Source organism: Nicotiana tabacum, chromosome 4 (genome assembly GCF_000715075.1).
Source record: "Nicotiana tabacum cultivar K326 chromosome 4, ASM71507v2, whole genome shotgun sequence".
Classification (NCBI taxonomy): Eukaryota; Viridiplantae; Streptophyta; class Magnoliopsida; order Solanales; family Solanaceae; genus Nicotiana; species Nicotiana tabacum.
In genome coordinates this window covers 9,081,471-9,153,559 of record NC_134083.1, presented here as the reverse complement: position 1 = coordinate 9,153,559, position 72,089 = coordinate 9,081,471, and the positions used below count along the sequence as shown (strand labels likewise).

Genomic DNA, 72,089 nt, shown 5'->3' with positions numbered 1-72,089 from the left:
TAAAAATCATATATTTATATTCCTAAGGTTATGGGTAACGACTTTCTTTGAAAATTTCCGGAATATGAGCATGTGGCCGGGGGGTGAATTTTAGGAATCTTGCAATTTAGGGTGGGTAATCACTTAAATGGTGGAATTATGAACTTCTGAGAATAGATTGATCAGTTTATGTCATGTTTGACTAGCTTCGAGTCATTTGGCGTCAAATTTGAAGGTTTGAGCGCGTTCTTGAATTGGGAAGTAGGCTTTGAGGCGAGGTAAGTCTCCTTTCTAACCTTGTAAGAGGGAATTAACCCCATAGGTGAATTAAATAAATGTTTGTACCTAATTGTGGGGGATACGTACGTACGAGGTGACGAGAGCCCGTACGTAGCTAATATTATGCTATTGTCTGGGTAGTTTAGGACCCGTATCATGCTATACTTGGAATGTTTGTGCCCTTACTTGCTAATATAATCACTCAGTCATGATAGAAATTGATAAAAGAATTGTATAAGATTAAATTCACTTACTTGAAGGTTTGTATGAGATACTTGACTGTAAATGGGAAACTTGTGTTTTCTTGAAAATAATTATTATTTGTGGATCGGGCCAAGCGCCTCGGTAGTAAATAGATGCATCTATGGTTCGCGTCGTTCGACCCTCCGGCAGTGCACAATTTAATATTATGTTGGATCGGGCCGTACGACCTCGGCATAATTGCGCATGTTAATTATTTGGAATTCTCCGTGATTTATACTGCTTAAATACATTGAAATGTAAGTGGTTAAATGATATGACCGAAATTGAAATTTTAAATTTATGAAAGAAGTACTTATCTCTTCCCTTTATTGAACTGTCAGAATTATTCATGATATCTATACTTAGCATAACACTTTAATTACATTATTATTGACCCTAGTAAGTGTCAAGTCGACCCCTCGTCACTACTTCTTGGAGGTTAGGTGGGATACTTACTGGGTACATATTGTTTATGTACTCATACTACACTTCTGTACTTAATTGTACAGGGTCTGAGGCTGGTGCATCTAGTTACTCGCCCGGCGCGCATACCTGATCTTGGACCGAGACTTCACGGTGAGCTTCCCCTTCTGAGCCGTTCAGCAGCATGCTGGAGTTTCTCTTTTTTTTATCTATCTATTCTGTTTCAGACAGTAGGATATTCATCTTTTGTATATTCTACTAGTTGCCCACATACTTGTGACACCAGATCTTGGCACGTATTAGTAGACTTTGATTTTTGGGTTGTAATTCAATAGTTATAACTGCTTTTAGATGTTCCGTTAGTTTGCCTTAAAAATCCTTTATTTATTATCAAATGCTTTAAATGTAAGTAAAGCTAAATGTTGGAATTGCTTAATAAACAAAAATGGGAAATCACTAAGTTGTTCACTGTTGGCTTGTCCAGCAACGGTGTTGGACGCCATCACAGTCTGACATGGAGTTGGGTCGTGACATGATTGATTGGTTGTATTTGTGTTCCTTATTCGTTAGAGCAATATTTATGGTGTTCTTGTTGCCTTGTTGTTTATATCATTTATTTATTCTTGTCGCCATCATTGCCATTTGTTTCTATTATTATTATTATATACTGCTACATTGCACAGGTTAATTGATTAGTGAGTATCTTGACTGTACCTCGTCACTACTCTACCGAAGTTAGTCTTGATACTTACTGAGTACCGATTGTGGTGTACTCATACTACACTTCTGCATATTTTTGTGCAGAGCCAGGTATTGGAGATATCGGACTCGGGCAGAGTTAGAGTGTGATCGCAAGGATTAAAGGTAGAGTTGCTTGTCATCGCAGTCTCTTGGAGTCTTTCCATTTTATCGTACTGTCAATTATTATTCGAACAATATTGTATATTCGATTTTCTTGAGATCATTTCATGTATTCAGTTAGAGTTCGTGACTCAGTATTACCAGTCTCGGGAGGTTGTATTATTATTTCCGCTGTTGGTTTCGATTATCTATTTGTTTAAAAAAAATGGCTTGAATTGTTATTATGATCGGCTTACTTAGTCATAGAGACTAAGTGCCATCACGACGCTTGTAGTGGGATTTTGGGTCGTGATAGATGGTCTCCTCCATTTATGTAATTTAGCTCAAATTCATTTGTGTAATTTTGATCTTTGTGTAATTTGAAAATAGTATAAATATAAAATGTAGTTCGGGATAACTTTACATTACATGAATATTTTAAATTTTTTCTTCAAAAATATAAATGGATGCTAAGAGGGTTGGCTTTCAATTTGTATGCATGTAAAATTCAAATAATTTTATTATACTAAAGCAATGTTATTAATTTGATTTTTTAAGTACTTAAGTTTAATTGGATGCAAATCCAATTAATAAATGTACATTCAAACAGATTCCACAAAATAAGCTCCTTTCTTTTTATGGTCCAAAGTTCCCATTTCGAAATTTCATTGATTAGATTTAGATTATCAATTCAAAATCTTAATATAGATTCCCATTAAATTTTTTCCATTTTTTTATCCTAAAAATGCCATGTAGCCTTTTCTCAATATGCCACTTGGTTTAACCACATGCTTCACTACCCTCCTTTTAATATAAAATATAATACTAGTATTAGAACCTGCGCGATGCGTGGATAATTTTAAGAAATATTAATCTTATAAATTTATAAAGCATATTATTTTAATAAATTTTAGTTTTTATTTTATCTTTTAATACAATGTCTAGAAATATAAAAAATATAAATAAAATTAAAGGATACACATCCTACTGCCATCAAATAAATGATTGTTCCTTATTTCTTTTTAATTAAATTAGCATGTACTTCTGTCACGACTCAATTTCACCTATAGGTCGTGATGGCGCCCAACACTACAGTTAGGCAAGCCAACTTAATAAATTAAGCATATATTGACAAACTTTAAAACCAAAAAAATAATAAAATACCAAATTCTACTAATGTGTGTGCCAAGACCTGGTGTCACAAGTGTATGAGCATCTAGTAGATTATACAAAATCTCAAATACTGTCTGAAATAAAAATAGACAGAATGAAAAATACAAAGAGAGACACTAGTAGCTGCAGAACGACTCAGAAAGGCAGCTCACCACTATGCCCCTGGATAACGTGGGTGTAAGACGATAGGTCCCCCACTAGTACTTGCCTCAGGTCCTGCACAAAAAGTGCAGCAAGTGTAGTATGAGTACGTAAACAACGTGTACCCAGTAAGTATCAAGCCTAATCTCGAAGTGGTAGAGACGAGATGGCCGACTTTGACACTCACTATGGGTCAATAATAATAACTGAAATACAACTAGAATATCTAAATCAGCATGATTCACAAAATTTACAATAATTTATTTAACCAGCAGAAATAATCATATTCCTTCAAATGCAATAATTCTCAATATATTAATTAAATTTCTTAAATTCAAATAATTTTTAATTTATCAATTAATCTCATTTAGAGGAATAACAATTAATTTCTTAACAAGCAGAAATAATAATTTATTAAATTTCAAGGATTCTCCAATTTATCAATTAGTTTCGCAAGCTTGAAATAACTATTAAAGTGTCGTGTAATTATTATTATTAAGCACGATTTCTGCCAAGGACGTACGGCCCGATCCAGAGTGTCGTGTATACTGCCGAGGGTTGCGGCGCGATCCATAGATGCATCTATCCTGCCGAGGCATTTGGCCCGCTCCACAAGAAAGGGGGACATTTTCTTATGTACCTCCGGAAGGAGAGTATATTTATTATAAGATAAATTCGGAAGGAAGAACAAATTTTTTTTAATAATTAATTAATTTAAATAGAAAATCAAGCATATGAGATTTTCATCCTTTAATATCTTTATCTGACAATTCACAATATATTCATATATATCAATTAATATTAATTAAACAAAGAATACAATGTACACATGTAATTCATGCTTTGAGTCCTAAACTACCCAGACTTTAGCATTAATAGTAGCTACGCACGGACTCTCGTCACCTCGTGCGTACGTATCCCCCGCAATTAGCAATAATTATTCAATTTAATCCCTATGGGGTAATTTTCCCCTCACAAGATTAGACAAGAGACTTACCTCGTTTCAAAGTCCACTTTCCGATTACCACGTCGCGTTGAATTCTTGATTCGACGCCGAAAGATCCGAAACTATCCAAATATTATACACAATAATTAATACATGCTAAATGATTCGAAATTTATCTATTAAATAAATTACCTTATCCAAAATGGTAAAATTCCTAAAATTTACCCCGGGCCCACGTGCTCGGATTCTGGATATTTTCGGATGAAAACGTTACCCATAATCTCAAGAACTTAAATATATAATTTCTACTAAATTCCATACTTATTTTCTTGGTTAAAATCTCACTTTTATAAAAATCTAGGTTTTTCATCTAAATCTTTGATTTCTAAGATTTACTAGTTATAATCCACCTATAATCTATGTATTTAACTCAAGAGGTGTGGAATTAACTTACCTTTCAATTGTTAGTTGAAACCCCCTTCTCAAAAGCTCTGAAATCGCCCGGAAATGGAGGAAAAATGGGCTCAAAATATCTGAGCCCCGACTTTTAATCATTCTGCCCAAAAGTGATTTTCGCACATACGGATGAGGTACCGCACATGCGGCTTTTGCACTTGTGAAAATTCCTCGCAGGTGCGCATTTCCCTCTTTTCCTGGTTCCGCACCTACAAAAGAAGTGCTCGCTTTTGTGCAAGCACAGGTGCACCCATTCCTTCACACATTCGCATTCCTTCACACCTACGCATCAGGCCTTCGCACCTGCGCGTTCGCAGGTGCGCCAAAATACCTCGCACCTGCGATGGCTGGGCAGGTTCCTCTCCTTCGCACCTGCGATTGGTGGCTTGCACCTGTGAGCTCGCACATGTGGCCGTCCAAGCGCAGGTGCGATTATGACAGTAGCTGGGAGCTTCAGTCCTTGCTCAATTTCCCAAAATTGGTCCGAGCCTCGTCCGGTTAATACTCGGGACCCCGCCCAGACATACCAACAGGTTTGAAATCATAAAACGGACTCGCTCGAACTCTCGAAATACGTAAAACAACATCAAATCTAAGAATCATACCCTAAACCAAATTGATTCAAACTTAAGAATTTCAAGTTTTTCAATTTACTTCCTATGCGCCGAAATATACTTAAACTACTCGGAATGACACGAAAATTTGCGTGCAAGTCTTAAATCACTATACGGAACTATTCCCAAACTCGGAATTCCAAACGGACTTCAATTACTCAAAATCCTACTCCAAACCAAATTTAAAGAATTTTAAACCTTCAAATAGTTAATTTTTACTATTAAGCGTCAAAACGCACTCGGGTTATCCAAAACCCGATTCGGACATACGCCCAAGTCCAAAATCATCATACAAACCTATTGGAACCGTCAAATCCCGATTTCGGGGTCGTTTTCTCGAAATGTTGACCGAAGTCAAACTTGTCTATTTAAAGCTAACTTAAGAAACCAAGTGTTCCAATTTCAACCCACAGACTTCCAAATCCCGAACCAACAATCCCCGTGAGTCATAAATTAATAAAAGTATGTTTGGGGAGATTTATTTTAGGGAACGGGTTTCTAAAAGTTAAAATGACTGGTTGGGTCATTACATTCTCCACCTCTTAAACAAACGTTCGTCCTCGAACGGGTTTAGAATAATACCTCGAGTGCTAAATAAGTATGGATATTTGCTCCGCATGTTCTCCTCGGCCTCCCAAGTTGCTTCCTCGACTGGTTGGCCCCTCCACTAGACCTTTACTACAGAAATCCTGTTGGACCTCAACTGGCAAACTTGTTTATCAACAATGGCAAATGGCTCTTCTTCATAACCCAAACTCTTATCTAGTTGAACTGTGCTGAAGTCAAACACATGTGATAGGTCAGCATGATACTTCCGGAGCATAGATACATGGAAAACCAGATGAACTCCCGATAGACTGGGAGGCAATGCAAGCTCATAAGCAACCTCCCCAACTCGTCTTAACACCTCAAATGGGCCTATAAACCTTGGGCTCAACTTGCCCTTCTTCCCGAATCTCATAATTCGCTTCATCGGTGAAACCTTCAAGAGAACTTTTTCATCTACCATAAATGATAAATCACGCGCTTTCTGATCCGCGTAACTCTTCTGTCTGGACTGTGCTGTACGAAGTCGCTCCTGAATCAACTTTACCTTTTCCAAGGCATCCTTTACCAAATCAGTACCATATAACTTAGCCTCACCTGGCTCAAATCATCTGATAGGTGAACGGCATCGACGGCCATATAAAGCCTCAAATGGAGCCATCTCGATGCTAGATTAGTAACTATTATTATAAGCAAACTCGGCCAAAGGCAGGAAACAATCCCACTGACCTCCAAAGTCAATCACATATGCCTTGAGCATATCCTCCAAAATCTGAACTGTCTGTTCTGACTGCCCGTCGGTCTGCAGATGAAAGGTTGTGCTGAGCTCTACACGGGTCCCTAATTCACTTTGTACTGCTCTCCAAAAATGTGAAGTAAATTGAGGGCCTATATCTGATATGATGGAAATTGGCACACCGTGCAACCGAACTATCGTCTGAATATAAATCTGGGCCAACCTCTCTAAAGTATACGTAGTCACAACAGGAATAAAATATGCCGACTTGGTCAACCTGTCAATAATCACCCAAACTGCATCAAACTTCCTCAAGGTCCGCTGCAACCCAACTACAAAGTCCATAGTAATTTGTTCCCATTTCCACTCTGGTATAGTGATCTGCTGAAGTAGGCTGCCTGGCCTCTGGTGCTCACATTTAACTTGCTGGCAATTTAGACACCAAGCTACATACTCAACTATGTCCTTTTTCATTCGTCGCCACCAATAATGCTGCCTCAAGTCACGATACATCTTCGTAGCACCTAGATGAATAGAATACCGAGAACTGTGTGCCTCCTCCAGGATCTTTTTCCTTAGTTCATCCACATTAGGAACACACAGACGATCCTGGATTCGCAGAACACCATCCGCACCAATAGTAACTTCCTTGGCACCACCTCGTAGTACCGTTTCTCGAAGAACCATTAAGTGTGGGTCATCATACTGGCGAGCCTTGATCTGCTCAAATAGTGAAGACTGGGCTACGACACATGCAAGAACTCGGCTGGGTTCTGAAATATCTAACCGCACAAGTCTGTTGGCCAATGATTGGATATCCAAAGCTAATGGCCTCTCTTCTGCTGAAATGAAAGCCAAACTACCCACACTCTCCGCCTTTCTACTCAAGGCATCTGCAATTACATTTGCTTTACCTGGATGATATAGGATAGTAATATCATAATCTTTTAGTAATTCCAGCCATCTGCGCTACCTCAAATTTAGGTCCATCTACTTGAACAAATGTTGCAAACTGTGATGATCAGTATAAACTTCACAAGACACCCCATAAAGATAATGCCTCCAAATCTTAAGGGCGTGAACAATCGCAGCTAACTCCAAATCATGTACCGGATAATTCTACTTATGGGGCTTCAACTGACGTGAAGCATATGCAATAACTCGCCCTTACTGCATTAATACACAACCCAAACCAATGCATGAAGCGTCGCAATACATTGTATACATTCCCGAAGCAGAAGGTAACACTAACACTGGTATTGTAGTCAATGTTGTCTTGAGCTTATGAAAGCTTGACTCACAATCATCGGACCATCGGAACTGAACACCCTTCTGGGTTAATTTGGTCAAAGGTGCTACAATAGATGAAAACTCTTCCATAAACCGACGATAATAACCTGCTAAACCCAGAAAACTCCTGATCTCAGTTGCCGAAGTGGGTCGATGCCAATTCTGAACTACCTCAATCTTTTTGGGATCAACTTTAATACCTTCGCCCAATACAATATGGCCCAAAAATGCTACAGACTCTAGCCAAAACTCACATTTAGAGAACTTAGCATATAGCTTTTGTTCCCGTAATGTCTGAAGCACTACTCTCATATGATGCTCATGTTCCTCTTTACTGCGCGAGTAAATCAAAATGTCATCAATGAAGACAATGACAAACGAATCAATATATGGCCTGAATACCATGTTCATCAGATCCATAAACATTGTCGAGGCATTAGTTAAACCGAAAGACATCACCAGAAACTCATAATGGCCATATCTAGTACGGAAAGTAATTTTCGGAACATCCGAATCTCGAATCTTTAACTGATGATACACCGACCTCAAATCGATCTTAGAGAACACCCTAGCACCCTTCAACTGGTCAAATAGGTCATCGATACGCGGCAATGAGTACTTGTTCTTAATAGTAACTTTGTTCAATTGGTGATAGTCAATACACATTTGCATTGTGCCATCTTTCTTCTTCACAAATAATACTGGTGCACCCCAAGGCGATACACTCGGTCTGACGAACCCTTTGGATAGTAACTCTTCAAGCTGTTCTTTCAACTCTTTCAATTATTTTGAAGCCATGCGATATGGTGGAATAGATATAGGCTGAGTATCTGAAGCCAAGTCAATACAGAAATCAATATCCCGATCAGGTGGCATACTTGGAAGATCTGAAGGAAATACATCGGAGAACTCCCGAACTACTGGCACTGAATCAATAGCCGGGGTCTCTGCAGTAGTATCCCGAACATAGGCTAGATAAGCCAAACAACCCTTCTCAACCATGTGTTGAGCCTTTATAAAATAAATGACCCGATTAAATGAACTAACCGACGAACCCTTCCACTCCATCCTAGGCAAAGATGGAATAGCCAAGGTAACAGTTTTGGCATGACAATCTAGAATAGCATGATATGGAGATAACCAGTCCATACCCAGAATAATTTCAAAATCGGTCATCTCGAGCAATAAGAGATCTTCTCTACTTTCATAACCACTGAATGTAATAATACAAGATCGGTAGATCCGGTTCACAATAACAGAATCGCCTACAAGAGTGGACACATAAACAAGAGTACTCAAGAACTCACAAGAAACACCCAGGAATAGAGAAAATAGAGATGACACATATGAATACGTGGATCCTGGATCAAATAATACTGAGGCATCTTTGCCACAAACAGAAATAATACCTGTAATCACAGCATCTGAGGCCTCTGCATCTAATCTAGCCGAAAAAGCATAGAACTGAGCTAAAGCGCCAATTGGATGGCCTCCGCCTGGCTGACCTCCACCTCTAGGACGGCCCCTACCCACATGTCCTCCACCTCTTGATGGTCGGACTACTGGTAGAGTAACTGGTCCGGTAAGCTGTAACGACCCAGCCTGTCATTTTGAGAATTTGAGCCTCGATCCCCTAATATCTATTTTCCCCATATTTTTCTCTGCTTTTGGGATTTTCTGGAGTATTTGGGTATGGAATTCAGAGAGTTTTGAGATACTTAGTCCCTAGTTGTGAGTTAAGCCTTAGAGTTTGAACCGTAGTCGGAACTGTGTGAAGACGGATCTGGAATCGAATTTCGTCGACTCTGTTATCTCCGTTGAGTGATTTTGTGGTTAGGAGCACATCCGGAATGTGTTTTGGAGGTCTATAGTAGATTTAGGCTTGAATTGGCAAAAGTAGTTTTTCGGCAATTTCAGTCGATAGTGGAAATTTTGATATCGAGCTCGGAATGAAATTTCGAAAGTGGTTGTTGGTTCGTAGTGTCATTTGTGACCTTTGTGTAAAATTTGAGGTCATCTGGACTAGATTTGATGTGGTTCGGTGTCGTTTGTAGAATTTGAAAATTTTTAAATTCTTAGGCTTGAATACGTTCTTGATTCATGATTTTGGTGTTGCTCGATGTGGTTTGAAGGATCGACTAAGTTTGTATGGTATTTTGGATTGGTTGGTATGCTTGATTGAGGTCCCAGGGGCCTCGGGTGTGTTTCGGATGCTTAACGGGTGAAAGCTTGGACTTAGAGGAATTTTTGAGTGTGGTGGGGAGTCCGCAGGTGCGGCCTCGCAGAAGCGAGGCTGGGATCACAAGTGCACCTTTAGGCTAGGGAGTCAGTGGTCACAGATGCAACGAGTGAGCCGCAGGAGCGGAGCCGCATCTGCGGAAGGGCAGTCGCAGATGCGGAGGTGAGAAGGACCCAAGGTTCCGCAGAAGCGGATGATTGAGCGCAGAAGCGCATCCGCAGGTACGGACTCAAGCGCGCAGGTGCGTACCCAGCCAGATAAGTGACCTTTGCACCTGCGATGATTTTTCCGCAGGTGCGTGACCGCAGATGTGTCCCCAGGAGCACAGGTGCGGAAATTGTTGGGTTGAAGAGGCAGCTTCGAGGGTTCATCCCTCATTTTTCACCAATTCGATTTAGAGCTCGGTGGGAGATGATTTCTCGAGGGATTGTGAAGGAGAACTATTGGGTAACTAATTCTAACTCTATTTTGATCATAATACATTAATCTATTGTTGTTTTCCTCGTCTAATTAAGGAAATTGAGGGTAGAAGTTTGGAAATGGGGGAAAAGGTTCCCCAATTGAAAATCTGAGATTTGAATGGGAATTTGAAGTCAGATTTATATGATTTTTGTTCGAGTGAACTCGTGAGTGAATGGGTGTTCATAATTTGAAATTTTACCCGATTCCGAGACGTGGGCTCGGGGAGACGTTTTGGGCGTTTTTCCTAATTTCACGCTTTAGCTTTAAATTAATTAGCTAAATTAGTTACTTGTAGTTATATTTACATTATGCAATTAATTTGAATAGATTCAGGCCATTTGGAGTCGGATACTCGTGGCAAGAACGTGATATCGAGTTGATTTGAGCGGTTCGAGGTAAGTGGCTTGCCTAACCTTGTGTTGGGGACTTTCCTTTAAGATGTTTGATATTAATTGATGTGTGGGCACCGTGTACGTGAGGTGACGAGTACGTACACGGGCTATTATTGCAAAAATTCCATTTTTCCTTTATAAATCATAAACTATTTTTTCCTTATTAACTTAAACGAGCGTTCGTCCTCGAACGTGCCAAGAAGCATTCCGAAGTCATCAAATCACTGAATGAGCTAACCACACATTTACTCACGGGTGATCCTACACCACCCAATTCACATAGGCCCAACAATACTGTCACGTCCCGAACCTAGGAGCGAGACAAGCACCCGGTGCCTCACCTAACCTGGCGTACCAAATTGCGACTAAGGGACTCTGAACACATAATGTCATACTTTGGCCATGGGGCCACCTTGCAAGACAATTTGCGAAGCAAAATATAAAACTGAATGGAAACTAGCGCTAACTAAACATCAATATAAAGCTAGGCTGAAAAGGCCGCCATAGCTACTACAGCTGACAAACCACCAAATTATACATACCAGGCCTACAAACCCAACATACTGCACTAACCAACAGGATATGTCTACAAGCCTCTACTGATAGATATATTGTGATTGGAACAGGGCCCCGACCTACCCATATTATATATATAAATACATACATAAGATGCACACAAAAACCTAGACCCGATAACTCCGAAGGATGTGGAGCTTACCGATCAGGCTAAACTCTGGAAATACCTACTGAGGAGGTCTACTCGTCTGTCTATCTGAACCTGCATGCATGAAATGCAGCGTCCCCGAAAAAGGGAAGTCAGTACGAAATAATGTATCGAGTATGTAAGGCAATAACATAACTGAAAATCGAAACTGAACTGATAATATAATAACTGGAAGTAACTGGGAGTCAAAGATGATCTGGAGATATACTTACCTGCTGATACTGACTCAACTCCTTCAATATAGTAAGTAAAATAATTGTACGGCCTTATAAGGCTCGGTATATATAACTGCTCTGCCATAGTAGGCTCGCTCATAGGCACTCGGCCATACTAGGGCTATGTATCTCGACCATGCTGGGCTCGCTCATAGGCGCTCGGCCACAGTAGGCTCGGTATATAACTTTCCATCTGATCAGAGGTTGCCCAATAGGGGCCTGCCCATCGATTATAGCTCGATGGTAATGAAAATACTGTAATACTGTATATATAGGCTTGCTGCTCTCTTGACTGGAAAAAGACAATACTAAAATTGAATATAGAGTCTCGATAAGGAATAATATTGTAACTTATGAGACTAGAATAGTGTGAATAAATTCATGAATATGAACTTCTCTTTTTGTCTCATTACTAACACATGTAGCTACGAGATCATGCCAAAATGAAGGAAGGCTTAGCCTTAACATACCTTATCACAATCTTTCCAATCACCAAGTTGAACTCACCTCTTTGCACCTTAATCTACAAGAATGATAATAATACTATCGTTAAGTTACGAAAGGTACAACTATCGCACAACGAACGACAAACTTATTTTGTATTAAAACGGGCAGCATCTCCCCTATAATCCTTACTTCCTCCAAATTCAAGATAACACCAACAATACAAGAACAGAACAATAACAACATATATACATCATTTTCCAGCCCTATATACACCATCAAATACTACAAAACAGCCCAACACACCCCAATCTCTTCGTACACAAAACGACTACCGTAGTAGTGTCAAACGACCCGAAAATGTTATGACGAACGACCAGCCAACCACCCTACATTTATATGGTGTTTATAAACCCCCTTCCTCCTCCAAAACTCCACAAAATAGTAGTAAAACATGCAGCCCAACAGCAACACAAAACAGTCCACAAAACAGTCTGCTACAAGTGAATAACTCGAACTCACGGCTTTTGATCACCGTCCCGTGAGTTCTTACAAGTATAGAATGACTTACCATGAATTTACAGAATAAAAATTGGATGAAAGAGAGCAGTAAACTCACCTTATTTGTTGGATAACTCAGCTCTTATCTTGGTTCTTCAAACTCTAGGTTTTACCTCCAATTAGCACTTGAAAGGGAGAGAAAATCAATTAGGGTTTGTGGGAAATTTTTGGGAGGATTCTTTGCAGAGCTTATGTCTGGTTATTATGCTCTATTTTAAGTCTAATATATGAAGAAAATAGGCCCTTAAAAGGCCTCTTTGGACGACCCGAAATGGCCCATTTTTGGGCTTTCATTTAAGCAAGTAGGTGACACACCTACTTGTCACCTAGCAGCTTGCGCAGTATCGCACAAATGCCCATATCTTTCTACTCCAATGTCATATTAACAAACGGTTTAATGCGTTGGAACATAGACTCATAGATCTTTAATTTGATGGGTGGAACACCCCATAACTTTAAGTATATTGGGAGAAAATCGCAGTTACATTTGACCTAAAGTTTCAGTAAAACTTATGAATGTAACTTGTAATGACTTTCATCGACTTTTGTTCCACAACTCGCTTGACTTCAAAACATAACACACGGATGTCATACGACTAATATAAATCATAACATAATCTCCTTATCATGTTAATCACCCTAGTCTCACCCCAAAGGTACATGTTATAACATTTCCAACTTGCCGACTTTCGACGAAACATTGTTTTATTTAATTGCTTTAGCTTCTGAATTGTCCAACCCTCTTTGTACTTGTTGTTCATGATCTTCAATATTTGTAACCTCAGAGGTAACATGTTCATGATCTTCAATATTTGTAACCTCAGAGGTAACATGATTAACTTACTTTATATACATTTAAATATTATCTCATTTTTGGTCCTACATTAGTTTGCTTACGACGCATTTTTACGTACGAAAATATAGGGTGTAACACCTGCCATTTCATCTTGCGTTGCATATTTAAATTGGGACTACGGACGTATTCCGGGAGATCCCCATGTACTGCATATTTACTTTGGGACTACAGACATATTTCGGGAGATCCCCCAGCACTGCATATTTACTTTGGGACTACGGACGTATTCCGGGAGATCCCCCTAATACTGCATATTCATTTGGATCTACGGGACGGTATCCCGGGAGATTACCCACGGTGTTTACCTTGTTCTGAGCTGAGGGCTCCCTTAACTGTTAAATTTTTGAGAGTTTCTTTAACTGTGTTACTATAAATTTTACTTATATCTTTTACTGTTTAATTTATTATATTTACTCCGGTAGGGCCTTGACCTTACCTCGTCACTACTCGACCGAGGTTAGGCTTGGCACATACTGGGTACCATTGTGGTGTACTCATGTCCTTCCCTGCATATATTTTCGTGTGTAGATCCAAGTGCGAGCTATCAACCTCGGGGTTAGTGCGTGCTGCTGATTTTAGGAGACTTCAAGGTACTACTGCTTGCGTCCGCAGATCTTTAGAGTCCCCTTCTACTCCCTCGCCTAGATACTTTCTTTATTATCTTCAGACTTTTGTATAGAGCTACATAGATTATAGCAGCTTGTGACTTCGTGATATTCCGGGTCTTGGGAAATTATTTTGTATATGCTGTTTATCTTTAAACTGCTGTGTTTTTTTATATTTTTCGTAATATTAGGCTTACCTAGTCGTAAAGACTAGGTGCCATCACGACACCTTATGGAGGGCGAATTTGGGTCGTGACAAGTTGGTATCAGAGCACTAGGTTCATAGGAGTCGCTGGTCACAAGCAATTTTATTAGAGTCTCACGGATCGGTGCGGAGACGTCCGTACTTATCTTCGGGAGGTTATGTAACTGTTAAGAACAATCATATTCCTTTGATTTCCTTGTCGTGCGAGTTATTGACATCAAAATTCTAAAACTCTATTCTATTCTTTCTCACAGATGGTAAGGACCCGTACCGATCGAATCGACGATCAGGCACCCGAGCCCCCTGTCAGAGCTGCCAGAGGCCGGGATTGGGGTAGAGGATGACCACGCGGTGCAGACCGAGCACCTGCGAGAGCTACGTCAGAGAAGCCCCCAGCAGCTCCAGCTGGAGGGCTAGCACTGGAGATCCATATTGTTACTCCAGCCCTCCAGGAGACTTTAGCTCAGTTCATGAGCATGTTTAGCACTTTGGCTCAGGCTGGACTATTTCCGATAGCTCCCGCTACATCTCAGGCCGGGGGAGGGGCACAGACTCCCACAGCCCGCACTCCTGAGCAGAGGGTCCAAGTTGATCAGGCCCCAGAATATATTCATATGCCCCCAGTGGCTCCGATTCAGCATGAGATCAGGGTAGCTGCGTCTGAGGCAGAGCAACTCAGACTTGAGAGGTACAAGAAGTACTACCCACCTACTTTTAGTGGACTAGCTTCAGATGATGCTCTGGGTTTTCTTGAGGAATGTTATCGTATTCTCCGTATTATGGGCATTGTGGAGACGAGTGGGGTTTCTTTCACCACTTTCCAGTTGAGGGGAGCAGCATATCAGTGGTGGCGTGCCTATGAGCTAAGTAGTCCGGACGAGGTAGCCTCACTCACTTGGGCTCAGTTTTCAGAGATGTTCTTGCGTGAGTATGTTCCTCAGAGCCTCAAGGATGCTTGGCGTGCAGAGTTTGAGCAGTTGCGTCAGGGTGTTATGACTGTGTCAGAGTATGCAATCTGTTTCAGTGAGTTAGCTCGCCATGTATTGGCTCTAGTTGCGACAGTTAGAGAGAGGGTTCATCGCTTCATTGAGTGAATCCACCCTAGTATTCAGACCAGTATGGCCAGGGAGTTGGAGATGGACATCACTTATCAGTAGGCAGTGAGCATTGCCAGGAGAGTGGAGGGAATGTTTTCCCGGGACAGAGAGGAGGAAGAGGCCAAGAGGTCTCGAGAGACTGGTCATTATTCAGGAGCTCGTGCACCAGCAGCACGCTATGGTAGGAGTTTTGTGAATTACCCCGTTCATTCAGCTCTTCCAGCAGCCAGCGGTGTTCCAGCTCCTCCTAGACCTCAGGATCCCTATTATGCACCGCCAGTATCCAGTATGCCTCCTACTCGAGGTGCGATTACCGGCCAGTCCAGCAGAACAGGTCTAAGTCAGTCTCAGCCACCACGTCCTCCGAGAGGTTGTTTTGAGTGTGGTGACACTCGTTACCTGGTTAGAGATTGCCCTAGATCCAGGAGGGGTGCACCTTCACAGACTTATCAGCCTCTGCGTGCTCCACTGGGCCCTTCGGCCATTCTTCCAGCACTAGCTGCCACCTCACCTCCTCAGTCAGCTCGAGGTGGAGGTCGGGGAGGTCGAGGTCGCCCTAGAGGGGGAGGTCAGGCTAGGTACTATGCCCTTCCAGCCCGTTCAAAGGTCTTTGCTTCATATTCAGTCATCACAGGAATCGTCCCTGTCTGTGATAGGGATGCATCAGTATTATTTGACCCAGGCTCTACGTATTCATATGTGTCTTCTTATTTTGCTCCACATTTGGGGATATCTCGGGATTCTTTGAGTTCCCTTGTTTATGTATCTACTCCCGTAGGAGATTCTCTCGCTGTGGACCGCGTATATCGGTCGTGTTTGATTGCTCTTAGTGGTTTTGAGACTAGAGCTGATTTGTTATTACTCAGTATGGTAGATTTTGATGTTATCTTGGACATGGACTGGTTGTCACCCCATTATGTTATTCTTGATTGTCATGCTAAGACCGTGACGCTGGCTATGCCAGGTTTGCTGAGATTAGAGTGGAGAGGTACCTTAGAGTATACTCCCCGCAGGGTCATTTCTTTTCTTAAGGGTCATCGAATGGTTGAGAAGGGGTGTGATACGTATTTGGCCTATGTGAGAGATGTCAGTATTGATACCCTTACAGTTGAGTCAGTTCCAGTAGTGAGGGACTTTCCAGATGTGTTTCCAGCTGATCTTCCGGGCATGCCGCCCGACGGAGATATTGATTTCGGCATTGATTTATTGCCGAGCACTCAGCCCATTTCTGTTCCTCCTTACCGTATGGCTCCTCCTGAGTTGAAGGAGCAGTTGCAAGAGTTGCTTGGTAAGGGTTTCATCAGGCCCAGTGTATCACCTTGGGTTGCTCCGGTCTTATTTGTGAAGAAGAAGGATGGTTCTATGCGTATGTGTATTGATTACCGGCAATTGAACAAGGTTACAGTGAAGAACAGGTATCCTTTGCCTTGCATCGATGATTTATTTGATCAGTTACAGGGTGCCAGGGTGTTTTCCAAGATTAACTTGCATTCTAGCTATCATCAGTTGAAAATTCGGGAGCCGGTTATCCCGAAGACTGCTTTCAGGAGCAGACATGGTCACTATGAGTTTCTTATCATGTCATTTGGGCTGACCAATGCCCCAGCAGCCTTTATGCATTTGATGCACAGTGTGTTCCGGCCTTATCTTGATTCCTTCGTCATTGTGTTTATTGATGACATCTTGGTATATTCCCGGTCTCGGGAAGATCATGAGCAGCACCTGAGGACCGTGCTTCATACTTTGAGGGAGAAGAGGTTGTATGCAAAATTTTCTAAGTGTGAATTCTGGCTTGATTCAATGGCGTTCTTGGGCCACATAGTGTCTTGTGATGGGATCAAGGTAGATCCGAAGAAGGTGGAGGCAGTGCAGAGTTGGCCTAGACCGTCATCAGCTACGGAGATCCACAGTTTCCTTGGTTTGGTAGGGTATTACCGTCGCTTTGTGGAGGGATTTTCATCCATTGTAGCACCTATGACCAGGCTGACCCAGAAGGGTATTCCGTTCAGGTGGACCAAGGAGTGTGAGGAGAGCTTTCAGAAGCTCAAGACAGCTTTGACTACAACCCCAATATTAGTATTGCCTATAGGTTCGGGGTCCTACACTGTCTATTGTGATGCCTCGAGGATTGGCCTTGGAGCGGTATTGATGCAGGATGGTAGGGTGATTGCCTACGCGTCTAGACAGTTAAAGGTACATGAGAAGAATTATCCGGTCCATGATCTCGAGTTAGAAGCTATTGTTCACGCCCTGAAGATCTGGCGTCATTATTTGTATGATGTTCCTTGTGAGATCTACACTGATCACCAGAGTTTACAGCACTTACTCAGGCAGAAGGACCTTAATTTGCATCAGCGGAGGTGGTTGGAGCTACTTAAAGACTATGATATCACTATATTGTACCACCCGGGGAAGGCCAATGTAGTGGCCGACGCCTTAAGTCATCGGGCAGAGAATTTGGGGAGCTTGGCATATCTTCTGGCAGCTGAGAAGCCCTTAGCCTTGGATGTTCAGGCCTTAGCTATCCAGTTCGTGAGATTGGATATTTCAGAGCCTAGCCGGGTATTAGCTTGTATGGTTGCTCGGTCTCCTCTTTATGACCGTATCAGGGGGCGCCAGTATGATGATCCTCATCTTCTAGTTTTTCAGGACAGGGTTCGGTGAGGTGATGCCAGAGATGTGACTATTGGTGATGATGATGTGATGAGGATGCAGGACCGGATCTGTGTGCCCAATGTAGATGGGCTTCGGAAGTTGATTCTCGAGGAGGCCCACAGCTCGCGGTACTCCATTTATCCCGGTGCCGCAAAGATGTACCAAGATTTGAGACAGCATTACTGGTGGAGGAGGATGAAGAAGGATATAGTTGGGTTTGTGGCCAAGTGTCTCAACTGTCAGCAGGTCAAATGTGAGCACCAGAGACCGGGTGGATTACTTCAAAGGTTAGAGATCCCAGAGTGGAAGTGGGAGCGGATCACCATGGACTTTGTAGTTGGACTTTTTTCTCTATGCTATTTGGGTAATCGTGGATCGGCTGACCAAGTCAGCTCATTTTATTCCAGTGTTGACCACTTATCCTTCTGAGTGGTTGGCTGAGATTTATATCAGAGAGATTGTCTGCCTTCATGGTATTCCAGTATCCATCATTTCAGACAGAGGTACACCGTTCATATCACGATTTTGGAGAGCCGTACAGCAGGAGTTGGGTACTAGGGTGGAGTTAAGCACAGCCTTTCACCCTCAGATGGACGAGCAGTCCGAGCGCACGATTCAGATTCTTGAGGATATGCTCTGTGCCTGTGTGATGGAGTTCGAGGGTCGTGGGACCAATACTTGCCACTCGTAGAGTTCACTTACAACAAAAGTTACCAGTACAGCATTCAGATAGCACCGTATGAGGCTTTGTATGGTAGGCGGTGCCGGTCCCCAGCGGGATGGTTTGATCCGGGCGAGGCCTGATTGTTAGGTACAGATTTGGTCCAGGATGCCCTGGATAAGGTGAAGGTGATTTAGGAGAGACTTTGTACAATCCAGTCCAGGCAGAAGAGTTATGCGGACCGTAAGGTTCGTGACTTGGCATTTATGGTTGGTGAGCAGGTCTTGTTTCGGGTATCGCCTATGAATGGCGTCATGAGGTTTGGGAAGAAGGGAAAGCTGAGCCCGACGTTCATTGGTCCTTTTGAGATATCACGGTGAGTTGGGGAGGTTGTTTATGAGCTTGCCTTACCTCCCAGCATAGCAAGAGTTCACCCAGTATTCCACGTGTCTATGCTCCGGAAGTATCACGGTGATCTGACTCATGTATTGGATTTCAGCTCTGTCCAGTTGGACAAGGATCTATCTTATGTTGAGGAGCCAGTAGCCATTTTGGGCAGGCATGTCAAAAAGCTCAGGTCAAAGAATATTGCTTCAGTAAAGGTCTAGTGGAGGGGTCAACCGGTCGAGGAGGCGACTTGGGAGACCGAGCAGGATATGCGCAGCCAGTACCCTCATCTTTTCACAGTTTTAGGTATGTCTTTGTACTCGTTCGAGGACGAACGATTGTTTTAAGAGGGGGAGGATGTAACGACCCGGCCGGTCATTTTGAGAATTTGAGCCCCGATCCCCTAATATCTGTTTTTCCCATATTTGTCTCTGCTTTTGGGATTTGCCGGAGTGTTTGGTTATGGAATTCGGAGAGTTTTGGGACACTTAGTCCCTAGTTGTGAGTTTAAGCCTTAAAGTTTGGACCGTAGTCGGAACTGTGTGAAGACGGATCCGGAATGGAATTCTGTCGACTCTGTTAGCTCCGTTGAGTGATTTTGGGGTTAGGAGCGTGTCCGGAATATATTTTAGAGGTCTGTAGTAGATTTAGGCTTGAATTGGCAAAAGTTAGTTTTTTGACGATTTCCGCCGATAGTGGAAATTTTGATATCGAGCTCGGAATGGAATTCCGAAAGTAGATGTAGGTTCGTAGTGTCATTTGTGACCTATGTGTAAAATTTGAGGTCATTCTGACTAGATTTGATGTGGTTCGGCGTCGTTTGTAGAAGTTGGAAAATTTTAAATTCTTAGGCTTGAATCCGTGCTTGATTCAAGATTCTGTTGTTGTTCGATGTGGTTTGAAGGCTCGACTAAGTTCGTATGGTATTTTAGGATTGGTTGGTATGTTTGGTTGAGGTCCCGGTGGCCTCAGGTGTGTTTCGGATGCTTAACGGGTGAAATCTTGGACTTAGAGGAATTTTTAAGTTGATGGTTCTGGTGTTTTCGCACCTGTGGTGGGGAGTCCGTAGGTGCGGCCTCGCAGAAGCGAGGCTAGGATCGCAGGTGCGCTTTTAGGCCAGGGAGTTAGTGGTCACAAATGCAACAAGTGAGCCGCAGGAGTGGAGCCGCATCTGCGGAAGGGCAGTCGCAGATGCGGAGGTGAGAAGGACCCAAGGTTTCGCAGAAGCGCATCCGCAGGTGCGGACTCAAGCGCACAGGTGCGTACCCAGCCCGGATAAGTGACCTTCGCACCTGCGATGATTTTTCCGCAGGTACTTGACCGCAGATGCGTCCCCAGGAGCGCAGATGTGATGTACTCATGCCCTTCCCTGCACATATTTTCGTGTGCAGATCCAGGTGCGAGCTAATCAGCCTCGGGGTTAGTGCGTGCTGCTGATTTTAGGAGACTTTAAGGTACTACTGCTTGCGTCCGCAGATCTTCGGAGTCCCCTTCTACTCCCTCGCCTAGAGACTTTCTTTATTATCTTCAGACTTTTGTATAGAGCTATGTAGATTATAGCAGCTTGTGACTTAGTGATATTCCGGGTCTTGGAAAATTATTTTGTATATGCTTTTTATCCTTAAAATGCTGTGTTTTCTTTATATTTTCCGTAATATTAGGCATACCTAGTCGTAAAGACTAGGTGTCATCATGACACCTTATAGAGGGCTAATTTGGGTCGTGACATAAGCATAGGCTGTTGACCCTGTTGTACTGGTCTACCCCGAATCTTGGGGAAAAACCTCCGCATGTGACTGGGATCCCCGCACTCGTAACAACTGTTCGGTGCGATGGGCTGCTGACTAAGAATCTAGCCCTGGGGACCTGAATACCTACTGGGAGGACCCTGAATAGCTAGTGGGCGGTAAGAACTCTCTGGTATAGCATTGAGATAAGGTCGCACTGGAGTACCCCGAGGAGGTGGTGGTGCTGGAAATGGGGGTCTGCTGGACTTCCCCCTCACGAATTGACCTTTGCTCCCAGACGGAGCACCTCTGAACTCTCCAGAGTACCTGAACCGCTTATCTCTCATAATCTGCTCTCGGCTACGCTGACGCACACCCTCAATCCTTCGGGCTATCTCCACAACTAGCTCATAAGAAGTACCTATCTCAACCCCTCGAGCCATAGTAGCCTGAATGCCAGTATGTAAACCGGCTACAAACCTCCGCACTCTCTCTGCCTCAGTAGGGAGTATCTTAAGTTCATGGCGAGATAATTCAAATAACCTCGCCTCATAATCGGTCATTGACATCTAACCCTGTTGGAGCTGCTCAAACTGAAACTGCAACTCTTCCCTCTGGGAGGGTGGAATATATCTATCCAGGAAGATACGGGTGAACCTGTCCCAAGTCATGAGAGGAGAATCTGCTGGTCTTCCAAGAACATAAGACTGCCACCATCTACGGGCTCTGCCCTCTAGCTAAAAAGTAGCAAAGTCTACCCCATGAGACTCCAATATCCTCATGTTGTGCAGTCTGTCCCTGCAACGATCAATGAAATCATGTGGATCCTCATGTCGCTCACCCCCGAAGATAGGAGGATGTAGTCTAGTCCATCGGTCCAATAGTTTCTTAGGATCGGCGGCTACAGCTGGTCTGGGCTCAGGTGTAGCTGCTGCCACTGGCTGGGCTCCACCCACGGGTAGTGCACCCTGGGTCTGATATACAGCAGTTGCCTGTCCATGAGCCTGCGCGGTAGGGGTCTGTGTTCCCCCACCCGTCTGAGATGTGGTTGGGTCTGCCGGAAATAAACCGGCTTGAGTCATATTGTCCATGAACCGTAGCATACGACCCACGACATCCTGAAATCCCGGTGCAGATGTGGAATCCACCGGAGCTGGCTTTGCCACAGGCACCTCATCCTATTCCTCAATAATGGGGTTCTCTGCTGGACCCACTGGCGGCATAACTGGAACAGTCCTAGGACGTCCTCGCCTTCTACCACGGGCTGGAGCCCTCCCTCGGCCTCTAGCAATTGGAGGAGTAGCTCTTCCCTGACCTGGAACCTCATTCGAGTGCGTTCTCACCATCTGAAAGAGAATAAGAGAAGGATATTTAGAACTACATCAATTGCACGATGGAATATGAAGAAAGGTAATTTCCTAACACCCTATATCCTCTCGAAGATAAGTACAGACGTCTCCGTACCGATCCACAAGACTCTATTAGGCCTGCTCATAACTTGTGAGACCTACGTGAACCTAGTGCTCTGATACCATGTTGTCACGGCCCAATTTTACCTATAGGTCGTGATGGCGCCCAACACTACAGTTAGGCAAGCCAATTTAATAAATTAAGCATATATTGACAAAATTTAAAACCAAAAAAATAATAAAACACCAAATTCTACCAATGTGTGTGCCAAGACCTGGTGTCACAAGTGTATGAGCATCTAGTAGATTATACAAAACCTCAAATACTGTCTGAAATAAAAATAGACAGAATGAAAAATACAAGGAGAGACACTAGTAGCTGCAGAACGGCTCAGAAAGGCAGCTCACCACTATGCCCCTGGATAACGTGGGTGTAAGACGATAGGTCCCCCACTAGTACTTGCCTCAGGTCCTGCACAAAAAGTGCAGCAAGTGTAGTATGAGTACGTAAACAACGTGTACCCAGTAAGTATCAAGCCTAATCTCGAAGTGGTAGAGACGAGATGGTCGACTTTGACACTCACTATGGGTCAATAATAATAACTGAAATACAACTAGAATATCTAAATCAACATGATTCACAGAATTTACAATAATTTATTTAACCAGCGGAAATAATCATATTCCTTCAAATGCAAAAATTCTAAATATATTAATTAAATTCCTTAAATTCAAATAATTTTTTAATTTATCAATTTCATTTACAGGAATAACAATTAATTCCTTAACAAGCAGGAATAATAATTTATTAAATTTCAAGGATTCTCCAATTTATCAATTAGCTTCGTAAGCTTGAAATAACTATTAAAGTATCGTATAATTATTATTATTAACCACGATTTCTGCTAAGGACGTACGGCCTGATCTAGAGTGTCGTGTACACTGCCGAGGGACGTGCGGCGTGATCCATAGATGCATCTATCCTGCTGAGGCGTTCGGCCCGCTCCACAAGAAAGGCGGACATTTTCTTATTTACCTCCAGAAGGAGAGTATATTTATTATAAGATAAATTCAGGAGGAAGAATAATTTCTTTTAACAATTAATTAATTTAAACAGAAAATCAAGCATATGAGATTTTCATCCTTTAATATCTTTATCTAACAATTCACAATATATTCATATATATCAATTAATATTAATTAAACAAAGAATATAATGTACACATGTAATTCATGCTCTGAGTCTTAAACTACCCGGACTTTAGCATTAATAGTAGTTACGCTCGGACTCTCGTCACCTCGTGCGTACATAGCCCGCGCAATTAGCAACAATTATTCAATTTAATCCCTATGGGGTAATTTCTCCCTCACAAGATTAGACAAGAGACTTACCTCGTCTCAAAGTCCACTTTTCGATTACCATATCGTGATGAATTCTTGATTCGACGCCGAAAGATCCGAAACTATCCAAATATTATACACAATAATTAATACATGCTAAATGATTCGAAATTTATCTATTAAATAAATTACCTTATCCAAAATGGTAAAATTTCTAAAATTTACCCCGGGCCCACATGCTCGGATTCTTAAAATTTTCAGATGAAAACGTTACCCATAATCTCAAGAACTTAAATATATAATTTCTACCAAATTCCATAACTATTTTCGTGGTTAAAATCTCACTTTTATAAAAATCTAGGTTTTTCATCTAAATCTTTGATTTCTAAGATTTACTAGTTATAATCCACCTATAATCTATGTATTTAACTCATAGGGTGTGGAATTAACTTACCTTTCAATTGCTAGTTGAAACCCCCTTCTCAAAAGCTGTGAAATTGCAATGAAATGGAGGAAAAATGGGCTCAAAATGTCTGAGCCCCGACTTTTAACCATTCTGCCCAATAGTGATTTTCGCACCTGCGGATGAGGTACCGCACATGTGGCTTTCGCACCTGCGAAAATTCCTCGCAGTTGCGCATTTTTCCTCTTTTTCTGGTTTCGCACCTGCGGAAGAAGTGCTCGCTTCTGCGCAAGCGCATGTGCGCACATTCCTTCGTACCTGCGTATCAGGCCTTCGCACCTGCGCGTTCGCAGGTGCGCCAAAATACCTCGCACCTGCGATGGCTGGGCAGGTTCCTCTCCTTCGCACCTACGATTGGTAGCTCGCACCTGCGGCCGTCCAAGCGCAGGTGCGATTATGACAGTAGCCGGGAGCTTCAGTCCTTGCCCAATTTTCCAAAATTGATCTGAGCCTCGTCCGGTTAATACTCGGGACCCCCGGGGCCCCGCCCGAACATACCAACAGGTTTAAAATCATAAAACGGACTCGCTCGAACTCTCAAAATGCGTAAAATAATATTAAATCTAAGAATCATACCCTAAACCAAATTGATTCAAACTTAAGAATTTCAAGTTCTTCAATTTACTTCCAATGTGCCGAAATATACTTAAACTACTCGGAATGACACGAAAATTTGCGTGCAAGTCTTAAATTACTATACGGAACTATTCCCAAACTCGAAATTCTAAACGAACTTCAATTACTCAAAATCCTACTCCAAACTAAATTTAAAGAATTTTAAACCTTCAAATAGTTGATTTTTACTATTAAGCGTCAAAACGCTCACAGATTATCTAAAACCCGATTCGGACATATGCTCAAGTCCAAAATCATCATACAAATCTATTGAAACCGTCAAATCCCGATTCCGGGGTCGCTTTCTCAAAATGTTGACCGAAGTCAAACTTGTCCATTTAAAGCTAACTTAAGGAACCAAGTGTTCCGATTTCAACCCACACACTTCCAAATTCTGAACCAACCATCCTCGCGAGTCATAAATTAATAAAAGTATGTTCAGGGAGTTTTATTTTAGGGAACGGGTTTCTAAAAGTTAAAATGACTGGTTGGATCATTACAACTTCGTACTATACATTTACTATATGACTTCTTATTAACTTGTCAACTAAAATATTTTATCACTATATTTTTAATATAATATAGATATATATCTTCTTACTCTGAAAATATTTTATTATTTTTAAACTTATGTTATATTGTTTAAATTTAACAATAAGCTTTTTTGGCGTTATTTTCTTAACTTTTATTCTTTTAATTAATCCAGAGTATAAATATTCTAGCACTATCTTTATCCATCTCTTTTCGTACATTCTTTTCTACTGTAATATTGGATTAGTTTTCTTATTTTGTATTTTACTTATAATTAAAATAATATAATTTTTTTACTAAATTATAATTTTGCACTCATCAAAAGTATAAAGAGATAAGCCTTATATATATATATATATATATATATATATATATATATATATATATATATGTATGTATGTATGTATGTATGTATATATATATGTGTGTGTGTGTGTGTGTGTGTGTGTGAGAGAGAGAGAGAGAGAGAGAGAGAGAGAGAGAGAGAGAGATATCCTTTCTTATGTAATAATATTATTATATTATTTTTATATTTTAAATTATTCAATATGAAATTATAAGCTCTATTTAATAACAAATATTTTTATATGAGAAGTTTAATTAATATATACAACTTTTACGCCATCACTTGAAATTCTTTCTTTGTTTAATATTCTTTTTTTATGACTCTCCATTTGTGAGATTACGATAATAAATTATTGTTGTTGTAGTTATGTGTATAGGTGTGACTTTTCTCATCATAATTCAGATTATAAGTCTTATATTTTATATTTTTTCTGAAATTTATATTTCATTACTTGCTTATTCTAATTTTATTATTACTTAGTATTACTAATTGTCAAATGAATTTTTAGTAACTTATCGCTTTAAATACTACAATGAATATAAATTTATTTTATTCCTGAAATTTAACTTGACTTTATCTTGTATGACTATTTCGTAGAATTCTTTTGTTGTTTAAATTTATCAATTATATTTTTGAGTATTATTTGTTTAGTTAATTTTATCAAATAAATTTAAAGTGTGGATAGAATTACATTATCAATATTCTCCTTTTTATACATTAGTTTCTATAATATTTTTTTCATTTATTGTTTATCCATAATATGAATATTATTATATTATTTTCTAAATAGATGGTGTAGAATTTGTTTAAAGTTTAAACAGAAAAGTTCTTTTATTATATAAATCTACTAATAACTATAATAATTATTATTTTAGTATCATTTTCAATAAGCAATTAAATTAAATTCTACTTCCTTTTTATATTTAATATGAAAGTTTGACTTTTAATTTATTATTGAAATTTCTACATAAAATTTTAAATTATATCTTTATATTTTTATTTGTTTTTTTAGAATTATGCCAATTGTCTATATTTTTTATTTTAATTTTATCTAAAATAATATTTTTAGTTACATAATTTTATCCATAATGCATGACCATATGAATTATTATTCATCCTTTTATATATCTCAACATTGAAGTTATTTATTTACATATTTTTCTTCTTCTTTTGGTTCCTCATCCATGTTATTAAGTTACCTATAACTTAGCATTGTGCATATCCTCCGGTACTCCCATTATAATATAGTATAGATGACTTTGGTTTTTTTAATAAATTTTTTATTTACTTTTATTTTTCTATTCTATTGCTTGGATCGATAATACTTTTAATTATTATTTATTTATTATCTTTATTTTATTTTTTAAAATGAACGCAAATTATATATTTTCTCACACTATCTCCACCTCCCTCTTTCTATATTATTTTCCCTACTATAGAAATTTATATAATGATTTAATCTAGTTTTAATCCAATAATACACAAAAAAAATAAAAGTGCATATAAACTTTACCGAAATCTCAAGGTATTTTTTTTCTTTTCCAATTCAAAAGCTTGGATAAGTTTTGAGTCATTTGGTTTAACAAAATAAATAGACAAAACGTATATAGACTATTATTATAATCTATTTTTATGTCGGTAATTAATTTTTTATCTTAAATTCTAGAATTTCGAGGCAAAATTTAAAAGAGTTATTGCGTTATCCATTGTTTAATATTGTCACACTATTTATGTGATTTTTTATTAGCTTGCTACTTACTTCATACCTTTGTTTGATATTTCTGTTATAATATATTATATATAGATGAATATGGGTTTTCTTTCTTTTAAAATAAAATTTCCATTTATTTTTAATATTCATTCTATAGTGTTTAAACTTACAAATAAAATTTTGAGTATTAATTGTTTACTTGCTTTATTATATTATTTAATGTAGCATTAATGAGAAAATTATATGGGTCGATAATTGTCTTTTGATAACTCAAACTAAATCATTGTTTCCTTACATAATAACCCAAAACGTACAAAACCTTATACTCCCTCCATTTCAATTTATGTGAACCTATTTCATTTTTAGTCTGAGCCAAAAAGAATGACATCTTTCCTTATTTGAAAATAATTTACCTTTATGCAACGATTTATAGCCACACAAAATATATGTGCCTCATTTTACACCACAAGTTCAAAAGTCTTCTTTCTTTTCTTAAACTATGTGCCCAGTCAAATGGGTTCACATAAATTAAAACGGAGGGAGTAACCAAATTAAAATGATATCCAGTCAAAGACAATCTAATAACTATGTAAATTAAATTTGATCAAATCTTGTCTTAATCTTTATTAGATTTGTCTAAAATATTTTTAGGTTATGTCTTAAAAGTGCCGGCGGCATTTTCTCAACATGTCACTTGGCTTAACCTCATACTTCACTACCCTCCTTTTAATATAATAAATATAGATAGATCTATTCCCTCCCTAAAAATATATTTTCACTTTTACTTATCAAATATCAGCAAATCAAAAGAAAGATATTAAAAAATTTCTTATTTAACCCTTATCATTAACTATTCATTCTCCAAATCATTTCTTAATACTTTTAAAATGTTATTATTATTGTGGGTAAATTATATTTTTTTAAAAGGGAGTGCAAAGTCAAAAGTGGACAACTAAAAATAAATAGAGGAAGTATATTTTATTACTTTTTCCTTGTCAGTTTGTATGACCTAGTTTTATCCAATAAAAATATATTTACATAAAAATTTATAACAAACTAATAGATATGTGTCATGTATTTATAGGTAGTTTTTCACTTAATTATAATTAATTATTACTAGTATATATTTTACATTAATAAATTGGTTAAGCATGTATTTATAGGTAGTTTTTCACTTAATTATAATTAATTATTACTAGTATATATTTTTACATTAATAAAAAAATTCATTAAAGACAAAATGAGAAATTTTGAAATTTAATTATTTTTCAAATTTAAAAAGATTATATATATATATATATATATATATATATATTAAATGAATTTTTAAGAAAGAATGTTATACAAATTATGACGGAGTAATAAGACCGTGGCATTTATTTATTATTCTTGTTTAGGAAATAAATAAAGATTCGGCAGTGAAGACTTGAAGTGCGAAACTTCGGGGAACACCGCATTTATTTAATGTTAATTACCTTTTTTATTATTCTTTTATTCTTTCAAGGAGAATCTATGAACGTGATAAGAACTTACAAAAATGATTAAAAATAAGGACTAACTAATTTAAAGTCATTGGGTGTTCTCGTCAAACAAGAAAATGCAAAAGAAGTCATTAGGTGTTAGTTTTAACTCCTACCAACCTCATTTGAATAGTATTCTTTGATTTTGCCCTCGTAGTTATTGTTAAAATGATTTAACAAGTTCATAGCTCGAACAGGCTACTAATTTCCTGTAATAAGAAAATAAAATGTTGTCAATTATGCTTTTCACTGAAGGTCTGCATTAAAAATAATCATGAATTAGTTTAGTTACACAATTTAAACGGGGCTAGACGAGCTAAAAGTAATTTATTATGATCATATGTGGATCGAGAAATACATGTTTATTGGTTTTGGACCACAACGTCATTTGCTTACTGGATTTTGATAAATTATTTACACGTGTTAAGTAAATTTCTTTAACACAAATATAGGGTATAGCCAAATTGGGTTCTGCCGAATGAAATATTACGAACTAGATTTGCATTAATATATATCAGCTGCTAACTACTTTGAAATTGGTTGAATGAAAAATGCATTGATTGCCCAATGAATTTGCTTAATATTTGCTAAAATCCTAACTTGCACAATTTAGGTAAGCTGTTGTTAGCAGACGAGGATCGAGTGAGCATTTTCAATGGTCTTTTTCCGACCGTACTAGTGGAGTTTTCCACGCAATTCATGAGTTTGTCTTCCATGCAATTTACATGTGTTTTTCATGATATTCGAATGTACAGTGATATTATCTCATGCGATTTATGATTATATGGCTGACTATGGTACTGTAGACCATCAATTGGGCCCTTTTTCCATTTTTCATCTAAACGCTTTGATGCTCTTATTATTTGGAAGAAAATAGGGAAACTACCCGCTATGTCCATTTATAAGTATCTCATTATAAAAATTGACCAATTCATAAAATATTACTAATATTAGCCAATTAGTTATTTGTAGCAAAAAAAAAATTAAATTTTTGCTTTCTTTTGAGTGGGTGTTATTATAATATATTGGGTACATTTTAAGGAGTTTGAATCTCAGTTTTGGGATGATTTGGTAAAGTTTTGAGGTTGTTTGAATTGAAAATTCGAAGTAAAAACTGAACATAAAAAAAATGATATGTGTATCACACTGTGTATCATTTGTGTATCACATATGTATCATATTTGTATCAATTGTATATCACATGTATATCCATGTATACATGTGTGTGAGATACATGCGTGATACATGTGTCGCAGAAGAATTTTTGAACTCGATTTAATTACGAATTTTGATGCAAAACCAGTAGAAATCACCTCTAATCCTCCTCAAATTTTGTATATTGACTTATCTATATGTTTTCAATGAATTTCAACTATACCCATTGAAAAAGTTCCTTTTTTGCTTAGATTTTTGGAATATTGTATTTTGTTTTTTGTATTTCATCACCTTATTTGCTACCTTATCCATGAAATTTTCTTTATGTCTTGCACCTAATGTTGCTAATCACGCTTAAAAATATGGAAGGTGATTTTTGCATGTAGTTCTTTGAGAGGAAGACCTTATTTATTTGGTTTTTCAATTTTTATGTGTTTGGCTAGTTTTGGTAAGTCTAAGTTGAGACTTATTTGGGACATTTGTTTAAGTTTCCCAAGAAAATATCATCACTGATCCACTACACATCATCTTGTTTTTCACTACACAATATTAGTAGTATCACTTTTCTTCTCACTCTTTTGACTTTGATCAGCTTGAACTGGAGAAAGCAAGGACCCCATGCACATTGTCATTACTCAAGTAATAACACTTATGTACGGCCTCTTCACCACAGCTATGCAATTGCTGTTGAATTATACACTCACTTCTGAAAAGTACAGAAGGTTATTGAGATATGGCATAGTGCAAAGGCTTGAATCAACAGAGTTTTCAAAACGAAAACGTGCTTACTGCTATACTGAACTTTATGCCCTGAACATGGACTATGAGTGACAGTAATTGCAAACAAAGCAGGTTATGATGTAAAATTACGGAAGTTAATCTGTTGGTAAGTGCAAAAGCAGAACACAACTAAAAGAAGACTCAGGCACAGTTCTCCAACATTCAACCTTGACTTGCCTAAATTAATTGGAGCAGAAGAGCCATTTCCCCTTCCTTTGGCCTTTTTCTTTATCAGGAATGCTTTATGTTGTTCCCTTAGCTTGTCAATAGCAGAATTTATCTCCTCAAACTGATTCTTGGCATCTGAGAGTTTCATGGGATTCATTTCCCCACGCAATCTGTTAGCGAACTGGAGCATCTATATATTTCATGTTCAATCTGCTCTTCAACTTTTAAAGATTCCCTCTTTATTGCTTCTTCTTCAGCTCGGTCTTCACCAATGTCTCTAGCTAATTCATCACATATCTGTTCCATTACTTCACTTGCTCTCTTCTCGCTTTCAAGCTATTTCACTGCCTTCATGAAATATGCTTTTGTATCCGACAACTCTTTGCCAAACTTTTTTTCAAGCTCCGAAATCTGCGCCTTAACTTTCTCCCAACCTCAAGTTCATTTGCAATACGGGCTGAGATTCATGATCAAGATCCACACTGTATTGCCAGTGCTACTTTTGGTAGTATTGCCAAATCAAGATCCACACTGTATCACGAATACTAAAAGCTGGAGATGTAAGAGATGATTCATGAGAGTACTAAGTGCATTCTGGCGGTTGCTGTTGCTTCCTCAGCAGAGATCCTTACTCAGATTTCCTCTCAATAAGTTACCATTGATCTCCACAATTGCAGCTTCCATTCAAGAACCTGTGGTATCTGTTGACATCCCTCACTATAATCTCTCTCTCAACAAGTTTACTAATATACTTAAATGCCTCGTGACAATCCCTGCAAATTCTCAAATTCTTCACAATCCGCAAAGCTTTCCCAGGTGGTGCTGTCCCATTCAACAACCCAAATGCCAATGCCAACTTCTCACTGTGATACCAAAGTGCCTTCTTCTTTTCCTTCTCTTCTACTTCATGCAACATTTCAGCCCATACGGGCACATAACCCAATTTCTCAATCTCTTCCATTAAATATGCTAACTTAGCATAAATCTCATCAGTCCTCTCGTGCCTTTTATCACCAGCTAAAAACACATGAACCTCTCCCTGCGTTTCAATCCAACTCTTCCCACCTTCCTTTCTCACTTTCTTATCCTTCATTCTCTTCCACACCTCCCTCACCTCATCCCACCTCCCTGCACTCGCATATGCATTTGCCAAAATCACATAAGCTGAATCATCCATTGGGTTAATTTGCAACAACCTATCACTCATCCTCCACGCAATATCCATATTCACGTGATAGGCACATTTAGACAATAATACTCGCCATAAAGCTGCATCCGGCTTAAAAGGCATGGTTAAAGCAATCCGCTCTGCCTTCTCCAGACGCCCTGCTTTCCCCAATGCACCTACCAAACACGTATAGTGCTCAAGACACGGCTCCATGCTATATTCTTCCGTCATCCTCCTGAACCATATCTCTGTCTCTTCAACTAAACCTGCATTGTAAAATGCTGTCAAGATAGCTAAGAAACTGTACTCATCCGGCACCATTCCTCGTTCTTCCATCAAAGTGAAAAGTTCTATGACATTGCCATGTTCACCTTGTTGAGCATGCCCTGCCATCATTGCGTTCCACCCGACAATATTGAGTTCCATTTCTAGCTCATCAAACACTCCACGAGCGTTCCTCAGAAGCCCACATTTCCCATACCCATCAACCAATGCACTGCCTACAATGACATTCAAATTAAGCCCCGTTACCATCGCGTGCCCATGAATAATCCTACACTGTTCCAGCATAGCAACATCAGAAGCCGCCCGCAGAGCCCCGGAAACACTAACCATAGTAGATGCCACACCACTCCTCCGCATTTCAACAAAGCACGACAAAGCATCAATAGGCTTGGAGTTCCGAGCAAGCCCGACAATAACCGACGAGAAACAAACCTCATCTCTCACAGACATTTCATCGAACACCCTTTTCGCATTACACGACAACCCAGTTTTAAAGTACAACGACACAAGAGCTGAAGCCGTAAACGGCTCTGAAGAGAAACCCAATTTGATAGCAAGGGAATGGAGTTGTAGCCCGAAGGTGAGTGCAGGAAGAGAAGCGCAAGTTTTGAGAAGGGAGGTTAAAGTATGGCCATTGGGGAGGATTTGACGGCGAAGCATGGAAATGAAATGATGAAAGGCGGAGAGTGGGGAGTTGGAGAATGCGGATGTGAGAAGCGCTGTAAATGAAACGACATTGGGTGATGGGATTGCCTGGAAAACACGGACGGCGTGTGAAGGGAGATTGGATTTGGAGTATAGAGTGATGAGGTTGTTGAGGACTGCACGGTTCGCTTTCGCCGCGCCAGTTGTGATGGCGCGTGCATGTACGCACCGTGGGTCTGTTGTTGAGTCCATCTGATTTGCTCGCCAACAAGCTGAATTACTTTGAATTGTTCAATTTTTTTAAAAAGACGAAATATTCCGAATGTATGTAACACAGCGCCATAGTACTACCAGTACCAGGACTTAAAGCAAAAGAAGAGTCTTTTGGGTATCCCCCATTGTAACAGTTGTTAAGAAGGTTGAGTAACTGTAAGAGTACCACGAAGCCGTGAAGGAATTGGAGGTTGAACGTAGGTTATCAGCCGACATTACTTCATTCGCCGTCAAAAATGGCGGAATACATCGGCGGCGGCGGCGGCAGCTAAGGACTCTGATAGTGGAGGGGGAAGTGTTTGTATTAGCGACTGTATTTTGTAGTTCAAGTAATGAGTTTTACAAATTGCATTCAATATATGGATTTATGCTTTCCAAATATTTTAATGGTTAATTACACTAAACACCCTATGATATGACTCAAATTTAATTAAATTATAATTAAAAAGCTTTATCTATTTATTTTTTATGAAATTCAAAAAAGGAATATATTTTTGTTGAAAATCTTTATTCACGAATTTGATTTAAAAAGAGAATAAACATTCTTTTTTGGAGTATGTATCTTTTGAAACTTTCAAATAGGAAACACAAATTTCTTAATAAAAATGCAACAGTAGAATTAAGATAACTTAAATGAGAACAGGACCAAGAGACTATTCAGTCTAATCGTCCATAATATAGCTTAACACAATGCAGTCAATTGACCAATTATCAAATCATCTCAGAAAGTAGTACTATTCTATTGTGGGTTTTGAATTGACAAAACAGGAAGATGTCCCCTGATATTGATTACTCTAGAAAACATTCCATATAAACAACAAAATAAATATACAAAAATAATGACATGTACCAGCTTGTCAAGAAAGCAAAATTCTGTTTTAAGTTTAAGAATACAACAACAATTGCCCCGTCCCATCAAAGCTGGAATCAACTATATGACTCCTCACTGACCATGTTTACTTTAACAATGCAAAGAAAATAATGTCAAATACTGTCGTTCGGAATGTTAAATACTCTCTGCATCTCATCAGTCATATCATAAGCTAGATCAGTATTTCCAACCATTTCATATCCCAGAATCATTATTTTATAAGTGATGACATCAGGAGAGATGTTCTCTTTTCTCATTCTATCCAACAACCTCTCGGCCTCATCCATTCGATGTAACTTGCAAAATTTATCAATGAGGCAACTATAAGTCTTGACATCAGGAGAAATATTTTGTCTTACCATCATTTTTAGCAACTTCTTGGCCTCGTCCATCTGATCTAACTTGCTAAATGCATCAATGAGGCAAGTATAGGTAACAACAGTAGGCAAGAGTTCTCTTTTTTGCATGTCGCGGAACAAAGCACAAGCCTTGTTCACATCTTCAATTTCACAAAAGCCAGCGATCATGGAGGTGTAACAGATGTTATCGGGATTCATACCCTCCCTGATCATTTTCCTAAATAATTTGTAGGCTTTTTTCACTTTTCTCCGTCTGTAGTCCTTTCTCACTTTTCCCCGCTTGCATAACATGTCAATAAGAATTGTGTACGTGGTGATGTCAGGAGCAATCTCAAGTTTTAGCATTCCCCAATAAAACATACCAGCCTTCTTAAAATTGGACTGCTTAACAAATCCATCAATAAGAGTATTAAGAATCATAACATTGGGAAACATGTCCCTCTTAAGCATCACCGTGATTAACTCCAACGCTTTCTTTGGGTTTATATCTTTGCACAACTGTTGAATGACTACATTATAGGTATACAAGTCTGGGACGATCCCTTGGTCCACCATTTCATCAATTAGATGCAAAGCTTCCTGCAAACTGTTATTCCCGGTCAATATTGCTGTATTTGTAAATATTAATTCTGCAAAATATAAGTTAACGTAATGAAACAATAATAATAAATTCGAGCCCACTGAATTCACAGTGTTTCCTTAAGGAATTTAATCCCCTCCTAGTACCCAAGGTTATGGATTATTTCCTCCCAGGATAGAACGAATAACACACTGGTGTAGCGGTACTTCAAACCCCAGTGTTTCGGCGAACACAAAGTTCGGTAGCAAATCACACTTACAGTTGCTTTGTTTTGAAGTTAAAAACAATGCAGAACGAAGGAGTATATACTCAGAAAAACGTATGGAAGTTCTGAGAGGAAGGAATGCAATGTATAGCCAATTTGTTGAGCGAATTGTATGTTGAGTTGAGTTTTTCTTCAACATTTGCTGCTCATATATATAGCAGTCAAGAAGGAGTGCAAGACCATTTACGTTAATATTTACTATTAACAAATAAATTTGGTCCAAAAAATTAATCAATCGATCGATCATTTGACCGAATCCGAATCCGAGCCGAGCGAACGACGACGGCGCGAGGCTTGCTTTCTTCTTAACTCTTTAAGAGCTACAAGAAGAGCAATTATATATATACCCACCAAAAATGTCTTCCACTTCCAATATGGGACAATGTTTCATTGTTAAGAGGGGGAAACTTAAAATTTTACTCAAAATTTCATTTTCCCTCCATTTCTCATTCCCCCTCATTTTAAGAATATTACATCTTAAAATAAAACCTCAACACAAACGCCCTTCTTTCTCTTCTGTGTTTTCATCTTTGCACAAGTGGTCAATGACTACATTATAGGTATACAAGTCGGGGACAATGCCTTGATCCATCATTTCATCAATCAGGTGCAAAGCTTCTATCCCACGCCCTTCAGTACAGTACTGCTTAACAATAAAATGGCAGGTAACGGTATCAGGAAGGAAACCTTCTCGTACCATCATATTTCGGTACTTCAACGCTGTATAGACAGACCCCATGTAGCAGGAATCAAGAATTAATCTCTTAAAAATTGAAGCATCTGAAGACAAGTCACTGCTGATCATCTCCTCCAGTAGCTCATGGGCTGAACTCAGATCTCCTTGAGCACAAAATCCAGTAATTAAGATGTTGTAAGCACGTTGGTCAACTTTGCACCCAGATTTATGTGATTCACACGTGAAGTGCCTCCTGAAATTTTAGTGTTTAACTTATACATTAAAAGGTTGGAGGGTTGGTTAAAGTGTTTAAATGAAACAAACTAAACTATAGGTAGTACAGTGGAAAGTGGTCTACCGGTGGTGTCGATCTATTTGGCCTAAAAGAAAACTAGCTATGTAACAAGTTATTTGTTAAAGTTGTAAAAGTACCAGTACAATCAGGTTTCTTGCCTGATAAACAGTACCTGCATCCAAGAAAAACCCCGAAGAAAGCATGTCAATCCAGAAACTGTTGCAAACCATACAAAGTTAAGAAAAGCAACAAAACTACAAAACACAAGGAATAAATCACCCCCTGACCTTTATTTTTCGAAGAATATTCATCATTCCATTCAAGGAAAAATTCCTAAAAAGGAAAATTAACCTATAGCCTACTATTAAGGGTTCCTAAAGCACTATACTGGCTTATGCTTTGAGCCGCCGTGAGAAGAAGAAGAAGAAGACAGATGACCTCAAACTGGTGTCTTGGCTTTCTCTTGCAGAAGATGGCTTATTTTCAAAATCTTTGGCTACTGTTCAACCTTCCTCGGTCAAACTGAAATTGCTGAGGCGAACTGTTCCAATCTTTTCCAGTTTGGGTCATCGAATTTAGCTCTAGTATTAATTCTTGTGTTTCCCTCTTCCAAGATTGCTTGAATTTCGCAATAAAGCTTAGATTTTGACCATTGGAGCTTGCCTAGGGATTATATATTATTATTTTTGTTAGATGGGTGTTGAAATTTTGAAGAAAGGTGTGACCTTTACTCTAACAAAGAAAAAATGGAACATTTTTCTTGGGTTGTTTGTGATAATTTTGACTCTGTATAATTGTTTGGGTAGTCAAGTTTTTCTTCTATGGGTCTAGGTTTGTTACCAAGAAATTCTTCCTTCAACCTGTTATTCAACCATTTACATGAATTGGGTTTAGAAAGAAGCCTTTACAGAAAGTATTATGGTGCTTCTTCAGTACAGTTATTGTATGATTCTGATAAAGCTGTTATTCCGATAAGAAGATCACATAGTTGCAAAGGTCGCAAGCTTTATTCAGTTATAGTGAGAGTATGCAAGTCTTTGAGTTGGGAAGTTGCAAAAGAAATCCCTTTTAAAAAAGCTATGAAAAAGTATGGCTTGTCTCATTCGATAAATGCCTTTAGCGCGATGGTACATATTTTTGTGTTGGCACGGATGGATAGGGAAGTGTATGCTTTGCTCAAAGATATTGTTTTCAACTTTGAGAACACTGGTATTGACTTGCGTAATGTATTCCATTTTGCTCTGCATTCGTCACCTAATAATGCTACAAGTTCAACTGTTCTAGCTGATGAACTAGTCAAGGTGTTTGCTGCAACTAAACTGCTTGATCATGTTATTGATGTTGTTAATCAGGTCAAGAAAATAGGGCTTAAACCGAGCATTTATTCATGTAATTTCTTACTGAAATGCTTGGCAGAAGCAAGCCAAAAGGAGAATCTTGTAACTCTATTTGAGGCAATGAAGAAATTTGGACCATCACCTAATGTGAGGACATACACAATCATGATGAACTTCTACTGCACATATTATCCAGGGCAACAGACCGGCGTAGATATAAAAGAAGCCTATAAAATTCTGAAAGAAATGTGGGAAAAGCAAGTCAGCCTTTCTACTGCAACATATAGTGTATGGGTCCATGGACTTTGTAGAATTGGATGCCCTGATGTTGCTTGGAAATTCATTCGGAAGCTGAGGTATGAGAACCAACCACTGAATTCTTACTGCTATAATGCTATTATTCACGGATACTTTGCTGAAGGTGAAGTAAGTAAAGCTATAAGCGTTTTCGAAGAAATGAGGAGTTTTGGAATAACACCAGATGTCTGTAGCTATATCATTCTAATCGGTGGGTTCTGCAAATTCGACAGTATTGATAGAGCATTGTGTTTTATTCAGGATATGCAAGATAATAACATCAAGCCTAACCCAATTAGCTATAGCTCAATTCTTAAGGGTTTGTGCAACATTGGAGCAGCGTAACCATTATGGCAAAATGAGGTTCAACAAAATACAGTAGATTCTTGGCAAGTCACTGAAAACTACCTGCTGCAATCCAAGTCACTATAGAATCCATATTGCTATTACAGTACAAATTGTTGCAAACTAAAGACTGTCAACTACAAAATCCAAGTCACTGAAACTATTTCTTGGCAAATTTATCCATGATCACTTGAGTTGCAACTTTTTGTGGTGGTTGTTGATTTGTGGGTAGTCCAACTTTGTTTCTTCGACTTGCACTCATTTGCTGAAGTTAGGAAGTAGTAATTGTATCTCCTCCATTCCATCTTAATCTTGGTAGCCTAATTTCATCACTTAGTTGCACATTTGTGGTACTACTCAACCTACTCCCATGGTTGATAACCCTTTTACCAGTAGTACTAGGCTGGAAATGTATAAAGTCTGTAATATTAGATAGGGAAAGTCAAAGAGTAACATAACTAAATTTGTGAATTGTACTTACATTGAGGACTGTTCTTCCAGTCTCCGGGTTAGTGTAGCATCCAAATCCAACATGTCTTGGCTTTTTTTGTCCAGCAGCAGGTGAAGATCCAGTTGAAGATCCCATTTTCATACCAGTTGAAGTTTCTCTTCCTCTTGGTATTGTACCCCTTCCTCTAGGAACAGTTTGAGGAATAGCATCTCGGAATACATCCTTGGTAGGTCTAATTGTTGTACTACTTGCTTTTTCACTGCCCATTCCCTTGCCCTTCCTCCAGTAGTTGCACTTGTTTGGGTACCATTGTCACTTCCTCCAGTTACTGCACTTGTTTGGGTACCATTGCCACTTCCTTCAGTCACTACACTTGTTTGGGTACCATTGTCACTTCCCCCAGCAGTTGCACCAGTTGGTGTAGCATTACCCTTTCCTCTGCCTCTTCCACCAGTAGCTGAAGACTCTTCAGAGCCACTTTAAAATAAAAAAGTATGGTGAACATGTTGTGAAGTTACAGAAATGCAGTAAGTTACAGAAAATACAGTGAAGTTCAAGAAAATGCAGTGAAGTTAACATGCAGTGAAATTTTCAAGAAAATGCAGTGAAGTTCATACCTTTGTTAGACATCCTTTTTTGTTGTGGCCAAGTTGATGACATTGTGAACAAGTCATTTTAACTCCTTTTTTAGACAGTTTGCCTATTCTTTTGCTGGTTTATTTTTGGCCTTTCTTCTATTCTTTTGGGGTCTGCCTGGCATTGGCTTTGGTGCTGGTGGTTCAATTGGAGGATTGTTACTCAATGGCCACATTTCTAAGTTAGGAATTGGCTGAATGAAGTACCCATAAGCCTGTAGGAATTTATCCTTTTTGTACCAGTGCTCCACATGTTCATCTGGATCCTGCTGTAAGTAATAATATGCACACACTATATGTTCACATGGGATGCCTCTCAACTTCCACAACTTAGAAGTGCAAGTCTTGAATGTAGTATTTACTACAAACCTTAACTCTTTCTGATTGATTTCAAATCCATCCTGACCATTCCATATAACTGTGCACTGTCTAGCTAACTCCTTGTTCTCTTCTAATATTAGCCTAGCCATAGGTGATATATCTGAAATCCATGTCTAGCCATGATCTTATGCCTAATTTCTTCTAGCAAGGTAATAATACTCTTGTGCCTAGCAGCCAATATCCATGAATTAAAAGTCTCACACATGTTATTCTCTACTATGTCACACCTGGAATATTCTTGGAAGGAAGCTTTGCACCATGCCTCCCTTGGATACTTCATCATGTCTTCACATATATTATGTGAGCCAAGTCTCCTCATGTTCTCAACTTCTTTGTTGTATTTAAACACATAGCTTGCCTTTGAAACCTTCCAGGATTGCTTTCTTCTTTCTTCACTCCTCCATTTATTTGACCAATTGGACCATATGTGCCTTGACACATCCTAACTTCTGCATCAGGCAGCAAGTACTTCACAGCTGCCAAAAATCCCTACATAAAAATATTGGCAAAATAAAATACTAGGAATTAAAACAATAAAAAGGTACTACTGTTAACAAGCAAGAATAGCAAAATATTTACCTTCTGCATGTCTGACATAACTGTTAAACATTGACCATATCCCAGCTGCAGATCTTTCATTAAGTGTCCAATGAACCAGCTCCATGAATGTTTTGTCTCATGGTGTACAACAACCCATGCAATAGGAAACATCTGTTGGTTCCCATTTCTTCCTACATCAACCAATAATTCACCCTTGCAATGTCCTTTTAGAAAGCACCCATCAAAGCCAATGATCTTCCTACAACCTTCTAGCTAACCTTTCTTCAAGGCATCAAAACAAACATAAAAGTAATTAAACAAGTTTGTCTGATTCTCTGTCAATTTCTACCCAACAAGAGCTATCAGGATTTGTTTCTTTAATAATGTCAACATAATCCCAAAGTCTAGCAAACTCCAACTTCTAATCCCCCATAAACTTTCTAAGAACTATTTGTTTGACCCTATAAGCAATTGTTCTTCCTACATACAATCCCAAATTCTCTCTAACAAGTTTCTAAATTTTTCAGATCCTCATATAAGGTGCAGCAGTTAGCTCTTTTTTGAATTTGTTAGCAATTTACTTGGAATTGCACAACTTGTTTGTGTTCAATGGTTGACACTTGTGAATAGGATAGTATTTTTTAACCATAAAATCATTAGAATCCCTACCAATACTAGCAAACAACTCCCATATGCATATTTTATATTTACATCTTACTCCTACTCTATGCTTCTCACTGGGTCTAAGTTTCAATTAAACCTTGTACCCAACTGCATAATCAGTCACTGCCTTCCTAAATACCTTAGCATTCTCAAATATCATGCCCAATTCAAATATTGAAACTACACAGTCTGGGTCATATCTAACCTTTGTGCTCTTCATTCTACTTGGAATGTCAGCACCTGGCTTAAAGTCCACATCCAGCTCTTCACTAGTGTCATCACTTTCAGTATCTGAACTATCTTTGAATTCCACATCACCTCCTAATCTGCCAGCATATTTTTGTCTTTTGTTCACCCCTATATCTTCAAAATCTCTATCAATTCCAGCTTCTCCTATTGATACTCCAACAGTTTCAGGTTGTTTCTTTCTTCTGCTAGCCTTCTTTTTATTTCTCCTATCATTTCTTATGACTCTCAACTCTTCATCAACCTCACTATCATCCTCATCAGGAATTTCATCTACATCAGACTCACTACTAGCCATATTTGATTCAACCCCTTTTTCACCACCTATAACATCATCTTCTGCAACAACAGAACCATCTTCCTCAACAATAACATCCTCTACAGTTGGTTCTTCAGCAGAAAAACCTTCAGCAGAAACACCAACCTGTGACTCTTCAAGTAGAGGCTTTTCAAGAGGTTGTTCTGTATTTATATTATCCGGACCACCTTTACTAGTTTCCCTAGATGACTTATGTAATGAGTCACTACTATCTTGAGTAATTTCTGGCCCACATAAATAGCCAGCTGGGACAACTGTCTTAACAACCTCATCAATAACATGTAAAACATACACATTTAATTCCACATCAGTACAGTGGCAACCAATATTATATAATTGTTCGTCATTTTCCACCAACACAAATTCTTTAGTATTAGGGTTAAAGACATAAAAAAAAAAATTCAATAGTGTGGTACCCCAGCCCCCTTATATAATAACCAAATTCAAAAGGGAAAAGTGGTCATGATCAATAGAAAATTCGTTCACCTCTATATTGGTGACATATTTTGCGTCTGGGGGATCGGTAAAGGTTCTACCATGATGAAAGCGTACAAGAATAAAGGTGTCCCTAGACATACTTTACCCTACATTGACAAAGACGAAGCAAGATAAAACAAAGGCAAGTTAGAAGGATTCATCAAAAAAGAAGAGAAAAAACTCGAAATTTCGGTCTGGCATTTCAAAACCCAAATTACTAACATGCACCCAAAATAAACAACAAATAACTGAGGATAAACAACAAGTGTTGCTTACCAGAATCAAAAGGAAGACAAACGAATGGAAGCCGATGATTTGGAAGTATGAACAAGCGATTCAGCCGATGAAAAATCGTCGGATTAGGGTTTTCTTTCTTTTACGGACTGATGAAGGTAAAAAATAGGGATGGGTTATTAGTTCTTAGGTATAATAACTTTGTGACGGGTCAACCCGGTACCTAGGTAAGTTACGTGGACAACAGATCCACATGGCGTATATTTATTGGACTGAAATTACACATGGACAACGCTTGCACACACACGCTTTTGTTTTAATATGGGTCAGGATTTTAGTGTTTAAGTGGCACATTAAAGGGTTAGTTAAAGTGTTTAAATGGAACGGACTAAAGAGTAAAACGAAAAATAGTCTCAACTTTAGGGGTTATCGATGTATTTGGCCTTTCTTTTATATATCATTATTATTAAAATAATATTTAAGTAATTACCAAGGGTTACACCAGCGATTCACCTTTCTTTTATTCGAATTATAATTTTATCATAATCTCTTCTAAAGTTTCTCTTGAAATCAAAATCAAAATTAGTACAATGTGACAATATTTGAAATATTACTTTGTAAGTTAAATTAAAACATGGTGATAAAAAGAAAAAGTTTGAGTAATGGATTATTAATCATTGCCAAAAAATAGAAATAACTTCGATTTACAACTTGTACCTGAAAAATAGCCATAGTTTTAAAAGTAATCGAAATTTAACCATTTTTTCAGGTAAAGATAAATCTGAATAAAAAATATTTTTAAAAATCCTTCCAACATAATATGCGAAGTTCAAATTTTTTACATATGAGCCCATAATCTAGCATATTATGTTGTCTAAGATTTTATCTCTGCATAAAATAGTGATTATTTTTTAATGACTTTGCAAACACTGACTTTTTTTATTACCAATCGGAAAACTAGCTAGCCCATTTTCATGTACAATTCCTATATAAGTATGTCAGAACACTTCTTGAGAGTATGATTTTCTTTGAGGACAGATTCCTTCTCCTTATTCTTCCGAACAGCTTATACAGTGAAACGATTGAAGAAGTCCAAGCTCGAGACACATTGAAAATCCGCAGTGAAGTAGTAGTACTGCACTCAAAAGCAGCTGTAACATACTGATCTTGCTAAATGGAGAAAGTGACTTTCGAATTTTATACAAGTCATCTGAAAAAAATCTTTTGCATTTTGATCATAACTTTCTACCTAAATTTACACAAGTCAAAAGGTTTGCAAAAATGTGGGAAAAAGGGGCTTCCGCAGAATTAATACAAGATCATAAACATTTTAATACAACCAAAATCAACAGAGCTTGTAGTTTTTCCTTTTCCTCTCCCTGGATATCCATAGCTATTGGCTTTTTCTTTTTAGAACCATTGCATAAGTTTCTCCTCCTTCAGCAGTCACCATAATTAAGAGAAGTAGAACAAATATTGGTTGACTATGATGAGCTCCAAGGGAGGTCAATATAAATTGTACAGTACTAAAAATCAACAGATCCACTTTGATGCATTAAATGCTTAAAAAGAATATTTACCATGGTGAGTGTTATTCAATAATTCAAATAGCTGCTGTAGCAACATCGATATCATCAGATTCATCAGCTATCATTTCATCACGAAATAGCAGTTTAAGATATGGAAGAACTCTTGGAAGCATGGGTAGGTCTGCTAAGTTAACACTCATCATATCAAAAGCAATGCATGTTTTGTGCATGTGTGTTTCATCAAAAACCGGAATTTTAGGGTATCTTTGACTGAAGTGAGTGAGGACGATACGATATGCTCCAGCAGAGTCCCCTACTTCGATGGCTTCCTGTGTTGTGCTATGATTTCTTGCTATGGCTTCCTCCACCATGCCATCTTCAAAGGTAGCCTGCAGTAAACACCCGAAATAATAAACTATAAATTTTCTTCAAGTTGAAAGCAAGTGAAGAAAAGAAGATAGAGAAACCAGATCCAACTTAAGACGAGATCAGCCACCAGAAGGTGACTCCATAAACAGCAACAGAAGAACACATGTAGCGGGAAAGAGGCAGAAAAAAGACGAGCGAAATTAAGTTTGTAGAAAGCATAACATAAAACTCGCACTGACGACATCATGAGCTATGAGGACAATTGCAGTTCAAGAAGGAAAAATATTCAGAGAAACAAGCTATCTATTGAATGAATACTCAGTGATCCAGTAACTGTTCAACACTTAGAGAGCCGCATCCATAGTACAAAATAACACAGAAAATCAATATGCTGTTTGACTTTGCATGATAGTAGGTAAAACGAAAGTTTGAGATCTTGTATAATGCTAAAATGGGAACATGTGGCAACTAAAATTCTCATGATAAGCGTTAGAGTACAGTATAGTATGTGGTAAAATACTAATATTAGGTACGTAAACAATAATCTGGGACAGCCAAAAATAAACAAATAACGGAATTTGGGAAAAATACTTGTAATCAAAGGGAAAAACCAAAATGACACTATACAAACTTGCCTCATGTATGAGAACCGTTGCACCACACGATGCTTCAACTAGTTCTGGACAAGGCCTAGTGTCGCCAGAGTATACAATTTTCCATCCTGGTATCTTCTTCCCAGTGCTATTAGTCCTATCAGCAGCCTTCAAGACAGCGCCATATGCTTGTGGACAATGAATAACAGGAAAGCTAATCAATGCCTCCAATCCTGCTTCTCTGAGAATTTCCTTTAATGTCTTCAGCAATGGGAATGCAGCCGCTGCATCAACCGGACTGCCTGGCCTCTTCCAATAACTCTCCATACGGCTCCCTTTAGCAAATAAGGTAGAACCATTCTTTTGGTCACTTGGTACACATGCACTCTCACTCACATCCTTGTCTCCATTTGACTCAAAAGTCTTTAATGAAACTTCGGTAGTATGCCTACAATCGAGGAACTGCATATCTAGATCCTCAAGTTTTTGGTATGCATCAAGGAATCTCTTAAGCTGCCGTGGGCCCACAACAATTAAAGGTTCATGAGGAGTTCCATTGAGCAAATCGCGTCGGAGAGCAAGTATTCTTGCAAGACCAGTATGATGATCAGCATGAATATGAGAGATCCAAATACACCTTAAACCTTTTACGGCTTCATCAGCACCTTCAATACCAAATCTGTTCAACAAGAAGCACATTATCCCCCTCAACTGAGGTTAGACAAAAATCATATGTAAATAGAAAGTTGATGTTTATGAACTTATACAATACCTTCTTTTGAGCTGTCCCAATGTTCCTTCACCACAATCTAACAGAATACTTCCCTTCGAGAAAAGATTGACAAAAATAGAACTAACATTCCGATATTTTGAAGGCTGAGATGAACCAGTTCCGAGAAGAACAATCTCAACATCCTCTCTTGTTACACCTTCCAAACAACTAGGTAATGCAGTTTCATGCAACCAGGGCTCTTCGATCATAACTCTGTTAGCCTGGATAGTCGCACTGCCTCCATTTGTAACATTGATGCCATGCAACATCTGGGCAATGTGTTCAGAAGCATCTAAGATTTCAGGAATTTCTGATATTAACTCTTCTATGATTTTTGACCGAGAAGTAATTTCAGGAATACCAGATCTGTCTAACCCAAGCTGCGCATATGGACGAAGATGAAACTGTTCCACAAAAAGAAGTTCAGTTTGAATGATGTCCAACCCAGCATCAAAGTCAAACAATGTATGAGGTGACTTGCAGTAATTTTGCAGAAAAGTTCAAACGCATTCCTAACAAAATGAAACCAAAAGTTGGCATACAAATTTTTTATAAGTAAAATTGGCATACAGTTTCTAGGTTCTAATTATGCGCCAGAAGCAACTGGATCAAATTATATGAACTTTCTCACCTTGAGGAGGTTCTCTGCCGTTATAACTTGACATGAAGCTGGAAGAGAGAACTGCAAAAAAAATTGATAATGGTAATTTCTCAATTGAACAAGCACACCCAAGATTAAATCACTGTCCAAAGTAAACTTATATTTTATTCAAACATAATTCCAATATAATGTACCTCACTTGGGATCTTAGAGACTGAGGATAAGCGCTTCAACTGTGGAAGGGACCAAAAACCAGGCGCAGGAAAGAATTGAGGGCACAAATAATTCAGTCTTGAGGCTATTCTTGCACTCGACTTCAGAATTGGAATTTCAATATTCTTCCTGCGATTTGTAGAAGAAAAATCATCTTAGTTGGTATAAGCAGGAAATAAAAATAACAGCACAAAGCTGTATATCAGCCTGAAAAGATGAGAACATTATAAGGTTACTCACGGCTGATGTCCTGCCATGATGTGCTGCGCCTCACCAAATCTTGACATCCATTGCTGATATTCAGTTGTACATGTTACTGAAGCAGGACTAAGGTGTATCACACAATCAACTTTTTTGCACATTTCCTTGGATTGTTTGGATGGATATGAGTAATATGGAGTGAGAGAATGTATAGACGACAATTCTTGCAGATGAGATGGTGTAGGGCAGTCAACAACGAGTACAATAGGGCCAGGAACAGAAGGCCCCAATACATCACTGGGATGAACCTGCGCGATGCTCATTGAAAGCAAACGAGATAAGTACCAAGTAAAGTAACAGCAAAAAATAATCCCTTAACTTACCATGATATCTTGGCGATCTGACTGTACTGAATTCCCAAGTTGCAATTCACGGTATTTCGGGCCAGGCCTCAACCCAAGAGCAGCAGCCTTTTTGGGATCAAATTTTCCCTTAATTTCAGGCAACTCACAAATATATACCACCGAAAGATCCCCAGGCTTTAATGCAAATTCAGCTGTGGAATGCATCCTCCGCACTGAAAGGGTTTCTGCCAAATGATTGACAGCGACTAGTGGATCATCCAGCTCAGAGGATCCTTCCTTTGTCGTGTCAGACACTTTTGAGTAACGTGGCCGCAACAAAACAGCAGATATTTTGACAACCTCATCGTTAATAGGAACATAGAGATCATCACTCGTCCCTGAAGCAGCACTACTAACATCAACCGATCCAACAGTTGGGCCAAAACTACGCGCATGGACCATGGCGGCATTTGGAATGAATGATTTCATTGCATCGACCAAGTACTTGAGATCCGAAGGACCCCATAAATTGACCTTGTAATTAAAAAATGTAATTGGCATCAATTTATAAACACCATTTATTTTTAGCTAATTATTTGATCAATATATTATAAGTAAACCAAGGAAGTATGATACTCACTGACATCCCTTCTTCTCCCATGCCAGCCAAAGTCAATAAAAGACCTTCAAGTAAAAGGATAAAACATATTTAGGAGTAGTTCTTAATCAATCTCTGGCAATCATTAAACCAGCACTTCTATATTTCCAGCATTGATTGATCTAGGCACTCAATAGGCTAATAGGCTTCATTTCACTCTTTAAAAACTATGTAGTAACAAACCTGGCAGTCCACCAGCAGTTTCCGAACAGACTCGTGATAGAAATATGTGATCAATCTGGGAAAGAAGAAAGAAAAGAAAAGCTTATATTTATCTTTCTCTACACGATCAACATCATGCCCAGAAAAGAACAGTTGGGAAGTATAAACCTGATTTAGAACAAAATAATTATGCATCTCCATACCTTTGACAGCTTAATTTTGTGCTCTGTGCAGAAGCGTTGCAATCCCTGGAGCAGAAAGAACAATTTTAGGTGCAACGAAATAAGTCTTCGTGTACTTTCTGTTTATTACGCGCTATCCTAAAACCTCTTCACAAAGAAAATAAGAACCAAAAAAGGAGCAACAAATGCATATGGATATAAAACATTCAGCCCAAAACATTGTGAAAAGAAAATCCAGTCATTTAGTCATGAGAATAAGTAGGATTTAAAATTTTTGAAAGAAATCTTTGTAAGAAATTAAATACTAGTAATAAGGAAACTCGTCTTTCAAGTCAGATTAGTATTCTGCTTCCCGGAAGAGGAGGGCCCTAACATTTCAATCAAACAGAAACAACGGAGGAACCAAGTGCCACACTGAATGGTTTTGAATTCCACAACTACAAAATACTTACTTCTCCAGCATTAAAAATAAACCTCTGTTTATCAAAGAATAGAAGAACTGAGGGTGCTGTATCTTGTGTATCCATGCCGGTCCCAAGTATCTGCGAGAAATTTAAAGAAAGAAAAGAGGTTAATGATTATTCTATTTCCTCTTCATGAGGAGATGAGGGAGGAATAATATCAAGTTATTATATTAACATAATCACAAATTTAGGCATGTATTGGGAAATAAGAAGCAAATCCAATCAGATAATTCTTTATAGACACAAGTATCTGACTAAATCATAGGAGCTTTAGAATCCATTTATGCAAAATTAGATTATCAAGTCTGTGACTCTAAACCAACCAAAAATGCTTATAAATAGGATGTTAAGCTACTTTCTATAATTAACGTAACGATCATGTTGAGTTAAATGAGTGTGTTATATTGTTTGTTTTAATACTGAACCGGAATCTCCTTTGTTACAATGTTTTACTTGAAGAAAGCATATTTTGGTGTTAAATTGTGGAAAATGTTTTCTCCAAGGAAAATATTTCCTATCAAAAGGGGCAAAATTGACTTCCTTCGCTAATAGGAAGAAGTAATTTTTCAATCAATATCCTCACTCCTACTCCATTCCTACTTTTTTCTTTGATAATGATGGTGTCCGGACCAACTTGCATGTACCTCGACTAAATGCTACCTCCCAGTCTCCCACTAGCAGAGGTGCCGGGTAACTTACTCCTACTCCATATCACTTACCTCAATCAACACATATTCATTGTTGTCAATCTTTAGCATATTAAATATCATCAAAACACTATCCTCTTATCTTATCCTACAACTCGTAGGAATCAGGATTATAGAAGAACAAATATTAAAATAGATAGCATATAAATCGATATTGATGACACAAGATGCTTTCGTTTAGCAACTAATTAAGTACCTGGACGTATGAGATTGTATTAACAGGGTTAAGTTTGCGGACTTTGAGTTGAAGGTTCTTCTTCCCATCGTTCTTATCCTTACCCTCAGCCCTTCTTTTATTAAATCCAGCAGACTCAGCAGTTGGACCCTTCTCTTCCATTGTCATCTTCCCTTTATTATCTACCTTCGAACTGCTCCGCCTTCTTAACGAACTGGGCTGTTGGATGTTTCTCGGTTTTCTTGAATATGAAGAAGAGAATGCAGCAAAGAGGAAATGGGGGTTGTGAGTGTGTGATTTGGGTTGTTTGAGTCTGAAGAGGTGAGAAAGAGAGGGAGGAGGTTTAGGGGTTAAGGGTGAGAGAATTCGGGGGTGATTGGCGGAGGAGATTAGGAGGCGAAGGTTTGTGATTTGGGGCATTTTTATTATTTGTAGTGTTTGCATATAGAGCCCCAGGGTTTTAGAAAGCCGGTTGACTAAAGCTCCGCTACATAAAACCCCGCCCATGCGCACTTGCCATTTGCATTTGTTACTGATTGGCGTCGGGTCGCCCGGCTTATTGGGGCTCTTTTCTTCCCTGTCCTTAGTTCACATTTTCTACTTATTTAGAAGCGCGAGAATAAGGAGGCCTTGCTCGTCTAGGGGTATTTTAGTCTTTTCAACATATTTTAGATAGACTGCTGAACGCCTATAATTTTTCTTCTCAGCATATTTTATTTTAGACTATTCCGTTCAAGCTCTCATTCTCTCTCTAGGGTACGCGACTCTTTCTCTTCTCAGACGTGTAACATCAAGCTCCTCTTGATTTTGCTGCTTTGAGTTGTTTTCGTACCTTGCCAACACATGCGTTTCATAGATTACTTCGATGCCCTTGTTTTTGGCAAACCTGATCTTTACTTTTAAGGTTATATTTGACAGTTTATTGAACTGTTTAGCTATAATAGTTGAATAAATTCTGGATTATACTTTGTTCTGCTTGTGTTTTCTGTCAATATTTCTCGCTCCGCTTCTCCATTGTTCACCTTTTCGTCTCTGTGCTCGTTTGCTCACAGGTTATTACTTTGTTTGATCTTTAATTTTAAGATTAGATTAGACAACTTGTTGAATTTTTCAGTTGTCTGATGTTTACTAATTAGCAGTTACAAAAGTTAAAGGGATAAAAACTACCGTGTTAACTGAAGGTGACTGTTTGATGAGCAAAGTCAACGGATTACGAAGAAACAAAGATTATAACTCTATTTATATAAATTAGAAGAACCCGCATGGCAGACCTAAACTAATACATTAAAGTAGAAATAAAGTGTTTATGGAGTAGTAGTTAATAAGATTTTAGGGAACATACTTTGTTTTGCTCGGGTATCCTCCTGATTTTTTTGGTTCCGCTTTTCTGCTACTCCTCTTGTGCCTCTCTGCTCGTTCGCTATAGGCTATTATTTTGTGCTTCATATTTCATCTCCTTCTTCATATTTGTGTGCCTGATTTAATTAAAAATGTATCTTTATTAGAAGTACTTATTATCTTTTTTTGATAGAAATATATAAAGGACTATACAAGGAAGCTGCTCTATTTTTCCCTCAGTGGATTTAATAACAATAAGAAAATCAGAGTTACTCAAGTTGTTGTGTGTTGAAGCCACTTGGTTGAGGAACTTGTTAATGGGAAAGACTTTTAGTCTTCCCTCCCTCTACTTGTTTTTCGATTCTTTGGTCTGATAAAACAATCTCTCGTTGATCAAATTGTGAACTATTTTACAGTCTCATGGGAATTTCTTTGTAAATTCAAGTTGTCACTCACTGAACACTCGCAATGCTATATCAAGTTTTTTTTTTAGCTTCGGTTCGTAGTAGATAGAGCTTATTTGATTCTCAGCAAGGAATTGAAATAATCTTTCGAACGGACTCCATATGCTTCCAAAAGGAACCAATAGAGAAAACAGTCAGGGGAAACTTTTAGTAATGTATGAACTGTCTAAACTTATCTTTTCATTAAGACTTACTATTGTTACCCAATCAGGCCTTCACTGAGTACTAATATATCTTAACTTATTTTGTTGCATTTCTTATGAATTAGATATATATCAGTAAAAGCAAGAATAGATCTAGCCCTGTCAGAGTTGGCTCTAACAATCTTATAGGTTTATCAACAAGTTATTTAGCGTAATCTTGTTGTTTCAATTTCAGTAATGATGGTCAGCATTGATCCTTTATTGTAGAATTTGAATTTTTAAGGTTGAGTTATTAATAGTACTCTGTACTTATTCGTCTACCTATTTGTTATTTGTTAATTGCAATCTTGATGCACGTTAAATATGAAGTATATGTCTTTATATTATTATAGAGAATTAAACAACTGAATTTGTATCTTTAGTTATAGTAGTGCTAGTACGTAAAAGAAATTCTTATGTGCTTCTATAGTTCATTCAATTTCTTTGCCACGAGAAAAACCTTTAGTATAGCAATAAATATGGTTCAACAGTTACTTTGCTTTGTTTTTTTTTTGATAAGGTAAATTGTATTAATCAAAAGGGAGAGAACTTCCGTATACACGAAGTATACCAAAAACGTAGAGAATTTACATCAGAATATGATTCTCTACAAAAAACGCCCAATCTTCTATACAAGTAGGGGCTAAATGAGTGCACCAAAAAGCAATCAAAGAAAAAAGACTATTCTTAAGATGTGAAAAAGGAGACTCAATCTCCTCAAAAGCTCTCCTATTTCTCTCCCCCCCATACCACCCACATGAGAGCTAACAGGGCGAACTTCCACGCCTTCTGCTTTCTTCTTCTCCGAAAACCGCCCCAGCTATGTAACATTTCCTTTATAGTGCTTGGCATCACCCATTGAACACCAAAAAGATTCAGGATTGCCCTCCATAGAGCAGAGGACATAGGGCAATGCAACATAAGGTGATCAACTTCTTCCCCTGAGCTTTTGCACATGTAACACCAACTAACAAGTGTAATTTCCCTCTTTCGGAGATTTTCAGCAGTCAAGATCACTCCCCTTGCCGCTAGCCATGCAAAAAAGTACACCTTCGTGGGCACCCTAGGAATCCAGATCGAGGAGTATGAAAAAGCGGTCTCCTCTCTCACCAACATACTCTGGTAAAAGGACTTTACGGTGAACAAACCATCGCCACGCAAGCCCCATCTCCAAGAGTCACAGGATGGCTGAAGCATGTCTTGCCCGTATAGCAGCGCCAACAAAACTTGGAGCTCCGCAATCTCCCAATCTTGCATGTTCCTCCTGAATGAGAGGTCCCATACTACCCCCTTCAAGCTCCTTGCGAATCTGTTGGACCATCAGTTCTTTCTGGTTTGAAACTCTGAAGAAGTGGGGGAAGAAGACCTTGAGAGTATCCTCTCCACACCACCTATGATTCCAAAAGCTGATTCTCCTTCCATCTCCCACCCTGTAAGTGATGTTGCCACTGAATGTTTCCCAATTCTTCATGATACTCCTCCACATGCCACACCCAAAAGGTGTTGTGATCGCCTTGGTCCTCCAACCCCCTCCCGTTGAGTCGTACTTTTCTACTATGACCTCTCTCCATAGAGCATGCTCTTCTACCCCGAATCTCCACAACCACTTCCCCATTAAAGCTCTGTTAAAAACCCTAAGATCTTTCACTCCAAGTCCACCCCACTTCTTTGGGGAAGTGACTGTCTGCCAATTCACTAGATGAAACTTTCTAGTTCCATCCACCGCATCCCACAGAAAGTTCCTTTGAAGTCGCTCCAGTTTTTCTGTGATGCTCACCGGTGCTTGCAACAGTGGTAAGTAATAGGTGGGCATACTCGATAAAGTGCTTTTGATAAGCACTTCCTTACCTCCTTTTGACAAATACCGTTTCTGCCACCCTGCTAATCTTTTTTCAACCCGTTTGATCACTGGATTCCAAACCGTAGTATCCTTATATGAATCGCCCAAAGGGAGACCCAGGTAAGTAGTGGGAAGGGAACCTACCTTGCATCTGAGAACACCAGACAAGGCATCAATATTAGTAACCACACCTACCGAAAAAATCTCACACTTGCCGATGTTGATTTTGAGTCCTGATACTAACTGAAACCACTGCAGGACCTGCTTCAGGTAGGTCAACTGATTCATGTCCGCATCACAGAAAACCAATGTTTCATCCGCAAAAAGCAAATGTGAGACTCTTCGGGCACTGAACACCCCAATCGGAGCTGAGAATCCTCTCAAGAAACCTCCGCCCGCCGCACGATCCATCATCTTGCTCAGAGCATCCATCACTAGAATGAATAACATGGGGGATAGGGGATCACCTTGCCTGAGACCCCTGGAGCTACCAAAGAAACCACACGGGCTACCATTAACCAGGACAGAGAATCTGACTGAGGAAATGCAGAACTTTATCCATCCCCTCCATCTTTCCCCAAACCCCATCCGCATCATAATGAATTCCAGGAACTCCCAATTGACATGGTCGAAAGCCTTCTCAAGATCCAACTTGCATAGTAAGTCGGGTTCTCTATTTTTCCTTCTGGAGTCTACAAGTTCATTTGCCACCAAGGCAGCATCCAGTATCTGCCTACCTTCCACAAACGCATTCTGGGAGGACGAAACAGTCATGTCAAGTACCTTCTTAAATCTGTTGGAAAGCACCTTAGAAATAATTTTGTAAATGCTCCCCACAAGACTAATATGCATGTAGTCTTTGATACAAGATGCACCTTCTTTCTTAGGCACAATAGTAATAAAGGAAGCATTGATACTTCTCTCGAAAACACGATTCGCATGGAAGTATTCAATGGCTTCCATCAACTCCCCCTTGATGGTGTCCGAGAAGAACTGAAAGAAAGCCACGGAGAAACCATCAGGCCCGGGGGCCTTATCACCAGCACAACACGACACAGCCTCGTGCACCTCCTCCTCCTCGAAAGCCCTTTCTAGCCACTCACTGTCTCCCTCCCCTATATGGTTGAACTCTACTCCCCCAAAGTCGGCCTCCAACTAACTTCCTCTTTATATAAGTTCTCATAAAACCCCGTTATCGCCCCTTTTACCTCCTCCTCTCCCTCAATCCTCACCCCATCCACAACTAAAGACTCTATGAAGTTTCTCCTTTGATTTGCGATTGCCACCCTATGGAAAAACTTGCTATTCGAATCCCCCTCCTTTAACCAGAGCACCCTCGATTTTTGCCACCAACTAGTCTCCTGAGCTATTGCTAACTCGACTATTTCCCTCTTAACCTCCCCCAATCTCTCTTTCTAAGATTCATCTAACTCCCCCGCCCCTTCCCCTCTTTCCAAGTCCCCCAATTCATGCATAAGCTCCCTCATTTTAACCTCTACCCTCCCAAAAACCTCCTTATTCCACCTAATAATATCTCCCTTTAGCAATTTGAGTTTCTTCGAAAGGCGGTACGAAGGTGACCCTGATACCCCGTAGCATGTCCACCATTCTTTCACCTTGTCCCCGAATCCTGGCACTTTCAACCACATGTTTTCGAATCGGAAGGGAGCACGCACCCCCTCCCTCTGCATCCATCTAGCAAAATAGGCAAATGATCTGAAGTCAACCTGGGTAAAGGAATCTGCAGCACATTCGGCACCAACTCATCCCATGAGGGAGATGTCAGGAATCTATCAAGTCCAGACCTTGAGTTGGAATCCTCCGCCCTGGTCCAAGTAAACTTTTCCCCTGACAGAGGAAGGTCAATGAGAAAGTGATCATTGATGAAGTCAGAAAACTCCTCCATGGCCCTCGAAATCACACTGCACCCTAATCTCTCCTCCGGGAATCTAATAGTGTTAAAGTCTCCCCCTAGAACCCATGGAATGTCCCATTCCCCCATAATATTGGCCAGTTCCTCCTAGAAAGACACCTTGGACCCTTCCCCTACCAGCCCATACACTCCCCCAAATCCCCACTCCACCCCACTCACTCTATCTTTGACGAGAGCTGCCAAAGAGAAAACTCCTTTCCTAATCTCCTTTACCTCCAAGCTTCTATCATCCCACATGAGTAGAATGCCCCCGGCACTTCCCGCTGCTGGGACCCAATCATATTTCACCCAACTACCTCCCCAGACACTTCTCACGATCGCATCCGACAAAACTTCCATTTTGGTCTCCTGAAAACAAACTAGGTTGGCACCCCACTCCCTAACTCCCATTTTGATGATGGCCTTTTTGTTTGGGTCATTCATCCCCCTGACATTCCATGAAAGGATCTTAACTTCCATAAGCAACAATAGCCCCCATTTCCCCACCCCCCTATCCGAGGTCCCTTTCTCCATGTCACACACTCGACCCCTTCTGTGATACACCACTACATCCCCTGATACACCACTACATCCCTTTCTCCATCTTCATTACTTTCTTCTACTGCAGATTCACATATTTGGTCTGGTAATAGAGCTTACAACAATGATCTTCTTTCTTGTCTTTATCATTCATTTTAAGACAGTCACATTACACTTTCTGTAGAGAATATTTTTGCGAGTATTTTCAATGCACGATGTGTTGAACTTGACTGCAACTTATTTCTCTCTTTGTAGAACTACTGACGCTTCTATTACATTCGGTACCACAAAAAGAGTTGCTCAGCGTACTTACAAGTAACCAACTATCTTATCTTTATATATTTGTAAACGCAGGCTCCTATTAACACATTCTCTATTTTTCCTGCCCGTTGTACTGCTAACTGTTAATGTTGTGCACAATTTTTGTTTCTACAAGTTATGCTATTGTGTCTATCTATAATGTTGTTTAACGATAGCCTATGTTGGTGCTCACAACAGGTGCTGTATATATCGAGGTGCAGTATCTTTTTGTGCTTCCACATACTCGCTACTAGAAATTAATACCTTGCTAAAGGGTTGTGTGATAGTTTGCACAACTTCATTTAGGAGTAAAAACTACGACTTTGATGGATCATACACAAAAAAATAAACGTCCCTTCTCAGAAATAGATATAAATGTCAGTCGGCGTGAAAAATACAAAGAGATGACAATAGAGAAAAAGCAAAAGTTATTGCTACAACGTCGACTAAAATACCAAGAGTCAAAGAGACATAAGCTCTCCGAGAGTATAACTGTTGTTCCCTTGATTGGAACAATGGCTGCTAAAGAAAGAGATGAAGCACGCCCATTCTCTGTCTATGAAAAAGGTGAGTATGCCACCTTCTTTGCTCGCTTTTAAACTAGCTACCACTATTTAGTTCCATCTAAAGATCATCTACCTTCGTTTTAGGTTCTCTAAACATCAGTCGGCTATGTTCAAACTATGTTTCGCTTAAGAAAGTTCCAATCTACAAATTTTGCTCAGCAAAAAAATTTGAATATGAACCTCCTGCATTCTGCTATCGTACTGGGAGAGTAAAGTTAACTTCTCATCAAATGCCTGTGAAATTGCGTAATCTATATCTTGGAAATAGTGTGTTGTCTAGGCACTTTCAAATATATATTAGAACATATAATAATCTTTTTGCATTCACGTCACTTGGTGTAAAGTATGACAAAGATCTAGCAAAAATAAACTTTGGTATTTACACCTTTAGAGTTCAAGGGAAGATGTACCATTGGATAAATAATTTGCACCCTACAGATGACAAACCAAGAAACATACAATTATATTCAAAATCCCAACCTGTCGTGATGGCGCATATCTCGATACTACGCAAGCCGATAATATCGATAAACCACAATTTCTCTTAAGTTTGAAAATACAATAATTTAATACAATACAAAATCCCACAAATACTGACACGAACACTCCCCAAAACCTGGTGTCACTGAGTACTAGGGCATCTAATATGAATACAAGTCTGGAAAATACGGTCTATAATAGTCTGAGACCAAATACAGTAAACAAGGAGATAGAGAAGGAGAGACAAGGTCTGCGGAACACGGCAGCTACCTCAAAATCTCCTGAAAATCAACTGCGCGAAAAGATCAACACCCGCTATGTCCAAGAACACCTGGATTTGTACACGAAGTGCAGAGTATAGTATGAGTACAACCAACTCAGTAAGTAACAATAATAACTAAGAAACTGAAGATAATGACGAGCTACACAGTTATAGTTCAATTTTAATAATTCCAGCAAAGAATAGACATGCTTTCAAATCCGGCAGTTTAAGTCAAATCAATTTTATACAGTTCAAGTTCATGTAATCCGGATATAAAATCTTTCAAAGATTTCACAACAATAACAGATAGCAACCAAGTGCAACAACAAATGCAAAGCAAGTACAACCTCTCAGGCAACAGTCACTCAACTCATCACAACAGCTCAATCACTCGGCTCTCAGCCCTCAGCACTCACACTCAATGGGTACCCGCGCTCACTAGGGGTGTACAAACTCCGGAGGGGATCCTATAGCCCAAGCGCCATAACTTGCACGGACAACTGACGTGCTATAATATCATGCACGGACAACTCACGTGCCATAATATTCTTACCTCACCGATAGGCCCACGGCCTTACTCAGTCCTCAACCTCTCTAGTCTCTCGGGCTCTTAGAAATCACAAAGATCAGCCCAAACAAAGATAACATAGTGTATAAACAAATATCCAGAAAAGACTGAGGTATAATACGTAAGAAAAATCATGACTGAGTACAAGACAATAATTAGCAAATAATTCAACAAGTACGTGACTTCGCTGGGTCCCAACAGTACTATCACATAGCCTAAGCATGATTTATAGTCAAATTTCTTCAACACATAGAGAGCATATAGCTAACAACAAATTATTCAACTTTACAGTTTCATGGGACAGACCAAGTCATAATCCCCTCGGTGCACGCCCACACGCCCGTCACCTAGCATGTGCATCACCTCCAAAATAATCACATGACACAAAATTCCGGGGTTTCATACCCTCCGGATCAGATTTAAAACTGTTACTTACCTCAAGCCGTGAAATTCTTATTCTGCAATGTCCTTTACTCGTGAATTGGCCTCCAAACGCCTCGAATCTAGCCATAAATAATTCGTTTAAGCCAATAAAATTCATTGGAATTAATTCCATAAGAAAATGCTAATTTTTCATAAAAATCCAAATTTAGCTCAAAAATCACCCGTGGGTCCCACATCTCGGAACTCGACAAAAGTTACAAAATTCGAAAGCCCATCCAACCATGAGTCTACCCATACCAATTTTACCAAAATCCGACCCCAACTCGACCCTCAAATCTTCAATTTAAACTAAGAGGGTTTTTCAAACTTTTCCAACTTAATTCACCAATTAAATGATAAAAACAACCATGAATTCGGGTAATTTAACCAATATTGAGTTAAGAACACTTACCCCATTGTTTTTCTTGAAAACTCCCGAAAATCGCCTCTTCCCGAGCTCAAATCCATCAAAAACTGAAAATGGGACGAAGTCTTATTTTCAGAACTTAAATTCTCTGTCCAGACCTCTCTTCTTCGCGAACGCGACAGGTCCCTCGCGTTCGCGAAGCATAACTCGACTGCCCATAAATTTAACCCTTCGCGAACGCGAAGCTTTGCAAATCTTACCCTTCGCGAACGCGACCATGGCTTCGCGAACGCGAAGCTTTACCAGCTCAGACCTTCGCTAACGCGACCAACACCTCGCGAACGCATAGAACATGGACACGGGGGTCCCCAATAGCCTCACTCCTCTTCGCGAACGCGACACCACTTACGTGTTCGCGATGCACACACAGACCATACCTTCGCTTCGCGTCCTCGCCTTCGTGGATGCGAAGAACTAAACCTCACACTCAGAAAACACTCTTCGCGAACGCGAAAGAGAAAATCAGAAAAATGCAGCAACAGATATCAACAATCTCACAAAAGCCAAAAATGATCCGTTAACCATCCAAAACTCACCCGAGCCCCTCGGGACCTCAACCAAATATACCAACAAGTCCTAAAACATTATACGGACTTAGTCGAACCCTCAAATTACCTCAACCAACGCTAAAACCATGAATTACACCCCTCCCCAATTCAGGCCTAATGAACTTTGAAATTTCTAATTTCTACAAACGACTCCGAAACCTATCAAATCACGTCCGATTTACCTCAAATTTTGCGCACAAGTCATAAATGACATAACAGAGGTATTCCAATTTTTAGAATCGGATTCCGACCCTGATATCAAAAAGTCAACCGCCTCGGTCAAACTTCCCAAAAATTCAACTTTCGACATTTCAAGCCTAATTCCTCTACGGACCTCCAAATAATTTTCCGGACACGCTCCTAAGTCCAAAATCACCATACAGAGCTATTGAAATTATCAGAATTCAAATTCGAGATCTTTTACACATAAGTCCACATCCGGTCAACTTTTCTAACTTAAATTTTCAATTATGAGACTAAGTGTCTCATTTCATTCCGAATTCCTTCCGGACCCGAACCAACTACCTCGGCAAGTCATAAAACAACTGTAAGGCACAATTTGAGAAGTAAATGGGGGAATAGAGTTATAATATTCAAAACGACCGGCCGGGTCGTTACATTCTCCCCCTCTTAAACAAACATTCGTCCTCGAACGGGTTTAGAATAATACCTGGAGTCTCAAATAAGTGTGGATATTTGCTCCGCATCTCCTGCTCAATCTCCCAAGTAGCTTCTCCAGTTGGTTGGCCTTTCCACTGCACCCTCACTGATGATATGCTCTTTGACCTCAACTTTCGAACCTGTCGGTCTAAAATAGCCACCGGCTCCACATCATAAGTCAAATTACTGCCCAGCTGTACTGTACTGAAATCCAGAATATGAGATGGATCCCCGACATACTTTCGGAGCATGGATACATGGAACACTGGATGAACACCTGATAGACTAGGTGGCAAAGCAAGTTCATAAGCCAACTCCCCAATTTTCTTAAGTATCTCAAAAGGACTAATATACTGAGGGATCAACTTGCCCTTCTCCCCGAACCTCAACACACCTTTCATGGGTGAAATCTTGAGAAGAGCCTTCTCCCCAACCATGTGAACAACACCACGAACCTTCCTGTCGACATAACTCTTCTGTCTAGACTGTGTCGTGCGAAGCCGTTCCTGAATTACTTTGACCTTCTCTAAAGCATCCTGAACCAAGTCAGTACCCAATAGTCTAACCTCACCCGGCTCAAACCAACCCACCGGAGACCGACACTGTCTCCCATATAAAGCTTCATACAGAGCCATCTGAATGCTTGACTGGTAGCTATTATTGTAAGCAAACTCCGCGGGTGGCAGAAATTGATCCCAAGAACCCTCAAAATCAATGACACAAGCGCGTAGCATATCCTCCAATATCTGAATCGGACTGTCCGTCCGTCTGAGGGTGAAATGTTGTACTCAACTGAACCTGTGTGCCCAATTATCGCTGCAATGCCCTCCAAAACTGTGAGGTAAACTGCGTACCCCGATCTGAAATAATGGACACCGGCATACCGTTTAGGCGAACAATCTCGCGAATATAAATCCCAGCCACCCGCTCCGAAGAATAATTAGTACTAACTGGAATAAAATGTGCGGACTTGGTTAGCCGATCTACAATCACCCAAACAACATCAAACTTTCTCAAGGTCCGTGGGAGCCCCACTACGAAGTCCATGGTAATACCCTCCCACTTCCACTCCGGAATTTCAAGTCTCTGTAGCAATCCGCCCGGTCTCTGATGCTCGTACTTTACCTGTTGACAATTTAAACACCGAGATACAAACCCAACTATATCTTTCTTCATCCGCCTCCACCAATAGTGTTGTCTCAAATCCTGATACATCTTCGCGGCACCTGGATGAATAGAGTACTGCGAACTGTGAGTTTTCGGGAGAATCAGCTGACACAAACCATCTACACTAGGTACACATAGCCTTCCCGGCATCTGTAATACACCGTCATCTCTAATAGTGACTTCCTTGGCATCACCGTGCTGAACTATGTCCTTAAGGACAAGCAGATGTGGATCATCATACTGGTGCTCTCTGATGCGATCATATAAAGAAGACCGAGAAACCACACAGGCCAAAACTCGATTCGGCTTGGAAACATCCAATCTAACAAACTGATTAGCCAAGGCCTGAACATCCAAGGCTAAAGGCCTCTCTGCTACCTGTAAGTATGCTAAGCTGCCCAAACTCTCCGCCTTACGACTCAAGGCATCGGCCACCACATTGGCCTTTCTGGGATGTTAGAGAATGGTGATATCATAATTTTTAAGCAACTCCAACCACCTTCGCTACCGCAAGTTAAGATCCTTTTGTTTAAACAAATGTTGTAGACTCCAATGATCGGTATATACCTCACACCGGACACCGTACAAGTAATGCCGCCAAATTTTCAAGGCATGAACAATCGCTGCTAACTCAAGATCGAGGATTGGATAATTCTTCTCATGTACCTTTAACTATCTGGACGCATAGGCAATCACCCTACCGTCTTGCATCAGCACTGTACCGAGACCAATACGCGACACGTCACAATACACAATATAAGACTCTGAACTTGTAGGCAATACCAATACTGTAGCTGTAGTCAAAGATGTCTTGAGCTTCTGAAAGCTCTCTTCACATTCATCCGACCACCTGAACGGAGCACCTTTCTGGGTCAAATTTAGTCATAAGCGATGCAATAGACGAGAAACCCTCCACGAAATGACAATAATAACCGTCCAAGCCGAGAAAACTCCGAATCTCAGTAACTGAGGATGGTCTGGGCCAATTCTGAACTGCCTCTATTTTCTTCGAAACCACTTAATTCCTTCACTGGACACTATATGTCCCAAGAATGCCATCGAACTAAGCCAGAACTCACACTTAGAGAATTTGGCAATAAAGTTTCTCCTCTTTCAGCCTCTATAGTACAATACCTAAGTGTTGTGCATGCTCCTCATGGCTACGTGAGTACACCAGAATATCATCAATAAATACTATGACAAATAAATCAAGATATGGCTGAAATACACTATTTATCAAATGCATAAAATGCTGCTGGGGCATTGGTTAGCCCAAAAGACATCAAAAGAAATTCATAGTAGCCATAACGAGTTCTGAATGCCGTCTTCAGAATATCTGAATCCCGAATTTTTAACTAGTGATACTCAGATCTCAAATCAATTTTGGAGAACACCCTCACTCCCTGAAGCTGGTCAAATAAGTCATCAATACGCAGCAACGGATATTTATTCTTGATTGTAACTTTGTTCAACTGCCTATGATCAATGCATATCCGCATAGTACCATCTTTCTTTTTCACAAATAGAACTGGACACTCCAAGGTGACACACTAGGCCTAATAAACCCATTTTCAAGGAGTTCCTAAAGTTTCTCTTTCAATTATTTTAACTCAGCTGGTGCCATACGATACGGAGGAATAGAAATAGGCTGAGTTCCCTGCACCAAGTCAATATCGAAATCAATATCCCTGTCGAGTGGCATACCCGGCAGGTCTGCAAGAAATACATTCGAAAAGTCTCGCACGACCGGTACTGAATCAGTAATAGGAGTATTTGCATCAACATCTCTCACAAAGGCTAAATATGACAGACATCCCTTTTCAACCATACATTGGGCCTTCAAATAAGAAATTACCCTGCTAGGAACAAAATCTAGAGAACTTATCCATTCAACCTTTGGCAACCCCGGCATCGTCAACGTCACGATTTTTGCGTGACAGTACAGAATATCATGACATGGAGACAACCAATCCATACCCAGGATTACATCAAAATCAACCATACCGACTAATAAGAGATCAACTCTAGTCTTCAGTTCCCCAATAGTTACCACACACGACCGATACACACAATCCACAGTAATAATATCGCCCACCGGTGTAGATACACAAACAGGTGAAACTAAGGACTCACAGGGCATATCTAGATAATGAGCAAAATATGATGATACATATGAATAAGTGGAACCAAGGTCAAATAATATGGAAGCCTCCATGTGGCACACTGAAACAATACCCGTCTGAGGCAACAACATCTGGCCTGGCTGGAAAAGCATAGAATCGAGCTTGCCCACCACATGATTGGCCTCCCCTCTTGGGCGACCCCTAGCTGCCTGACCCCAACCCCGAGCTGGCTGGGCAGGTGGTGTAACTGCTGGTGCTATTTCATTGGTCGAGAACTCTGCTGTGGAGCCCCACTCAGTAGCCTAGGATAATTTCTCTTGAAATGACCCAATTCTCCGCACTCGAAACAACCCCTCATCTGACGGAACTGCTGCTCCTGATAACCAGAAGAATTACCTGTAGAAGCCTGAGCAGACGAGGCATGATGAGAACTTTGCACTGGTAGTGCACTGAATGAAGACTGGCCTGAGTGAGCATTGTAAGAACCGTGGCTAGCTGATGCCCCACGATGAGCTGGACGACCCGCCTGAGCGTGTCTGTAAGAACGGCCCCTACCGCGGTAAAACTGACCCCCTGAAGGAACACAACTGAAATCATCGGAACCACGAGGCCTCTTAGCCTCCCTCTCAACCCGCTCCTGGATGCGAACCATCTCAATCTGACGAGCAATGTCGACAACCTCATCGAAAGTAGCACCAGACACTCTCTCTCTAGTTATGAGTAACCGCAGCTGAAAAATGAGGCCATATATGAACCTCATGATCCTTTCCCTGTCTATGGGAATCAACCAGATAGCATGGCGGGCCAGTTCTGAAAATCTCATCTCATACTGTATCACAGACATATCACTTTGATGAAGCTGCTCGAACTGCCTGCACAGCTCCTCTCTGCGGGACTGAGGCATGAACTTCTCCGGGAATAGACCGGAGAATTGCTGCCAGGTAAGGGGTGCTGCACCGACCAGCCTACACCTCTCGCAAGACTCCCACCATTTGAAGGCAGCCCTAGAAAACTGAAAATTAGTGAATGAGACCCCACTGGTCTCTAGAATACCCGCTGTCTGAAGCATCCACTGACACTTATCTAGAAAACCCTGGGCATCATCTCACTCAGCACCGCTAAATGGTGGAGGTCGAAGCCTCTCAAATCTCTCAAGTCTCCTCTGCTCATCATTTGCCATAACAGGAACTACCGGGGCCTGAGCAGCTGCAACCGGCTGGGCTGGTAGTGCTCCCGGTATATGAAGTCCCTGTGCTACCTGGTCTGGAGTATGGGCAACAGGGGTATGAGTACCTCCCCTGGCCTGAGAAGTGGCAGGTGCGGCCTGAGCCGAAACCACCTGAGCAAGACCAGTGCAGGCTGCCAATATTTAGGCCAAAGTCTCCTGAAGGCCTGGAATCTCAATGGGCACACCTGGTGCCTGAGCTGATCCTATCGGTTCAATTATATCTGGAATCTGCTACTGAGTTGGAGAAATTGGTGGCACTACAGGTGCTGGTCCAACTGTGGTACGAGCTACACCTCGACCTCTACCTCGGCCCCGGCCTTTACTAAGGCCCCGACCTCTTGCGGCCCTAACTAGTGGCACCGGTGGCTGACCGTCCGATCCGGTAGTATGTGTCCACACCATCTGTGAGAGAATAGAATAACATAAATTTAGTTTTCAGAATCAACAAATTTGCACGACAGAATACAAGAAAGTGAAATTTTCCTAAGGGTTCTGTAGCCTCTCGAAGATAAGTACAGACGTCTCCGTACCGATCCGCAAGACTCTACTAAACCTGCTCATGACTCGTGAGACCTATGTTACCTAGGGCTCTGATCCCAACTTGTTACGACCCAAAATCCCAACTTGTCGTGATGGCACCTATCTCGATACTAGGCAAGCCGATAATCTCGATAAACCATAATTTCTCTTAAGTTTGAAAATACAATAATTTAATACAATACAAAATCCCACAAATACTGACACGAACACTCCCCAAAACCTGGTGTCACTGAGTACTAGGGCATCTAATATGAATACAAGTCTGGAAAATACGGTCTATAATAGTCTGAGACCAAATACAGTAAACAAGGAGATAGAGAAGGAGAGACAAGGTCTGCGAAATACGGCCGCTACCTCAAAATCTCCTGAAAATCAACTGCGCGAAATGATCAACACCGCTATGTCCGAGAACACCTGGATCTGCACACGAAGTGCAGGGTATAGTATGAGTACAACCAACTCAGCAAGTTATAATAATAACTAAGAAATTGAAGATAATGACGAGCTATACAGTTATAGTTCACTTTCAGTAATTCCAGCAAAGAATAGACATGCTTTCAAATCCGGCAGTTTAAGTCAAATCAATTTTATACAGTTCAAGTTCATGTAATTCGGATATAAAATCTTTTAGAGATTTTACAACAAAGACAGATAGCAACCAAGTGCAACTACAAATGCAAAGCAAGTACAACCTCTCAGGCAACAATCACTCAACTCGTCACAACAGCTCAACCACTCGGCTCTCAGCCCTCAACACTCACACTCAATGGGTACTCGCGCTCACTGGGGGTGTACAGACTCCGGAGGGGCTCCTACAGCCCAAGCGCCATAATCTGCACGGACAACTCATATGTTATAATATCCTACACGGACAACTCACATGCCATAATATTTTTACCTCACCGACAGGCCCTCGGCCTTACTCAGTCCTCAACCTCTCTAGTCTCTCGGGCTCTCAGATATCAAAAAGATCAGCCCAAATAAAGATAACATAGTGTATCAACAAATATCCAAAAATGACTGAGGTATAATATGCAAGAAAAATCATGACTGAGTACAAGACAACAATTAGCAAATAATTCAATAAGTACGCGACCTCGGTGGGTCCCAACAGTACTATCACATAGCCTAAGCATGATTTATAGTCAAATTTCTTCAACACATAGAGAGCATATAGCTAACAACAAATTATTCAACTTTACAGTTTCATGGGACGGACCAAGTCATAATCCCCTCGGTGCACGCCCACACGCCCATCACCTAGCATGTGCATCACCTCCAAAATAATCACATGACACAAAATTTCGGGGTTTCATACCCTCAGGACCATATTTAAAACTGTTACTTACCTCAAGCCGTGAAGTTCTTATTGTGCAATGTCCTTTCCTCGTGAATTGGTCTCCAAACGCCCCGAATCTAGCCATAAATAATTCGTTTCAGTCAATAAAATTCATTGGAATTAATTCTATATGAAAATGCTAATTTTCCATAAAAATTTGAATTTAGCTCAAAAATACCCGTGGGCCCCACGTCTCGGAACTCGACAAAAGTTACAAAATCCGAAAGCCTATCCAGCCATGAGTTTACTTATACCAATTTTACCAAAATTCGGCCCCAACTCGACCCTCAAATCTTCAATTTAAACTAAGAAGGTTTTTCAAACTTTTCCAACTTAATTCACCAATTAAATGATAAAAACAACCATGAATTCGGGTAATTTAACCAATATTGAGTTAAGAACACTTACCCCGTTGTTTTTCTTGAAAAACTCCATAAAATCGCCTGTTCCCGAGCTCAAATCCGTCAAAAACTGAAAATGGGATTTCAGAACTTAAACTCTTTGTCCAGACCTCTCGCGTTAGCCAATGCGACAGGTCCCTCGCGTTCGCCAACGCGACAGGTCCCTCGCGTTCGCCAACGCGATAGGTCCCTCGCGTTCACCAACGCGATAGGTCCCTCGCGTTCGCGAAGCATAACTCGACTGCCCACGAATTTAATCCTTCGCGAACGTGACTATGGCTTCGCAAATGCGAAGCTTTGCAAATCTTACCCTTTGCGAACGCGAAGCTTTACTAGCTTAGACCTTCGCGAATGCGACCACCACCTCACGAACGCGTTGAACAAGGACCCCAAGGTCCCCAATAGCCTCACTCCTCTTCGCGAACGCAACACCACTCACGCGTTCGCGATGCACACACACAGACCATACCTTCGCATTCGCGTCCTCCCTTTCGCGGATGCGAAGAACAAAACCTCACACTCAGTAAACACTCTTCACGAATGCGAGGGCCCACTCGCGAACGCGATCAGAAAAATGCAGCAGTAGATATCAACAATCTCACCAAATCCAAAAATGAACTGTTAACCATCCAAAACTCACCCGAACCCCTCGGGACCTCAACCAAATATACCAACAAGTCCTAAAACATCATACAAACTTAGTCTAACCCTCAAATCACCTCAAACAACGCTAAAACCATGAATTACACCCCAATTCAGGCCTAATGAACTTTGAAATTTCTAATTTCTACAAACGACTCCGGAACCTATCAAATCACTTCCGATTTACCTCAAATTTTGCGCACAAGTCATAAATGACATAACAGAGGTATTCCAATTTTCAGAATTGGATTCTGACCCCGATATCAAAAAGACAACACCTGGTCAAACTTCCCAAAAATTCAACTTTCGGCATTTCAAGCTTAATTCCTCTACGGACCTCCAAATAATTTTTCGGACACGCTCCTAATTCCAAAATTACCATACGGAGCTATTAAAATTATCAGAATTGGAATCCGAGGTCTTTTACACATAGGTCCATATCCGGTCAACTTTTCTAACTTAATTTTTCAATTATGAGACTAAGTGTCTCATTTCATTTCGAATTTCTTCCGGACCCGAACCAACTACCCCGTCAAGTCATAAAACAACTGTAAGGCATAATTTAAGAAGTAAATGGGGGAACGGGGTTATAATATTCAAAACGACCGGCCGGTTCGTTACAATCCAATTATATTTCTATGATAATAGCAATGAGATGACACATAGGATGTCATGTTCCAAGAGAGTACATGAATCGGTAGTGAACGAATTGATAGATATATTATCAATAAACCCATACTCTGTATTTTTACGATCTTTGGTACATATACCGAACCTACAAGATTTCCATATAGCTCTCAAATGTGACTTAGACTTGGACCAGAGAGTATATAATTTGACAACTTCATCTGAAATTGCAGCAATATGGACCGAGGAAAATGACGACGCAGCCTTTAATGCACCACATAATCAAATTTACCCTTACACTGATCGTACACAAATAGTGAATTACTATTATGGCTGTTACGACGCATTGCAATATCCGCTATTGTTTCCGCTAGGACAAAGTGGATGTCATTGTGGTATTAAGCAGCTCCCAGCAAATTGTCCTGCATACGCAAGAATTGCGCAGCACGAAGAAGTACCAAACATACAAAATGTTACCTCCCTTGACGGATATCTTGAAATGGAAGCTAAAATTCTTTAAAAAGGTCAGCGGCAAAGGGATACAGTGTCACGACCCAAACTAAACCTGTCGTGATAGCGCCTATCGTGGAGCTAGGCAAGCCGACTCGTTTCCAAAACAAACCGATATTTTTATTTCACAGATAATCTCAAGGCTATTTAACATAAAATCCTTCGTAAAGGAGTTCTAATCAAAACAAAAGTGCGGATAAAAAGCCCGACATCGGGGTGTCACTAGTCATGAGCATCTACTATAATTTGTCTGAAAATATCAAGACTAACATAGTCTAGTAAATAGCTAAATACAACTAAAGAAATATAGGAGGGAAAAGAGTAGGGCTGCGATCGCCAGGCAGCTACCTTGCTATCCCCGAGAAAATCTGCAACCGGAATAGTCAACAGCCGCTACCGTGTCCAGCTACATTTGGATCTGCACACAAGGTGCAGGGAGTACCGTGAGTATGCCAACTCAGTAAGTAACAACAATAAATAAAGACTGAACAGTAGTGACGAGCAACAAAGCATATAAAGTTCATATCATGAAATCTCGGTAAAAATACAACATGCTTTAAAATCAGTGTTTGAATCAAATCATCTCGTTTAAAACCCAGTTCCAGTAAAAAAAATTCGTTTAAAGATATTTTTCAACAGTTCAAACAGATGCACAATACAAAGGTGAGCAAAAATGATGAAATCATAAACAACACCTCGGACAAAACATCACTCATATACAGCCCCTCGGGCAAACCTCACAGTCACTCATGCCTCTCGGGCATACCTCACAGTCACTCATGCCACTTGGGCATACCTCATAATCACTCATGCCTCCCAGTCACTCAACACTCGGCACTCGCACTCAGTAGGTACCTGCGCTCACTGGGGGTGTGTACAGACTCTGGAGGGGCTCCTTCAGCCCAAGCGCTATATCAAGCCAAATCATGGCATAAATCACTCAGGCCCTCGGCCTATATTAAACATGCAGTGGCGTGCAGTCCGATCCCATAAATATCCTCACAAATCAGGCCCTCGGCCTCACTCAGTCATAAACCTCTCAATCCACTCGGGCATTTCAGTGAAAACAGGGTATTCAACCTAAAACAACATTTATATGCATCAAAACAGAGTAATAAAAAACAGAGTTATGCAGTAAACAGGTATAACCATGACTGAGTATAGATTTTCAATCGAAAATAGTAAGGAAAATAAGAAAAGGCCCCTAAGGGTCCACACAGCACTGGCACAAGGCCGAAAACATGGCATTCAGCCCAATTTACAGAAACTCTTTCTAAAACATATAAGTATCATATAGTTTCAATAAAATATGCAACTTTACAGTTGCTACGGGACGGATCAAGTCACAATCCCCAACAGTGCACGCCCACACGCCCATCACCTAGCATGTACGTCACCTCAAAATAGCAGAATGATACAAAATCCGGGGTTTCATACCCTTAGGACTAGATTTACGATCGTTACTTACCTCAAACCGGTCAAATCTCTACCCCGCGATGCTCTTGCCTCTCGACTCGGCCTCCAAATGCTCCGAATCTATTCATAATCAGTACAATGCCATCAATATACGCTAATGGAATGAATTCCACAAGAAAAACTATCAAATTAGACCAAAATCCCGAAATCGGCTCAAACTCGCCTCCCGGGCCCACGTCTCGAAATCCGACAAAATTTATAAAACTGAAAGCCCATTCACTCACGAGTCCAACCATACTAGTTTCACTCAAATCCGACTTCAAATCAACATTCAAATCCCAAAAATTCATTTTATGAAGTTTCTACAATTTTTCCAAAATTTCCACCTCAAGGTACTAATTAGATGATGAGATCATTGATATATTTATGTATATTAACCAAATTCGGGTTAGAATCACTTACCCCGATGAATTTCTTAAAAAACCCCTGAAAAATCGCCACAAACCTAGCTCCATAGGTCCAAAATATGAAATAATACCCTAAACCCCATTTATATAGTGCACCTCTAATCTCCCACTTCGCGGTCCGCAAAATTTTGAGCGCGGCCGCACACCGAGTCCCGCGGTCGTGAATCAATGTTGCGGTCCGCGAAATTCTTGGGGCTGCACTGCCAGGCTTTAGTATTTTGGCCATAACTTTCTATACTAATCTCCAAATGATGACTTCTTTACCTTTCTGGAAACTAAACACGAAGGGCTACAACTTTTGTTTTTGAATCATTCCAACATTCCTTGTAGATCAAAAGATATAGGCTTCCGAAGTCGGACCAGTGGATCTGCAGAACTTCCAAGCGTGGCCGCAAAATTATGCCGCAGTCCGCGAAATTTTCAAGCGCGGCCGCGAAATTCTGCTGTGGTCCGCGAAATATAAAGCACCAGAACCATACCTGAGTTCCGAAAATGCCCGGACTCGCTCAAAACTCACCCGAAACACACCCGAAACTCACCCGAGGCCCCCAAGACCTCAACCAAACATACCAACCAATCCTAATACATCATACGAACCTTCGAATCACTCAAAATAACATCAAAATACCAAATTACCCTCGGATTCAAGCCTAAGAACTTCTAAGCTTCCAAATTCGACAACCGATGCCGAAACTAACCAAACTGCGTCCGAATGACCTCAAAATTTGTACACACGTCACAAATGACACTATGAACCTACTCCAACTTCCGGGATTCCATTCCAACCCCGATATAAAATTTTTCACTGCCGACCAAAATCGCAAAATTTTCAACTTTCGCCAATTCAAGCCTAATTCTACTACGGACCTCCAAATCACATTCCGGACGCACTCCTAAATCACTTAACAGAGCTAACGGAACCATCCGAATTCAAATCCGAGATCGTTTACACATAGGTCAACATCCAGTTGACTTTGTTTCTCCAACTTAAGCTTCTACTTTAGAGACTAAGTGTCTCATTCCACTCCGTAACCACTCCGAACTCGACCCAACTAACCCGGTATATCATAGTATAGCTTAAAAGCATAAAGGAAGTAGAAATGGGAAAAACGGGGCTATAACTCTCGAAACGACTGGCTGGATCGTTACATCCCCCTTCTTAAACAACCGTTCATCCTCGAACGGGTATAGAAACATACCCGGAGTCTCGAATAGGTGTGGATATCTGCTCCGCATCTTCCGCTCGGTCTCCCAGGTGGCCTCCTCCACATGATGCATTCTCCACTGCCCCTTCACTGAAGCTATGTCCTTTCACATCAACCTTCGAACCTGCCGATCCAAAATAGCCACCGGTTCCACCTCATAAGTCATATCACCCTCCAACTGAACCGTGCTGAAATCTTAAACATGGGACAGATCTCCAATATACATCCGGAGCATTGAAACATGAAATACTGGGTGCATACTTGACAAGCTGGGTGACAAGGCAAGCTTATAAGCCACCCCTATCCTCTAAAGCACCTCAAAAGGCCCAATGAACCGGGTGCTCAACTTTCCCCTCTTCCCAAATCTCATAACACCCTTCATGGGTGATACCTTCAGCAAAACCTTCTCCCCCACCATGAAAGATACATCACGGTTCTTCCTGTCCGCGTAGCTCTTCTGCCTAGACTGCGCCATGCGAAGCCGCTACTGAATTAATTTTACCTTATCTAATGCATCCTGGACCAAGTCTGTACCCAAGAGCCTAGCCTCACCCGGCTCAAACTATCCAACCGGAGATCTATACCTCCTCCCATATAAAGCCTCGTACGGAGCCATCTGAATACTTAACTGATAACTGTTGTTATATGCAAACTCCACGAGCAGCAA

At 40.0% G+C, this 72,089-nt stretch overlaps 3 protein-coding genes across 3 annotated transcripts; all 3 read right to left on the bottom strand.

Annotated features, from left to right (window-relative positions):
- Positions 1-30,663: 30,663 nt before the first annotated feature.
- On the bottom strand, positions 30,664-33,651 carry LOC107785745 (putative pentatricopeptide repeat-containing protein At5g52630). Its single transcript, XM_075251356.1, has one exon. The coding sequence runs from the start codon at positions 33,283-33,285 to the stop codon at positions 31,588-31,590; it is 1,698 nt and encodes a 565-aa protein (XP_075107457.1). The 5' UTR covers positions 33,286-33,651; the 3' UTR covers positions 30,664-31,587.
- A 10,153-nt stretch (positions 33,652-43,804) lies between these two features.
- LOC107785747 (tRNase Z TRZ3, mitochondrial) lies at positions 43,805-49,824 on the bottom strand. The gene is made up of 12 exons (XM_016607121.2): positions 49,269-49,824; positions 48,354-48,443; positions 47,923-47,967; positions 47,741-47,795; positions 47,540-47,583; positions 46,939-47,433; positions 46,595-46,863; positions 46,336-46,483; positions 46,172-46,222; positions 45,541-45,944; positions 44,811-45,447; positions 43,805-44,195 (listed from the first exon to the last, which is right to left on the bottom strand). Exons 1-12 carry the CDS (start codon positions 49,752-49,754, stop codon positions 43,881-43,883), a joined length of 3,039 nt encoding a protein of 1,012 aa, XP_016462607.1. The 5' UTR covers positions 49,755-49,824; the 3' UTR covers positions 43,805-43,880.
- Positions 49,825-54,486: 4,662 nt separating this feature from the next.
- Positions 54,487-55,073, bottom strand: LOC142179788 (uncharacterized). The gene is made up of 2 exons (XM_075250664.1): positions 54,877-55,073; positions 54,487-54,766 (listed from the first exon to the last, which is right to left on the bottom strand). Exons 1-2 carry the CDS (start codon positions 55,071-55,073, stop codon positions 54,487-54,489), a joined length of 477 nt encoding a protein of 158 aa, XP_075106765.1.
- Between the last annotated feature and the right edge of the window lie 17,016 nt (positions 55,074-72,089).

Coding starts and splice junctions, on each gene's coding strand:
- LOC107785745 (XM_075251356.1), bottom strand. CDS start 33,285: ATGGACTCAACAACAGACCCACGGTGCGTACATGCACGCGCCATCACA.
- LOC107785747 (XM_016607121.2), bottom strand. CDS start 49,754: ATGGGCGGGGTTTTATGTAGCGGAGCTTTAGTCAACCGGCTTTCTAAA. Junction 46,223..46,335: donor TCTCTAAGATCCCAAGTGAG/GTACATTATATT, acceptor TTTTTTTTGCAG/TTCTCTCTTCCAGCTTCATG. Junction 45,448..45,540: donor TTGGGACAGCTCAAAAGAAG/GTATTGTATAAG, acceptor CTTGTTGAACAG/ATTTGGTATTGAAGGTGCTG.
- LOC142179788 (XM_075250664.1), bottom strand. CDS start 55,073: ATGGGGGAATGGGACATTCCATGGGTTCTAGGGGGAGACTTTAACACT. Junction 54,767..54,876: donor GCGGAGGATTCCAACTCAAG/GTCTGGACTTGA, acceptor CTATTTTGCTAG/ATGGATGCAGAGGGAGGGGG.